General features: G+C 40.3%; 1 protein-coding gene across 3 annotated transcripts; it reads right to left on the bottom strand.

Annotated features, from left to right (window-relative positions):
• Window positions 1-16543: 16543 nt before the first annotated feature.
• Window positions 16544-69274, bottom strand: plekhm2 (pleckstrin homology domain containing, family M (with RUN domain) member 2). 3 transcript variants are annotated; one of them, XM_072245405.1, is made up of 20 exons: window positions 69089-69274; window positions 60064-60170; window positions 57852-57961; window positions 57425-57524; window positions 54402-54489; window positions 53007-53193; window positions 46848-46907; window positions 43357-43600; window positions 41383-42225; window positions 39016-39085; window positions 37851-37941; window positions 35877-35941; window positions 35153-35241; window positions 33741-33873; window positions 31686-31876; window positions 29122-29187; window positions 27361-27520; window positions 25330-25509; window positions 24262-24372; window positions 16544-22962 (listed from the first exon to the last, which is right to left on the bottom strand). In XM_072245405.1, the coding sequence occupies exons 1-20, from the start codon at window positions 69146-69148 to the stop codon at window positions 22825-22827; spliced, it is 3093 nt and encodes a 1030-aa protein (XP_072101506.1). In that variant the 5' UTR covers window positions 69149-69274; the 3' UTR covers window positions 16544-22824. The 3 variants fall into 3 exon arrangements, with proteins under 3 accessions (XP_072101506.1, XP_072101507.1, XP_072101508.1); XM_072245406.1 differs by lacking the exon at window positions 46848-46907; XM_072245407.1 differs by lacking the exons at window positions 54402-54489; window positions 57425-57524; window positions 57852-57961; window positions 60064-60170; window positions 69089-69274 and adding an exon at window positions 54099-54186.
• Between the last annotated feature and the right edge of the window lie 2815 nt (window positions 69275-72089).

Genomic DNA, 72089 nt, shown 5'->3' with positions numbered 1-72089 from the left:
GTTTCGAGATGGCACCGAGTGAGAAAATCTGAATCATCTGCTGATTGATCCTAGAGAAGTAACAAGTTCTATCTGTTCATTTGAGGTAAATAAAGCATTCCAAGTTAATAGGCTTTGACCATGGTTTTCTGAGGGATTGATGGACCTGTAGGTGCTGAAAGTGCACAATGCTGAAAACACGAGGGGCATCATTTTCACTATAAGCAGAAAGGGCAGAAGGAGGGGAAGAAATTGGTGACCTTTCTCTCTGTTCAAAGGATGACAAGATTCAGCCTAGAGCCATCATCGATCCTAGGCACTCAAGTCAAAGCTTTCCAGTCCGTGGATGACGTGACTGTGTCCTGTCTGCACCCACAGACTGATCAGCATTGATGATCAGGTTAGTCTGGCTTCAGAGGCAGAGTTTCCTCTGTCAGTTTGCCCTCAAACTTACTCTGCCCTGAAGAAAACACACCCAGCCTATCCAGCCACTCCTTAAAGTTGAAACATTCTATCCCAGACGACATCCTGTGACTTTGCACTTTTACAATTAAATCTCGATGTGGCAACCAAGCCTGCACCCAGCTGTGACCTAACTAACGATTTAGAGTTGTGCGAATAATCTCTCAGCTAATGAAGGCAAGTATTCTGAATACCTTCTTAACCACATTAGCTGTTGGTTTCAGGGATGCTTGACATGTACATTAAGGTCTCTCACTTCCACAGTACTTCTTGGGGTTGAAGTATTGATTGTGAATATCCCAGCCTTACTTATTCTTCCAAAACATGTCACCTTGTTTTTTGCCATTTCATTATCCTTTACCACATGATCAATGTGGTCTTGCAGCAACAACCCTGCCTGTCCTCATGTTATCTAAAAACTTATTGATTGTCCTTTCTATGTTCGCAATCAGATCATGAATACATATAACCAACGGCAAGGGTCTCTGTTGCACACTGTTGGGTTACAGGCCTCCAAATGCAAAAGCAACCATTGGCCATCACTCTCTTCCTCCTACCACCAAGGCAATTTGTTGCTTGCCCTGGATTGCACGGGTTCTTTTGGGCCTGACCCCATGCAGGACCTTGCTAAAGACATTACCAAAGTCCACGCAGACTACATCCTCTGTGTTACCCTCATTGGATTTTTGTTTTTGAGGAAATTGACTAACTATGTCAATCAAATGAATCTGACAGGACCTCCCCGATCAAAGCTATGCTGTTAATCCTTAATAAACCCCTTTCTCTTCAAAGTTAGATGAATCCAGTCTCTCAGAATTTTTTTCAGTAGGTTGTCTCTGCTGTTCTTCTCATGTATGGCTACCACGTCCACTCCCATAGCCCCAGCAACCTTCTTCCTTGCCTCCCATCGCAGACCAGAATTCAATGCATCACATACTGGGGATTTAGCTACATCAAGCCTATTGCAATATATAATCTCTCTCTATTTTCAATGGTAATTAAGCATAGAACACTACAACACAGTACAGACCTTTGGCCCATGATCAACACACACAAAGTGATGGAGGAACTCAGCAGGCCAGGCAGCATCTATGGAAAAAAGTACAGTCGACGTTTTGGGCTGAAACCCTTCAGCAGATCTTTTTTCCATAGATGCTGCCTGGCCTGCTGAGTTCCTCCAGCATTTTGTGTGTGTTGCTTTCGATTTCCAGCATCTGCAGATTTTCTTTTGTTTGCAATTTGGCCCATGATGCACCACAGGGCTACGTGCCTAACCCCTACTCTAATCGCTTTATAATTATAACTGTCAGGCTAAGTATAGCTCCATTGCCATAGTTAAGTTTGCTGACAGTATCAAAGGTGGTGACTAATAGGAATATAGGAGGGATATTAAAAATCTTCCAGTTGTACCACAACAACCTCTCAGTCGGTGTCAACAAAACCAAAGAGCTGATAATTGACTACAGGAGGTAGAAACTGCAGGTCAATGAGCCTCTCCTCATGAGGGGATTGGAGATGAAGAGGAGAGGGACAGTACCTTTAAGTTCCTTGCCATGATTTCAGAGGATCTGTTCTGGGACTGGCTCGTGAGTGTCATTACAAAGAAAGCATGGGAGTGCCTCTACTTTCTGAGAAGTCTGCGCAGATTCGGCATGTCACCTAAAACTCTGATGAGCTTCTATAGCTGCACAATGCAGAGCATCCCGATTGGTTGCATCATGGGCTGGAAATACCAAAGCCCAAGGGCGGAAAAGCCTACAAAAAGTAGTGGATGCAGCCCAGTCCATCACAGGGAAAGCCCTCCCCATAACTGAGCACATCTACAAGGCGCGATGCCACAAGAAAAGCAGCATCCATCGTCGATGACCCCCATCACCCAGGCCACGCTCTCTTCTCACTGCTGTCATCGGGAGTCTTAGGTCCCACACCACCAAGTTCAAGAACACTCCTTACCCTTCAACCATCAGCCTCCTGATCCAGCATGGTTAACTTCAGTCTCCTCAACACTGAACTGATTCCACAAACTATGGACTTACTTTCAATGACTCTACAACTCTGGTTCTCAGTGTGTATGTATGTAAGTACGTATTTATTTATGTATGTGTACAGTTGCTTTTGCACATTAGTTGTCGGTAAGAAGGTGGGCATTTGAACGCAGCGGTCTCTCGGGGAGCCAACCAAAGGTGTACTTTTCTGTTTAAGATATGTTCTTTTTATGATCGTAAGTCTATACTGGCCTCCAAGCACAACAGGTACAGCAGGTCTACTGCATCAGTGATTTGATCGTCGTTCAGAGCTGCCGGCTGGGTCAAAGGAGCAGGTGGACGAGAAGGAGAAGCCAGCGTTCGGCTGGGAGAAGGAGAAACCTGCGCTTGGCTGGGAGAAGATTCGGAGGAACTGACTTGGGTGCGGACCGTGCTGCTGCCTGCTACTCGAAGACGTCAGAGTCGGTGCGCGATAGCAATGTGACTGTGAGCGACTGACTTGGGACGTTTCTTTTGCGATCGCAAGACCCCGTTGGACATTGATAGTGTGAGATGCCGCAGGCCTGTTTGCCTTGTTTGCTGGTGAGACAGGCGGCGAGGCAGCAGCGTGGCCTCGGTTGTAGGGAGACAAGGCCTCAAGCAGGCTTGCCTGCTGCTGCAGTCCAGGTGAGAAGACGCTGGAGGCAGCGTAGCGTGGAGCCTGTGCTTGGCTGGGAGCTGGCCTTTCCCATCAGTGCTGCCCTCCAGTTTTCGACTGGCAGAAGGACAGGCTGGATTGCCAGGAGCCGTACCATCAATTTGCACGTCGCTCAGGGACTATACATTTGTTTTCTTGCATGTTTTCCCTCTCTTGCTATTTTAAATGTATGTTAAGCTCCTGGGCCCCAGAGGAACTCTGTCTCTTTTGACTGTATCCACGTTTAGTCTGAATGCTAATTAAACTTGATTTGATTTGGTTGTCTTTGTTTATGTCTGTTTTCATTGATCCTATTGTAGTTCTTTGCTCTACTGTGAATGTCTGCAAGAAAATTAATCTCAGATTAGCATATGGTGACATATATGTACTTTGATGATAAATTTAATTTTTAAAAAAATTAATAAATTTTTGAACTTTCACCTTACTCTAAGATCAATTTAACCCTTCCCTCCAACATAGCCCCTCCATTTTTCTATCATTCATGTGCCTAAAAAGAGTATCTTAAATGCCCTGAACGTAACTGCTTCTACCATCACCCCTAGCAGGGTGTTCCACAAATTCACCACCTTACTTCTGAGATCTCCCCTCTACACTTTCCCCTAATCACCTTAACCCTGCAGACAAAGGGAGGCTGCTGTTGTAGTGTGGCAGACTGACCTCTACCTTGTTGAGGCCAGATGGTAATTTTCAGATATCTTCTCTTTCTTCCCCCTTGAAAAGGATCCTGCTCTAGGACCATCAGGCGACAGTCTTCTCCATCATCACTAACCTCATCAGATATGGGTATCTCTCATCCACTGGGACCAAGCTCATAGTTCCCTTACTCTACACTGCTCATCCCTACCTCCTCCCCAAGATCCACAAGCCTGCCCATCTGAGTAGGTCCAATGTCTCTGGCTGCTCCCACTGAACCCGTGCCGCATACCTTAACTTCATTCTGTCCCCCTTGGTTCAGTCCCTTTCCACTAACATCTGTGATGCTGCCCATGCTCCTGATTTCCTCAACAACCTTCAAATCCCTGGTTCTGGCAGCCTCAATATCACCATGGATGTCCTGTCCCTATACGTTTCTACCCCTTCAAGAAGGCCTTAAAGCTCTCTGTTTCTTTTTGGACAAAAGACCCAACTAGTTCCCCACCACCACCATCCAACCATGAGGCTCCACATCCAACTCATCATTTTCCACAAATTCCGCCACCTACAACAGAATCCTGCCACCAAACACATCTTTATCTCCCATCTCCCCAACTCTCCACTTCCCACAGGGGTCGCTCCCTCGTGATTCCCTTGTCCATTCATCCTTCCCCACTAACCTTCCTCCTGACACATACACCTGCAAGGAAGAGAAATAAGACCATAAGATATAGGAGCAGATTTAGGCCATTTTCCCATTGAGTATGCTCCGCCGTTTCATCATGACTGATTCATTTTCCTTCTCTGCCCCAATCTCCTGCCTTCTCCCTGTATCCCTTCATGCCCTGACCAATCAAGAATCTATCAACCTCTGCCTTAAATGACTTGGCCTCAACAGGCATCTATGTCAATGAATTCCACAGATTCACCACTCTCTGGCTAAAGAAATTCCTCCTCATCTCCGTTCTGAAGGGACGTTCCTCTACTCTGAGGCTGTGTCCTCTGGTCTTAGACTCCTTCACTACAGGATACATCCTCTTCACATCCACTCTATTGATGCCTTTCAACAATCGATAGTTTTCAATGATATCAGCCCTCAATCTTCTGAATTCTAGTGAATAAAGGCCCAGAGCCATCAAATGCTCCTCAAATGACAAGCCTTTCAATCCCAGAATCATTTCTGTGAACCTCCTTTGATCCCTCTCCAATGTCAGTACTCCCTTTAAGGGGCCCAAATCTGCACTCAATACTCCATATGAGACCCTACCAGTGCTTTATAAAGCCTCAATATTACATCCTTGCTTTTATATTCTAGTCTTCTCAAAATGCTAATGTTGCTTTTTCCTTCCTCACCACTAACTCAACCTGCAAATTAACCTTTTGGGAAACTTGCATGAGGACTCCCAAGTCCCTTTGCACCCTAGATTTTTGAATGTTCTCTCCTTTTAAAAGATAGTCTACCCGTTTACTTCTATTAAAATGCATGACCGTACACTTCCGGACACTGTATTCCATGTGCCAGTTCTTTGCCCATCCTCCTAATCTGTATAAGTCCTATAGTCTCTCTACTTCCTCAAAACTTCCTGCCCCTCCACCTATCTCTGTATTGTCCACAAACTTTGCCACAATGCCATCAATTCCGTTATCCAAGTCATTGACATATAATGTAAAAAGAAGAGGTCCAAACATAGACCCTTGTGAAATACCACTAGTCACTGGCAGCCAACCAGTAAAGTCTTCCTTTATTCCCACTCTTTGCCTCCTGCCAATCAGCCACTGCTTTATCCATGCTAGAATCTTTCCAGATACCATGGGCTTTTAACTTGTTAAGCAGCCTTATGTATGGCACCTTGTCAAAGGCCTTTTTAAAGTCCAAGTACACAACATCCACCGACTGATTCTCCTTTGTCTATCCTGTTTGTTATTTCTTCAAAGAATTCCAAGAGATTTGTCAGGCACGATTTCCCCTTAAGAAAACCATGCTGACTGTGGCCTATTTTATCATGTGCCCCTAAGTACCCGAAACCATGCCCTTAAAAATCGACTCCAAATCTTCCCAACCACTTAGCTCAGACTAATTGCCCTATAACTTCATCTCTTCTGCCTCTCTCCCTTCTTGAAGAGTGGAGTGACATTTACAATTTTCCATTCCTCTGGAACCATGCCAGAATCAATTGATTCTTGAAAGATCATTACTAATGCCTCCACAAAATCTTCAGGTACCTCTTTCAGGACCCTGACATGGATACCAGGTGATTTATCGATACCTTTAGACCTTTCTGTTTCCCAAGAACCCTGGTAATGACAGCTTCACTCACTTCTGCCCCCAGACACACTTGAACTTCAGGCAAACTGCTAGTGTTTTTCACAGTGAAGATTGATGATAAATACTTATTCAGTTTGTCCCCCATTACTACCTCTCCAGCATCCTTTTCCAGCAGTCCATTATCAAGTCTCGCCTCTCTTTTTCACTTTAAGTGTTTGAGGAAACTTTTGGTATTCTTTTTATTCTCATTGGCTAGCTTACCTTTGTATTCTATCTTTTCCTTCATTATGACTTTGTTCGCTGCCTTCTGTTGACTTTTAGAAGCTTCCCAATCCTCCCACTTCCCAGAAATTTTTTCTCTATTATATGCCCTCCCTTTGGCTTTTATGTTGGCTTTGACTTCTCTTGTCAGACAGGGTTGTGTCTTCCTGCCCTTAGAATACCTCTCCCCCTTTGGGACGCACGGTACGTATCCTGCTACACCTGCCTATTCACCACCTCCCTCACCTCCATTCAGAGCTCCAACCAGACCTTCCAAGGGAGGCAATACTTCACCTGCAAATCCATTGGGATCATCTATTATATCTGGTGCTCCTAAAGCAGCCTCCTCTAAAGTTAGTGAGACCCGATGTAAATTCGGGGCTGCTTTGCTGAGCATCTACACTACATCTACCAAAGGTGGAATTTCCCAGTGGCCAACCATTTCAATTGCTATTCCCATTTCTGTTCTGACATGTTGATCCAAGGCCTCCTCTTCTGGCACGATGAGGCTACTCTCAGGGCGGAGGAACAGCACCTCATATTCCGTCCAGCTGACCTCCAACTTGATGGCATGAACATCAATTTCTCCTTCCAGTAATTTTTTTCTCTTTTTTTCTTTTTCCCTCTTCTATTCTCCACTCTGGCCTTTTATCTCTTCTCCTCACCTCCCCCCGTGGCCCCTCCTTCTTCCCTTTCTCCCATGGTCTTCTTTCCTCTCATGTCAGATTCCTTCTTCTCCAGCCCTTCACCTTTCCCACCCAGCCAGCTTCACCTGCCACCTTCCAGCTTGTTCTCCTTCCCCTCCTGTCACCGTTCCATTCTGGCACCTTCCCCCTCCCTTCCCAGTTCTAATGAAATGTCTCAGTTCGAAACGTCAACTGGGTATTCATTTCCATGCATGCTGCCTGACCTGCTGAGTTCCTTCAGCACTTTGTATGTGTTACTCTGCGGAATCTCTTGTGTTACCTTAAACTTATGCCCCCTTGTATTAGGAATTTCTGCCCTAGGAAAAAGCTTCTGGCTATCCACTCAATCTATGCCTCTTATCATCTTGTACACCTCCATCAACTCACCTCTCATTCTTCTTCGCTCCAAAGAATGCTCAACTTATCTTCATAAGTCATTCTCTAATCCAGGCAACATTCTGGTAAATCTCCTCTGCCCCTCTCAAGCATTTACATCCTTCCTACGGTGAGGTGACCAGACTGCAAGAGTGGTCCCACCAGGGTGTTATAGAGCTGCAACATTACCTCATGGCTCTTAAACTCAATCTCCCAACTACTGAAGGTCAGCACACTGTATGCCCTTTTAACCACCCTATCAACTTGCACAGCAACTTTGAGGGATCTATAGATATGAACCCAAGATCTCTCTGTTCCTCCACACTACTAAGAATCATGCCATTAACCGTATACTCTGCTTTCAAATCTGACTTTCCAAAATTAGTTCTAGATTTCCACTGCTCCCCTTCTTGAATTCTCCTACCACAATGTCCTTGTGGTTGTGAGGCAAAGCAAAAGTCATCGCCAACTGGGATGCATTGGTATTCTGCCCTGAACACGCGATAACGCAGGGACTCTTTGCTGCACAGGCTGTCTTGACTAACAAAGTAGCCATGGTCCATATGGAATTTGCCTGTCTTCTAGAAAAGGGAACTAAGCACCACTGGGGCTGATTAGTAGGGAACTTCGTTTACGTCTGCTTTTCACCTTACGTGCTTCCAGAACTGTTAGAACCCGCGATTTACAGTTTGCAGATCGATTGATCGAGCGCTCTGCTGTCTCCAAGAAGATTCTGGGAAGCAGGTGTGAGCTCGAACGCCCCCGAGGCAAAGAAACCTTGAGACAGGGTGTGAGCCAATGTTCAACCCCATTTCACCGATTAAAGCACTGGGGAAGTTTGAAACATCGAGGCGAACGTGAACGTTGAATGAGGGTTCAGTGCCGACTGCCTGCCTTTTGATTGCTGATGGGATCTCTCTGCTGCTGGAGTTGTCGTCTGTGCCAACCCATCACTGTGGCCGGAGGGTAGGATTCTGCATTTGAGTGGAGTCTCTCACGGTTTTTATAATATATTTTCGACAGTTCTTTCTCGTTGCTTTTTTTTTTGTGTGAGGGGAGGGCGTTTGGGGTTGAAGTCCTTGTTTAGTTTTGTTAGTTTTTTTTGTGCGTTGAGGTTGATGCTCTTGTTCCATTTTATTAGTTTTTTTGTGGGGGAAGGGCATTTGTGGGTCGTGTTCTTGTTGTGTTTTGTGCAGGGGAGGGGGTTTTGAGGGCTGATGATCATGTTGCCATTCTTTTTGGGGGGGGGGGTTGATGTTTCTCTTTGATTGACTTCCGTGGTTTTCTTCGTTTCGTGGCTATCTGGAGAGACGAATCTCAGAGTTATATACTGCATACATACTTTGATAATAAATGACCTTCTGAACTAGGTTCAGGAGTCAGTCTGCAATCTATGGATAAAACGTGTTGCAGCCCACTTCAACCAAATCTCTTGCACGTGTGGACATAGGCCATGCGTTTTCATGACACTAAATGTGTAGCGGGATGTATAAACCCTTACCTTTGTTTGTATGAACTTTGTACTAATATAGATTTGTGTTGAAGTACTTCCTTTGAAATAAAGCATTTTTGTTGAGTTAAGACACCAGGCCAAAGAAGATCTTAAGCTGGGTGACTTGCTTTCCTATACATGGAAGGTGCTATACAGGGGAGGAGAAGAATATATTTGAACATATTGTTTTGGGAGTTTGGAAGGCAGGTAGAATTGGAAATGTTAAACTCTAAGGAGGCTGGTTTACTGGGCCATTGATAGAGAGAGACACATGTTCAAATCCCACTATGGCAGCAACAGGAATTTAAGCTTATGTAATAAAGTAAGAGAATTAGAATTGGCAAGCGTAAAACTATTAACCGATGTAAGGTCCTTCAGCGAAGATGACCACTGTTTTTGCCCAGTCTGGTCTAGATGGGTCTCTAAACCAACCAGCATAGTCGACTCTGAAAATAATTCTGAAAACCATTGACCATCAGGGATAATTAGAGAAGGACAACAAATGTTGGTCTTATTAGAGACATTCACATCCAATGAGGAAGGGGAAGAACAATTTGCAATGGGCTGGATTACATTTACAGCTGTTCAGCATGGATATAATGACAGAGCAACCTCTCGAATATATCATAACAATTTTATCAGTGGTGAGTCTGTTGAAGAGGTTGAGGATGATGAAGGTTTTGATGTGAATGATAGAATTTCAATGGCACTGGACTAAATGGCAGAAAGAACATCTGTTGATGGTGCTACCAAGAGAATGAAGAAGCAAGGATGAGAGAATTTGCATAGATGGTTAAGGATAAAATGATGCTAAGCCATGAGGGAATGTAGTTAATAATAATTATTTATTTATAGAGCGCTATTCATGCAGACGATGTAGTTCAAAGTTCTTTACAATGGGATAAAGTGCAAGCATGAAAATAAAAAAAATGGTAATAAAAGACAAACATGTTTGTTAAAATCAAGGTTAACGCCCCATCTGTGAGGGGCAGAACAGGCCCATATCTAAAGCAGAGCATGACGCCATTAGCACCTTGCTTGAACTTAAGCATTGTGCTCCACTGGACTGCGCAGAGGCAGAAATACCATGGAGCTCACTGAAGAGCGAGTGTATTCTACAGCCAGAGGCTAAAGTTAATGGTTCATTTATCAGGAAATTCAGGAACCTCAGGTATAAAGGATGGTGATGGAACTGAGCAAAAGCACCTCTCATTTCTTCATGACTGTAACAGCTCCTCATTAAGGTCTCATCATGACATGGAACTTCCTCAAATGCATCACGTATCCTTGGCTGATTGTAAATACTCCACTCCCCCTCCTAAGTATGATGATCATACTTGGGCTTCCAGAGTAAACGGCGCATCCTCGGAGTCTGAGGTTAAAGTGTTTGACCCAGTGATGTCAAGAGACATTTTGCCAGTGGTGGCTCAAGAGACTGAAATTGGCAAGTGTGATTTCCTTGCCGAGTCCAGCCATTCTGAAAGGATCCAATCGAACTGGGAGGAAAGACAAGCCACGTGTTCTGAGCAACAGTCTATATGATGCCGAACCCGTTTGATATTATTTCCTTGTGGAAAACGCACAAGTTAATTCTGCCCTGTTAAACTGTTTCTCCGTGCTCCCACCATAATTGAAGAAATGGTACATTAAGTCATAACATGTAACAACATTCCAGGGGTTCACAACCTGGGGTCTACGGACCCTTTCCTTAATGGTATTGGCCCATAGCATAAAGGTTAGGTATTTCTGATTGATGTGATTGAAATGTGCGATCATTGCTTCTCTAAAGTTGGAAGCCAGTTAGTAATTCTACTGAAATTAATCTTTAGTACCCAAAAATTCAATATCCAGTTACAGTATTCTGGTAACTACTGGTGAATATACAGAAATAATCTTGACAATACTTAAAGATGTTAAGGGCCTTGTTTTGATGTTCTGAAGGGTTTAGTTAGTCTATTTTGTGATCAAAGGAGCAGAGTTTAATGAAAGAGTTAACTGAGAAATATTGTAGGGTCTCACGATGGCTGAAAAGAGTCTGCTTCGAAGGAGGAGTGTGCAAGACTGACGGACGGTGAAGTTGACACACAGCTAAGTGGCAAACTGGAGGTGATCGAACCAGAGAGTGAAAGAGGCAAATTGGAGCATGATCGAACAACGAGCAAGTTTCAGTCTCATTCATTCAGTTTTTCTTTATACAAGGTCTGAACATCTTCTGAGTGATGTCAAAAGTTTTTTTAAAAATTTATTCAATTTTCAAGATGCAGATTTTGCTGACAAGACAAGCCTAACTGGCATGAGAGTGGAGGTGAGCTGCCAACTCAAACCACTGCAGTCCTGAAGGTGATGCTTTTCAATTCTATTTGAAGGGAATTTCAGGATTTAGAAGCAGTGACAATTAAGGAACTGCAGTATTTTCCAAGTCAGGGTGTATGGGGGTGGGGAGGAGGTGGGAGAGCTCTCTGACACTGAATATTGGGAAATTTGGGCAAGGAGACCTGAGGTAACAGGTGCACATGCACAAACCCCATTTCCAGAAAAGTTGGGATATTTTCCAAAATGCAATAAAAACAAAAATCTGTGATATGTTAATTCATGTGAATCTTTATTTAACTGACAAAAGTACAAAGAAAAGATTTTCAATAGTTTTACTGACCAACTTAATTGTATTTTGTAAACATACACAAATTTAGAATTTGATGGCTGCAACACACTCAACAAAAGTTGGGACAGAGTTAAAATAAGATTGAAAAGTGCACAGAATATTTAAGTAACACCGGTTTGGAAGATTCCACATTAAGCAGGCTAATTGGTAGCAGGTGAGGGATCATGACTGGGTATAAAAGTAGTGTCCATCAAAGGCTCAGTCTTTGCAAGCAAGGATGGGTCATGGCTCACCCCTTTGTGCCAAAATACGTGAGGGAATTGTTAGTCAGTTCAGAAGGAACATTCCTCAATGCAAGATTGCAGAGAATTTAGGTCTTTCAACATCTACAGTACATAATATTGTGAAAAGATTCAGAGAATTCAGAGATATCTCAGTGCGTAAAGGGCAAGGTCGGAAACCACTGCTGAATGTGCGTGATCTTCGAGCCCTCAGGCGGCACTGCCTAAGAAACTGTCATGCTACTGTGACAACTATAGCCACCTGGGCTCGGGAGTACTTCGGAAAACCATTGTCACTCAACACAGTCCGTCGCTGCATCCAGAAATGCAACTTGAAACTGTATTACGCAAGGAGGAAGCTGTACATCAACTCTATGCAGAAACACCAGCGAGTTCTCTGGGCCCGAGCTCATCTCAGATGGACTGAAAGAATGTGGAACCGTGTGCTGTGGTCAGATGAGTCCACATTTCAGCTAATTTTCGGAAAAAACGGGCATTGGGTTCTCTGCGCCAAAGATGAAAATGGCCATCCAGATTGTTATCAGCAAAAGGTGCAAAAGCCAGCATCTGTGATGGTATGGGGGTGCATCAGTGCCCACGGCATGGGTGAGTTGCATGTATGTGAAGGTACCATCGACTCTGAGGCGTATATTAGGATTTTAGAGAGACATATGTTGCCATCAAGGCCACGTCTCTTCCCGGGACGTCCATGCTTATTTCAGCAGGACAATGCCAGACCACATTCTGCACGGGCTTCAACAGCGTGGCTTTGTAGACACAGAGTGCGTGTGCTTGACTGGCCTGCTGCCAGTCCAGATCTAGCTCCTATTGAAAATGTATGGCGCATCATGAAGAGGAGAATCAGACAATGGAGACCACGGACTGTTGAGCAGCTGAAGTCTTATATCAAGCAAGAATGAACAAAATTTCCAATTGCAAATCTACTACAATTAGTATCCTCAGTTCCAAAACGATTAAAAAGTGTTATTAAAAGGAAAAGTGATGTAACACAATGGTAAACATGCCTCCGTCCCAACTTTTGTTGAGTGTGTTGCAACCATCAAATTCTAAATTTGCGTATGTTTACAAAATACAATTAAGTTGGTCAGTAAAACTATTGAAAACCTTTTCTTTGTACTTTTGTCAGTTAAATAAAGGTTCACGTGAATTAACATATCACAGATTTTTGTTTTTATTGCATTTTGGAAAATATCCCAACTTCTCTGGAAATGGGGTTTATATTTTTAGTAGTGCCAGTAAGATTACCGACCAAGTCATTTAAAATATCATGCAAAATTGATTCCACTATTGTCAGTTCCTGGGGAAATAAATCTCATTTGATAAATGGTTTGTTTAGCCTCCACACACACAATAATTATTATTATTTACAAGTATCTAAGTTTATGCATCAACATATGTAGAAGTTTGCTTAGGTATAAAATTAGCTAATCCCAATCTGAGTTGTGCCCAAATGCTTTCTCCTCCCCCATACTTGCCATTATTTGTGAATATAAGAACATGTATTCGTGTCAGACTAGCACTAAAAATGCGTCAAAACATTCATCCATTCTGATCAGAGCCAAATAGGCAGATTCCTAACAGTAGCATCCCAGTTTGTATTTGCCAGTGCACCACACCTCTGAAGTGAACGCAGTGGAGGTTATTTTTGTGAACTGACTTTGAGTAGAGATCCAGATGCATCAAAGTTCTGTTTTATTTTATGCTGTTACTTTATTTACAAGGGATTTGCAAACCCTCTTTGTAGAATGAAGATGGCTGTATGCAGAGAAAATCGACTCTTTGAAATGGTGTCCAGATAACAGTGAAGTGAAACAGCAGAAATGCAGCCTACAGCAGCACACAAATGTCATTGACACTGCAATTTTTATTTTAGTCACATGAATGTACATAGTTTGTTCTTTAAGTTTTGGCTCATTAAGGGGTAGAAGAATGCTAAAAAAAACCAAGGTTAAATAAAAAGTGGTTTTGAGCTGGCATTTAAAAGTGTCAACTGAGTCTGCATCCCTTATAGTTATAGGCATTGAATTCCACAGTTCAGGAGCGTAGTTAAAAAACTGAACTGCCAATTATCTTTTGAAGGTGATTGCTAAAATTTAAGAAGCTGGCAGAAGACGACCTGAGAGCTGAAACAGGATTATAAGACAAATGTGATTCTGTGATGTACTTGGGTCCCAACTATAGAGAGCTTTAAAAATATGTAATGGAACTTCAAAATCAATTCCAAAAGATACAGGAAGCCAATGCAGTGTAGCTAGGAGGGGAGTGATATGCTCCCCTCAACCTAGTTTTGGTTAAAAGTCTCTCAGTGGTGAACTGAATGAGTTTGTCAATTCACTGCTTTGGATGGTCAGTTAAAAGTGCATTGCAGTAATCTGGTGTTTTCAATATAAAGGTGCAATTAGATTTTCAGCATCATTATGTGATAGAAACTGGTGTACATTTGCTATTTTCCTTGGGTAAAAATGCTGCTCTGGTCTCTTTCTTTATGTGGGATTTAAAATTCAAATCTTATTGAAGGATATTACTTCTGATTTTACAATGGGAGCCAAGTTCCCAAGTTTATCACTTTTGGCTTTAGGACCAAGCAAATGGGATGACATACATCACGACTCAGGAACCAGTCAAATTCCACTAATTGGGGGAGTGATGGTTAAACAGAATTTAGTGCAGGCTAGAATGGGCTAACATTGGTATAGGACAAGCAAGAGGGTGAAAGTGGGACTGCGGGTAGTGTGGCTGTGACACAGTTTCAACAACCCAGGTTCCATCCTGATATTGTGTGCTCTCTGTGTGGAGTTAGTTTGTTCTTCCTGTGGTTACATGGGCTTCTGCAGGTCTTCAAATATCCCAAAGACATGGGGGCCATGAGGTTAATTGGCTACTGTAAACTACAACTAGTGAGTTGGTAGTGGTGTGACCAAAGACATCTTCAAGAGTCAGTGCTTCAAAAAGGCAGCACACCTCATTAAAGATCCTTGGCATCCAGGACACACCCTCTTCTTATTACTATCATCATTGAGGAGGTATAAAAGCCTTAAGACCCTCACCAACACTTCAGGAACAGCTCTTTCCCCTCTGCCATCAGATTTCTGAACAGTCCACAAACCCATGCCTACTACCTTCTTGTTTCTCTTTTGCACTTTTTTTTTGGGTAACTTGCAGTATTATTTATGTCTTGCACTATACTGGTCACAAATACCCAATTTTACAATATACTGTATGTCAGTGGTAATAAACCTAATACAGATTCTGGTAATGGGAATTTGTGAATGAAAGATGCAGGGAGTGGGCTTGATCTGAAAACCAGCATAGACCTGATGGGACAAGTGTCTCTGCCTTACAGGAATGTGAGGCTCAGGGAATTGTATAAATTGAAGGTTATCAAGGAAGGATAGTCATGAAATTAAGATTGTAGACAGGACAGATTTAGGAAAATTGAATAAGGGCGGGACAGAATACCTTGGCAGAAGTGGGTGGACTTTGTAACAGAGCATATCAGATTGTAAAGTTAGTTTGGGCCATGTATGATATTTAGGTTGTAGTTTATTATGTCCATTCACTCTTCTGCAAATTTAGACCATTATGTCTGAAACTAGAACTGTTTATAATTAAGGAGTCATCCATTTTGTAGCAAGATGAAACGAAACTTATTCTCTCAGTGGATTGATTCTTGATGAGTGAAATGTTACTTGGGATAGGCAGGAGAATGGAGTTGAGGCTATAATCAAATCAGCCACGATTTTACTGAATGTCAGAGCAGTTGCAAGGAGCCTAGCAGCCTACTCAGTTCAGTTCCTCATTTGTGTGTTCATGCCTATAGCCTGTCAACTCCTATTATGAGACACTTGAGGGCAGTATGGAGTAACATGCCTGGTTATCTCAAAGGAGGGCATTAGAACTGGGTACTGCGGATACAAGATTTAATTAAATTAACCCTGTTCCACTGAGGATCCAACCATTCCTCTTCCTCCACTTCTTTGCCTGAATCTCAAATTCACTTTTGCTATTCTAGCAACTGTGCGAAAACATTTCTTCTAAAACCCGTTTTTGACCAAGCCAACTCTGAAAACAGAACTAGAAACAATTACACCATTTGTCGCCAGCACACCAGAATTTTTAGTGGCTTTTGTTTGATGTCCTGGACACACACTCTTTATAGCTCTTCTAATAACTCACCATTAATACCTTGTTTGCTATTATTCTAGTAAAATCCAGCTTTACATTGATCTCCTCTTCAATATTCAAAACTGGATGCAACCTACTGAATTTTCAGTCATCCCCTTTTTTCTGTGTACTGAATAAATTAATATTTTCCCAATCCATTCAAATCCCTCCAAAATCTTTTATAAACACCTGTTTTAAGGATTAGTTCTGGGGATAGGAATTTTGATGTTCTCTGTCAATACCAGCTGCTGTCCGAATAGACACAGACCAAGGTGCCAAGCATCAGCAATTCACTCAGCATTTCTGCCTGGAGAAGAATGGCCGTATGCAACCCATTTTCTTTCCTACTTCCCACATCAGACAGCCTTTGGGCTTCCAGGGACACAGTCAGATGGTGCCGATCTGTTCAGATTTGCACTCAAGAGATTCTTATGGCCAGAAAAGACTGGTACCCCTTATGAATTTAAAATGCCAGTCCTTTTAAGTAAAAGTTCAGTGCCTGCACCATAGTTACCAAAAGCCCTCGATAAAGCCCCAGCTATCCCAAGACAATTAAATTATCAGAGGGAAAAGTCAAATGCACCAATATAGTAAGAACTCTCATAAAGCAAAAACAGCATTTATGCAAATGAGGAAAAATTGAGACGAACACCATTTTATTAATTCCATTCTATTTACATCAAGTTATTATATACAATAAACACTGCATTTACATGGTTCAAACACCAAACATGCACCATTAAACATCATTATCGGGGTTTACAAAGGCTGCCAGGGAATTAAATTTACACCTAGGTTAGAGGACATTGTGCAAGAAGTGATCTCTCCGTAAAAACCTGTAGTTTACTTGGGCTTTAATTAAGCAGCAAGAGCTGTAACATTCAAAATTAGAGAATCTTTTTAATGTCATTATGCATCAATATTAAAATATCTGCAAAGGCAGGAATACTGAATCAAGCCAGCTTCATTTGCCTAATACTGGAAACTGGCTGGGCCTCCTTGACAACAGATACAGTATTTATAGTGCTTACATAATTTGTGTAATTTTGATATCCATTTTCAGTTGTCCCACAGATGAGCAGAAATAGTTCCAAAAAAATTAAATGAGAAATTACCAAATTCATCATTAATAGGACGACTTCATGATTATTGCTTTCAACTTTGAGATTTAGATCCATTATGTGTTTTATGTATTAAATAGCAAAACATACTTTACAAAACTTACATAATTTTCTATACAAAGGCAAATTAACAGTCTTGATTGTGATTTTAACTAACTTTTCCTGACTTTTCTCAGACCATCAGTTTCCATAATGCAAATGTTTAACACTTCACCGTAACTATATTGAGACTGAGGGTACGGAACCTGAGGAAGCAATAGCTATACATTTTCACACCCTATAGTTAAATCAGGAAAAAAAAACCTCTCGATATTGAAAGTTACAGCAAATGCATACTCTTCTGTCCTCTCGTTTCAAATGTAAATAATAGACTATACCCAAGTTATATAGCTTGTCTGACTAAATATGAAGTAACTATTCTATGAAGTAACAAGTGCTTTATTTTGCTGTAAACAGACTGTACTGCACTCAGTAGAAGGCATTTCACTTGTACAGAATGCAGTGAAGAACCTATCATACAGGTGATGTGAAGATTTTAACTTCAGTACACCTCAAGTCTCACAGCAGGACAATTTGTTAGCTATGCAGCAACAAGAAGCCAGGCTGAGATCAACTCAGATTCTGAACAGCTCCTTACCCTAACTTTAGCTTTAAATTATCCACTATCAACTACTTAGCTGTGCACTCAGTTAAGAGTGAGGGCCACCAAGAATATTAGTAAATATCCCACCACTGGACCACCAATTAGCAATCCAGTGGCACCAAAAAACAACCATATAGAACCATGGCAACGCTGTCACTTTGTACAAGAAATTAACAACTCCCTTTTTTAAAAGCACTTGTTGTTGTTCCCACGGTCTAATGCACTGATAATGAATTTAGCAGAATCATTAGTCCACAATGGACCACAAATCATGCTGTTATTAGTACTTTTAAAATCTGTTATTTATATCCAAGTCAAGAATATCTAAAAATGTATGTAAAGTGTCATTGAGATGACTGGATTACACATTTTACTCAAAGGAAGATGAACAGAACAGAGAATGGGCTAAGCTCAAACCAAAATGATTAAGAGGCTGTACGAGGATATCCCAATGCTGCAGTGAGAGACTTCATGGTATAAACCTCAGCTAATGCTACAAATTCTTACATGAAGAACCCAGTAAAGGAGGGGGCAAATTCTCAGATATCACATTGAACATGCGACTGTATGAGTATGTATGGAGTACAAAACTGCTCTCTTCATGACGTGTGATGTACATTATAGAACTCAGCTTTGTTCATTGGATCAACTGTACCACCATGGGGAACACAACTTACTGCAGATGAACAACCAACCTAACTGGGTGAGCTTAACATGTACCAGACCTAAAGTACTTCAGCAGTCTTTTTCAATACTTTTTAATCTTACATGATAACTGTAGACCAAGTTCATTTGTGCAGTGGAATACTACCTTCCTGCCCTATTACACAAGTAACTTTTCAGATTGTAATTGCACTTTAACGACGTTATCCATTTTTGTCCAGTAAATTTTCCCTTTTCCTCTCCTCAAAGAGAGGAGAAATAAATTGCATTTATCCCCCATAGCCTCAGGGTGTCCCAAAAAAAAAAGTCCTGGAAAATTCAGGACCTTGGAAGTCTAGCCAAATAGAGGAACACATTTTTAAGACACTGAAGTATCACAAAATGCAATGAGATTAATGACCAGTAAAGCTTTCTTTTGCTGGTGTTGATTAAGAGTTACTGTTTAGTTCACAAACTCCCTTCCCTTTGAAAAGTGTCATGCACCTGAGAAGGTGTGAGGGGTCAGGGTTCCACATCTCAATCAAAAGGCAATATAATACTTAATCACTGTGCTGACATCCGGCTCTCAGCAAAACATCTTACAGCTGAGTAAAGCCACAAGTAAAATTTACACATCTGCCAATTTACATCCAACTGAACAATGTTACTTACGGTCAATAAAATTCCTGAGAGATTCTGGGTTTTGCCAAAACTTTAGTAAACCATGTATCTGAAAAATCACCCAAATTACTTCAGGAACGTGCAACAAAAGCTTATATCCTGCTTTGATACAGCATTCCATTTCAGATAACTAACTTTCCTTGCTTTGACAAGTATAAAATGAAGCGTTAAAGTTGGACAGATGAAAGTAAGCTCTGGCAATCTACTCAAGCTCTCATTGTTTGTAAAAAGCACTAATAACAAGAATTTTGTAGAATCAGCATTTAACTATTCTGCTGACAGAAAATACTTGTGGAAGACATCACTTACTGGCGTGGGTCACAGTTTTAGTCTGAACCCATCATTTTAGTTTCTGCAATGCAACACCAGGGTTACAGGGAAATGGTGCAATCCACCGAGCAGGGTTTAAGTTATAATTTTTTTTTAATATGTCACATACTTAGATTGAAAATGCAGAAGTGTGCCAGAATATTTCTGTTCTTACAACCTTTGAGACTTGCAGTGTTAATATACAGCTAAAGAGTCTGGAGTCCTTCCATACTTCCAATGTTGGTGCATTCAAAAAGATATTAACTACCTGATTTCTGAGGAATTTATCAACTTGTCTTTCTTGCCTTTATTTTTAGTGGTTTGTTTTATTTTGTACATATTTGTTTATCTCTGTTACATTTAGTAATTAGCTGACGTGTACTTTGTTACTACTTTACCTTTTAAACTTGGCATACAAGTAAAAACTATCTACACATGCAAAAGCAAGTTCAAAAAAACCTGCTCTGATGGGACAGGGTTTTGCTCATCACGTCTGAAGGTTGATGAATCTACGTAATTTGATCCAGTTTAGTGATGAGGAAGATGTATATTTTTGCACTGTGATTAGTAAACATCAACCAACAACACACTTCTATATTCTGCCCGAACCAAAGAACTAAATGCAAACATCTTGATCTGTATAACATAGTATTGATGGCTGTTAGTGGAAATAACTTGTACTTTCAATTTAGGTTGACATGCGAGTACAGATATGAAAAACATCATTCAACCCATTCTATAGACCTAGTCAAAGAAACTTGATTTCTCCAGTACACAATAATTTCCTCTATTATTCTACTTCGACAATCATTCCACATGTTCATATACAAAGGCTGAAATGCTCATTTTTATTTTAAAGTGCTTGCAATCATTAGGATTTGTTATTGTAGCAGCCTATTTCATATGTAAACCCATCCCACTGTTCCTGCCTCACCACAACTTTGCACTTTTACATGTGGGTCAGCCTTTGCTTTTGACATTGGCTGATCAGATGACCTTTCCATTATCAGGTTTCAGTGGTTTGGTTACAAGCATTGAGTTAAGATTTCTCTCAAATACTGCCAGATGTCACTAATCCTATTTACATATTTGGAAGGGGGCAGTGGGTAAAGAGACATGGGAGATTAGCAAAATTAAGACACAAATCAAATATTTTACATATTTTTTGGGTCAAAGGTGCAAGAGTTGTAATAGAGTACAGCTTCCCTTTAGACACTAACTCTGGGTCCAGATTCCACGGGCACAGGCTTTTAATAAAGCGACATTTCAAGAAATTCAGATTCCTGACAAGGAGTGGGTTTCATAGGCATCCGGTCTTGCTGGGATACTGATTTACTTAAAGCCTAACTTGGAGTGGATTCTGTTTAGAATCAGCAACTCTCCAACAGTTGACTAACTGGTTAACCTCACACTGTATTCGTAAGGGAACTGGAATGCAGTCTTGAACTACGGAGCAGGTGTACACCTCTGTCAGGCTGCACAATTATTATACTTGTACATAGAGATGGACGCTCACTACACTCTAAAAAATTCTCATTTACAACCACCTAACCTTACAGACTGAAAATTATCTCTCTAGAATAACAGAAATTTAAAAAAAAACAAAGATTTAGAGGCTGTAACTTCAGGTGACATGAGGAGGAAGCTGATCTACAAAAAATTAATGCAATATTGACCTACTGCCACCAAGTGGGGACATGCAATATATATTATAATGCATTTGCAGCATATCCTGGAGACAGTCAGTCATAAAATGAGAATTCTGTATGGTTATATTACACAGGTAATTACTGACTGAGAGTTAGTTTTAAGGGTGAATATGGATCCTGTGATTTGTATAGCTTAATGCAGCCCCACTTGTCACCTCCATCCAAGAAACCATTGATCTGCCTTTCAGACATGCTGCTCCAAACATTAACTCACCCAGAAGAGTGGTTCTTAAACAGAGTAGTGTCGGCAGTTACATAATTGAACATTATTACACTATCAACAGCATAGCCACTTCCAGATTGGCAATGCAACTTTTGTTGACTAAACCATTTTGGAAAAACTGGAGGAAACTCTGGATTCATATGTAGGTGATAAATTACAACACCTACCTCAAGTTACAAATTATCAACAGTTAATAAATAGGAAAGACTGGAAATACTCAGTAAATCATGCAGCACCCAGATAGAGAAACAGCATTAACATTTCATTTTGATGAATAGTTACTATCAAAATATTAAGTTTGCTTCTCTCTCCACAGATGTTGTTTTACCTGCTGAGTATTCCCTGCATTTTGTTTTTATTATTTCAGATTTCCAGCATCTATAGGCATTTTTGTTTTCATTCACCCTTAGCCTGCTTACAATTTCTTACACACAGCTCTTTTCAAATGACTGAGCAGTAAAAGGGCTTTCAGTCTAAGGCTGATGTTACCCAGTAACAAATCTGTTCATGTCTACCCAACATCTCATTGAAGATTTGCGTTCAAACTGTATCATTCGATATAACACCCCGCAGTTTGAAGGGAAGGGTGCATTGTGGTTACATGATCAGGCATGAAGACATGATTTATAGTCCACAGGATTCCTGTTAATCGTAAAATCTCTTGTGCAAGATTCTCCAGCTTAGTAGGAAGGAAGTCACAAAGGAGCCACTATAGACACTGACTTTAGGGCTTTGCACAACCCAAAATTATTTAGAAGTTAAACATCAGCCATAGAAAAGTGGTTGATGTGCAGTCAATCTAAATAATATACCAAAATGAGTAAGTCTCTCTATAAAATTTTTTGAAAGTCCTCCATGCAGTTACGCGTGCATCAGATGATGATACCCAAATCTTTTTGGTCAGTTCTTCAGGATCACAATTGCTTCTGAAGAAACTAAAACCTGCAGACAAGACTTTTCACAACTAGAGGTCAAAACTGGTGCAGAGAGCCTCATACACAAGGATACTAACCAAGTCACATTGCACCATTTTAGAAAAACAGATGTTTCCTTCAAAGAAGCAGCACATTTTTTTCCTGTGCTCCCTCAATCTTGGCCCATTCATGTTCCCCCAGCAGGAAAGATCTGCTTTGTTTTGAAGAAATATCTGTTTTGTTCCGAAGTCTCTCCAAAAAAATTCTTTCAAAAGCAGACACTCATGCTGCAAGAATACAACTTCTAAGAGATAGGATATTCATCAGGTGGAGGAGCAAAAATAATCAATATGTACGTTTCCAAATCTGGACTGAGTGTCACGTCTGTTACCCACCTCAGTGGGCAGGTTTCCATCCCCTCAATCTCTTCCAATTATTTATAACGTTGAAGCATTCTGAAAAATTCATGGGTGGCTTCAGAGACTGTTTTTCCTTGTATATTTGTATCACTTCCTCTACAATGGGTGGGTTTTCTTCAGAGAATTTTTCCTTGTATATTTGTATTATTTCCTTTACATTCTCTTGCACTATCTTCAAATCCATTAACATTGTGCAAAGTGCTGCATGCAACATCCAGAGGCAGCAAGCATTTTCATACCGTGCTTCAGGAGTCAGTTTTCAACACCATGGATCACGCTCACTGCGTCCTCTAGATAAACTGTCGCTTCGCTGCCAGGTGGTACGAATAAGCGCGACAGCATCATCGCATTTGTTACAAATGGAAGGGTCCTGAAGTGACTTTTGAGGCAGATCAACCTAAATTTAAAAAAAAAGTCTGCATGAAACACAGGGGAACTATCAACAAATATCAAGTGCTCATTTTCCAAATTTACTAGGGCTTTAGGAATGAGTCCCAACAGACAGTTTCAGACTTTATTCTCACTTGAAAGTAGTGCCTTGTACTACAATACATATCATGGTCGTGAGCTTTCCCCACAGTATCCCAGCCAAGTATTCATTACTCAGGCTTGAGCCTTAATACTTTAGTTCAAGTTAGTTCCTGGGTGTAAATATTGATAGGATGTCTTGGTCCAATGCTATACACACCAGCCCCTGATTTCCTCAGAAGGCTAAGGAAATTCAACAAGTCCCAGTTAACCCTTAAATTTTATCCAGAAGCATCACAGCTTGGCACAGCAACTTCTCTTCCTAAGAACACAAGGCATTTCAGAGAATTGTAGAGACAACTCAGTGCATCATGAAAACTAGCCTCCCTTCCATGGACTGATTATGTTGGCTTCTTTCCTGGGCAGCAGGAAGTGTAGACAAAGACCCCTCCCACCCCAAACATTCTCCTTTCTCCCCTTTCCATGAGGCAGAAAATACAAAAGTTTGAAAAAACACACCACCAGAATCAAGGTCAACTTCTATGCAGCTCACTATTATAAAACTCTTAGAGACCTCTTGTATGATAATGATGAACTCTTGACCTCTCAATCTACCTCATCAGGGCATTTGCAGCTTATTGTCTACTGGCACTGCACTTCTCTGTAAATACTGCATTCTTTTCTTGCTTTTCTCTTTCTACTACCTCCAAAGTCTTAAGTTTTAAAATGATCTGCATGAATGGCTTGCAATAGGAAGGTTTTCCACTATGTCAGTGTATATTAGTTTCACCAATAAGCTACAGTAATGACAGTGGATGTGACAGGATATTTAGAGAGGGCAGCATATTAACTCCACTCCTATCCTCATATAAGTACATTCTATATTTACTGAAAAGCAATCTTGACTGTCTATATCACTATTATGCAAAAAGTTAGCTAATTGAAGTCCCAGTCATCTTAGCAGAGATCAGCTGATAATTTATTACAAAACTGAATTGGTATTAATAGCTCAGCACCATCCCTCATGATGCATTCATCTGCTCACATCGAGGCATTGAGGCATTAAGCAGCACAGAAACAGGCCCCTTGGCCCAATTCATCCATGCCAATCCAGGCAGAAAATTTAAAGTTCATAACACAAAAACAGAACCAAGACTTTGTGAGAAAGGGCGTTGGCATTTATACTGACATAAGGTACAGTTCGGTATCACGCACAGTTCTAGCTCACCTTGAAGATCTTCCTCCAAGCACCCTTCAATGCAGCTAGAAAACGCTGCAGCTCCTCAGTACAACTAAAGTACAGGAACCAAGGAAGAGTTTTCTGACCTTCAGATAGTTCCTACAACACAGCACAATGCAATAAATGGGATTGAAATATCAGAAGATGCTGTGCAAAATCAACAATTAAATTACCTCTTCAAATGCAAGTGATATTGGACTGGTAACAGAACAAATGCAGGAAACAAAATTTTACACCTGGTATATTTTAAACCTTTTAACATACATTCCTATTAATCAGTTAATGGAAGTTAGAATACAGATCTGGAAGGGCCGTATCAAGCAGCTGATTTCTCTACACCATTCCCGATATTCCACAACAAAGTCCTATTATCTTTGTTGGTGCGATTGCCCATCTAGTCTACTTCATCACATCTATATTAGCAATTAGCCCATTTCTCACTTCTACAGGCAAAAAACTAAAATATTCTTGGCTGTTATTTTTTTTAGTGTCATTACTAGTAAGGCAGCATATTCAGATCTGAGTCTCTCAGCTGACTGAATTGCTATAGTTGGCATTCATCAAATCAAGGAGTTACTATATATTAATAAATACTGATACCATAGTGACATAATGCCTTCAAGCCTCAATACATGTCTACCTGCAATTTCTTTTACAGCAAGCTGCGATAAAAACTGATTTGAAACAAAGGATTGATATTTGAGAATGGGCCTGGAATTCTGGACTGCCCTCCAGTTGCCACCAAGAGCCAAACACAGTTCACAGAGCAAATTCATGTTAGCCTCCACAGCTGATGCAGACCATAAAAGAGGTTGAAATCAGAGAGGGTGACAACCTCAAAACCTCTGGAATTTTGAAACAACGTCCACCCCCCCACAGGTGTAAAAAAGGCCCCAAGGATCATTGGAAACCCATCACCCCAGCCACAAACAGTTCCAGCTGCTAACTTCCTCAACGGTACCAAAAACATTTACCAATTTCAGCAACACTGAAAAATAATCTGCCAAGGGAAATGTTCAAAAAAGATTAGCCAAAGAGCAGTAGAGCCTTACTTACCATCAGACAATACTCCCTGCTCGGGGCAGTGGATACACTACTGACACTCATTAGCTCAGCGCTGCCCAACAACCGGAAGAAGTTGGTCTGAGCATCTTCATGACATGTAAGGACCATTCTATCTGTCACAACAAGGCAGCATGGGATGCATGGAGAGGGTACAACACCCTGGGGTACAATCTGACAACAAAACAATTAATGCGTTAGAACAGACAGAATACCAACAGGAAAATTCTAAAGACTTATGTTTCTATTTTTAGCCCAACAGCAAACAATCATCAATGTAGGATACAATGGTTGATCCCTGTATGGCAGAGGATTGATTACTCAGTCCTCTCTGATACACGAGGGTGAAGTTTGTCATGAATTCTGTGCATCAACATATTATGGTGTTGGTGACCCCACAACTGCTTGTTGGACACACAGACCCATTTTCACTACAGCATGTGCAGTCAGCTTCCTATACACTGGTGGGGTTGCAGATACTTAAAACAGTAAAAGACTAATTAATTCTGCTGTGCATATAAGACAATCTCAAATTAAAAGTCAAGATTACGTCTACAATTTCACAGGTGGTGAATGCTTCAAGAACTCAATGTCAATAGTGTGGAAGTGATATCTTAAAAGTTATTCGATATGACTGTGGCTGACCAGAAACAGGCTTTAATGCCTATTCCTCACCACCTTTACAATGGAATGAACAAAATAAATACAGCTGGAGATGCTTTTGGAAGATGGAAAGAGCTTAAACAGTGCTCCAAGAAATGTTGGCTAAGATGAGTGGCATAGAGCAACAAGCCATTCTGTAACATCATACCACACGATGAAAGGACGGTCTCTAAACAGAGCTCAAGGTGGATCATTCATTTGGCACCTCTACCAGCTGCGTACCCTTTACATTCTTGAGCTGGGCTCCGTCATTTTTGAAATGGGAGCATTCGACACTTGCTTCTGTTAGCTGATCAACTGTCGAAACCATTCACGTGAGAGCTAAACAGTTTTCATCTAATATATACATCAAAGTTGCTGGTGAACGCAGCAGGCCAGGCAGCATCTCTAGGAAGAGGTACAGTCAACGTTTCAGGCCGAGACCCTTCGTCAGGACGAAGGGTCTCGGGCTGAGACGTCGACTGTACCTCTTCCTAGAGATGCTGCCTGGCCTGCTGCATTCACCAGCAACTTTGATGTGTGTTGCTTGAATTTCCAGCATCTGCACAATTCCTGTTGTTTTCATCTAATATACTTAGTTTGGTCTATAATCAATCGGGGACATAGGTTGAAGAGACAATTTTATGGTTGTTACATGACTAGTCTTTGAGTAGTCCTAGTAGCAATTCAAACATGGAGAACATGGGCTGCTGAGGGATTTTATTCTAATTATTTGCTTGCAACTCCTGACTAGGGATCAAGCTAATTTTTGATATTAATTATAACCTACCTTGCTACATGCTTTATTTCCATTGAGCCACATCTGCAATTCTTGATGCTAACCAATATAAGAAAGTCACAACAAAATATCTGAAACTTACCTGCATAAGTCCCAAGGTAACTGGACAAATTATCTGCAGACTTCACCCCACCACACCAAACTCAGTGTTTATTAACCCTATCTCAGCCAACACAAATGCCAAGGTTTAAGGTTCTGTCCCGAATTATTATCCAGCAATTCCACCGCGATAGGAGCATGAACATTGTGGAATGATGACCCAGTATCTAAATACCAACAATCATCATCAGGGATCAAAAATAAATAGGAATATGGGTAAGAAATAGGAGAATGCCTAGTTGCAATGGAATGTACCCCAGCCTTCAGTATAAAATCAGGGAGAAATATAAAGTGAATCTAGTTAGTAGGGGGCATGGCCATTTACAGGTAAAATATGTAACCCTATCACTTAGAAAGGCATCAAACTGCTACAAGATTAAGCTAAGCAATACGAAAAGTGAAGAATGGAACTTCTTATTCAACTCAATTGTAAGCACGCATGCATCTTGTAGCTGTAATTGCACTGCAGCTCCATGTTCACATACCCCTTTGGACACTGCCTGGCAAAGGTGCTGCATCCAGTCGGCCATGTCCTCCTCGTTCTCAGCACTGAGTTCCAAAGCAAGCCGTTCTGTCAGAATCACTTGGAATGTGTGGGGGCGTTCTGTAGTGCTCGACCTTCGGCACCCTCCGCACTGCTCTCCACTACAGCATAAACAATGAAATAGGTGCACATAAGCCTTTTGACATTGTACAATCAGCTTCAGCATTCCACTTGACCATGCTCGTGTGCACCTTGGCTCCACAACCTCAATAAAATCCAGCAATTTCAGTACTGAAGTATTCAAATTGATCAAGCCTCAGCTCTTCACATTTTTGTTTGTGTGTAGAATCTTCCACTGTCCTTTAGGTGATCAAGTGCTTTCTGAATCTCAATTTAGCTCAGCTTTAATTACAAATTATACATTCTTGTTCTGGATTCTAACTGGAGGTGATCATTTCTCCCTATCTACTCTAACATACTCTATAATGATTTTAAACACATTAATGAACTCTTCTGTATTCAACGGTAAGCAAGTTTAGTTCTAACAAGAAATTGCTTTAAGTTCAGGGAATTTGGACTACATTGCCAAGTGTGCATCTATTTGAAACGCACTACTCAAAACGAACACAGCTCGCCAGCTGGTTGATACTGCCCCATTGTTTCTTTGATTCCATTTCAAAATAAAAGTCTTCTTCATATTTTTCTACTTGTTAAATATACTTCGCTAGTTTTATTTACAGTCATCTTTTTCTATTTCATCATCTCCTGCCATAAGATCTAATTTACTGCTAGCCAGAAAATATTATTCTATTTTCAGCCTCTAAATTGGTGACTTTATATCTTTCTACACTGCAGTCCATCAGCTAGTTCTTCATATGATACATAACACATATGTAACTTTTTGCTCCCAGCTACATCACTTGTGGTACTACTCAGTGTTATTAACAAACTTGGATATACCCACGCTTTCAATCAAGTTAACATAAAGATAGTAAAAATATTGTAACCATAATATGGATACCCTAAGGATCACCACTAGGGCAGTCAACTGCTGAAGAAATTTACATTCCTACTCTACCGCCTACCTTATACTCAATTCATTATTCACTGATTTTATTTCATTTCATGCTTTTGTTAGCAACCAACCGAGTGGGAATCTTGACAATAGCTTCTGCAAGTCTGTATAAATTACATCTATCAAGCATTCAAAACCAAATGTTAACTTTTCTTCAACTAGGCTTGTTGATGAAACAGAAAGTTCCTGGGCTTAAAGATGCCCTTGAGAGGATTTTATGAAGCCCAGGGTTTCAAATTCTTGTTCATCCTTTACCTTCTAACCTGAAGCCAATGGGTTCCACCCCAGTGAAAACAGCTAAGCACAACTGAGAGAGATATTGCAATAATATACAAAAACACATTAGCACGGTAATTCAGACATCAAATGCACCGTCCCAGTGGAACTCTGCAAATCTAGGCTTGAAATATGATACACAAAAATGTTAATAATGGTGCTTTGGAGCTGAGAAATCAGTTGTTGCTAAAGTATACAAATGCAGGATAGCAAGGACAGGATTAGTCTGATCGTTAACATCATGAAATAACATGTTAATAATCAGACTAGGTTCATTTGTGTTGATTAGAAATGTGGGCAAAGGCAGCCTGTGGCACTGGGTCTCTCAGATGCATTAATAGACAAGTTAAGAGAGGGAGAAAGGAAAGAGCAGGCAAATGGAAACAACTATGTTTCCACAGATGTACTTACGCCAAGTTTACTGACAAGAGTGGCATTACATCTATCTTGTCTGGATACTGATAGAGGATGCCATTGCTGCAGATAAAAAGAAAGCCTTAATAAATGTAACAGCACAGACTGCAAACTACTTCATTCAAATACTGGCTGGGGTTGGGCCACTTATAACATCTCTCCCAAGCCAATCTCTTCACACAAAATATTTCAACTGACATCCAATTAAAAGACAAATATTTACTTCCACGGTAAGAGTCTGAATTAGTATCAACACCATTTTGTGTCACAGTATCTATAATTTCCCCGTAAGTTAGTGAAATTATAAAGCAATGGTTTAGGTGGAGGTTTGGAACAGCTTACCTCAGCTGAACACTGCCAACATAATATGAAAATGAGGATGAAATCAACTGAGGTGCAGCTTTGGTAAAGAGCAACAGCAGGACAGAATAACAATGTACAGCACATTCGCTGACTCAAGAACAACAATGGCTATTGATTTAAAATGGTCTCTACCTTCAGTGGCTCATTTGAGGAAAATACTGATAAGAACAACAATATGTTGGAATCCCATTGACTAGCAACTCACACTTCATAAGGGACACAGAAGAGAAAAAAAAATCAGACATTTGGTCAAAAATTTGAAATTCTCTACTTGACCCTATTGTGGGAGCATTACAATAGACAATAGGTGCAGGAGCAGGCCATTCAGCCCTTTGGGCCAGCACCACCATTCACTGTGATCATGGCTGATCATCCACAATCAGCACCCCGTCCCTGCCTTCTCCCCACGGCCCTTGACTCCGCTATCTTTAAGAGCTCTATCTAACTCTTTCTTGAAAGCATCCAGAGAATTGGCTTCCACTGCCCTCTAAGGCAGAGCACTCCACAGATCCACAACTCTGGGTGAAAAAGTTTTTCCTCAATTCTGTTCTAAATGGCCTACCCCTTATTCTTAAATTGTGGCCTCTGGTTCTGGACTCCCCCCAACATCCGGAACATGTTTCCTGCCTCTAGCGTGTCCAATCCCTTAATAATCTTATCTGTCTTACACTACAAGGACTACAGGAATTAAGAACATAGTAACACTACAGGCCCTACACTGTCGTGATGACCTTACAGTCCACTCTAGGATCAACCGAGCCCTTCCCTCTTACATAGCCCTCCATTTTTCTATCATCCATGTGCCTTTCTAAGAGTTCCTTAAATGTCCCTAACATACACGTCGACCTCTACCACTGCCCCTGGCAGTTTTACATGCACCCACCACACTGGGTGTGAAGAAATGACCTCTGCCAACAACCCTCCCAATATTTTTCTCCAATCACCTTAAAATTATGTCCCCTTGAATTCAAAGTCTACAACAATTTCTATTTCAGATGCCTTGCCAATATCACCCATAGCCACAATAACAAATTATAAAATAAAAGTTAATTCTGATTTATACTAGATTAGCTTAGAGTACTCAGTGCTTCATTGTGTGGAGAGAATAATTCACAGCTAATGGTAAATATACACTTAAATATTTGCACTGCTTGCCTTGGCTTTTGCAGTAAGTACAGTTATTTGGAAGGGTACTGGTCAAATTGGGTGGAGATATGTCTCTACCAGAGGTGTAATGTACTCCTTCCCTCTGTGAGCCTGCAGGTCACCCTTGGGCAAGGTGTAGCACCTGCTTAGCCCCCTGATCATGCAAAGCCATGGGAGCAGGAGGTGGATGGTCGTATGAGCAGCCGGTGCATCTTGGTGATGCGACCACTGACGCCAGGCAGACAGTCTTTGAAGAGTATTGATAATGGCTGTTTTAGCCGTCTGGTCAAGGCACTGCCCAGAAGGTGGCAATGGTAAACCACTTCCGTAGAAAAACTTACCAAGAACAATCGTGGTCAAGACTTGCCAAGCACATAATGATGGCGATGATCGGTCAAATATTCACACCTAACAACACTGCTTTCAGAAACAGAGGAGAGAAAAAATAGCAAAACACAAAATGCTGGAGGATCTCAGCAGGCCAGGCAGCATCTCTGGAAAAGAGTACAGTCGATATTTTGGGCCGAGACTCTTAACCTGGGCATATTTTAAATAGAAACTCGCCAATAGGAGCAGGAACAGGGAGTTCAGTTAAAATCTGTTCCATTCTTCTGAATGATCATACAGATCCTCATTCTTAGTACTACATTCCTACTGACTCCCCCACCAATTGATGCTTTGTGACTAGAAATCAATCTCCTCCTCAAATATATTCAGCTAGCTTGGCCTCCACCACTTCTGTTCACCATTGACTCAGAAAATTTATTTTCTTCTTTGCCCCACCGTCTATCCAGAGTCTGTGACCCCTGTTCTGGAATCACCCCCAATCGGGGAAGACATCCTTGCTACAGCCAGCCTATCAACCACTGTCAGCATTTTGCATGTTTCATTGAGAACCAGTTTCAGTGAGAATCATTCAAATTCAATGGTTTTTTATACAGCAGTGTAAATATTTATCACTGAAAACATTAAAAAAAACTTGTTTCATATGTAAGTGTACAGACACCACCCCCTTCCCCCCCCAGCTATAAGAAAAATTGACAATGCCACACCTGAGTACTACATAAGAGGGCTTCCAGATAGGAGCGCCCAGGTAGCTGGTACCAGCCTTGTAATATAGAATTCCTTCTTTTGTAACTGCATTTGCAACAGTCATGTAGAGGTTTTTCTGAGGCCCTGCTGTTACATCCATGGGATCCTCCCAGTGAATCAAACTGTAGAGGTGGATGGTGACGTCAGATACCTGCAAACACATTAACCAGAATCAGGTATAGCAGCAGCTGAAACATTGTTGGAACACAGGTTATGATGATGAATGTAATTTTCATTTAACTTTTTGAAAATTATACTGCTGAGTAATCCTTTTCCTCAACTCCAGTTGCCCCACTTCATCTATCATCTTCTGTTCCCCCCCCAACTAGTAAATACATACTCCGTCCTCTTCACCCCCACCCCATTGTCCCATGGACTTGTCAAAATCAAGATATCAAGATCAAGTACAGAAAATAGTCACACTGCAGATCAGGCAGCATCTGTGGAAAAAGAAGCAAACATTTCACGTGGAAGAGCCTGCGTCAGAACTGGGAAAGAGAGAAAATAAATAAGTTATAACTTGCAAAGAGGATAGAGAGAGATGGATAGGATGAAGAGAATACCTCCGATAGGGTGAGGTCAGGGCTGCACGGGGATAAGATTTGATGAAAGAAATCTGCTTAATGGGTTAATAAGGAAAACTACAGAGAACTATCATGAACAGAAACGGAGAGATGAAGGCAGCTAAATAACTGTAATGGATGGGAAATGCAGAACTGGAGGGATCACTGAGCAGAACTTACTTTCTTTCTTGGTAACAGAATTAGCTGAAAAGCTGTTGAACCCAGAAGACTGCAGTGCATCCAGATGTAAGTTTTATTCACTAAGCTTCTATTGGACCTTGTTACGATAGTACAGGAGGCTAATAACAGACTTCTCAGAGGTGAGAGTGGAAAAGATAATTAAAATGGAAGGTGCCAGGGATATCAGGGCAGTCCCTGCAGACTAAATGCAGGTGTTCCACAAATTACGTGACTAATCTGCATCTGATTTCCCCAATGTAGAAGAGATATTTTGAGCACCAAACACAGCACATTAGATTGGAAATGCAATTGAACCATTGCTTCCGCTGAAAGAATTGTTCCAGCCCCTAGATGCTGGGAAGAGGTACTGACTAGGCAAGCGTTGAATTGCCCGAGGTTGTATATGAAAATGTGACGAGAAGTGTTTGGTGGAAACAGAAGACCAAACTGGGAGTTGAAATGTCCTTCTGGAATGTGGAGAGAAAGAAATGTGTGATGGAATCCTGACGAAGATGGCAGAACTACTCAATTCTTCTTCAACCATGAGCGAAACCTGGTCTGCTTAGGCAGTACCTACAGTTGCATTTTGCAGAATTTGTGTTGTTTTGTATTTTGCCTTAACATTTCACAACTTTTGTTTATACTTCTCTGAAATTATCCTTATTAACACATTCAACCATGTTATTCCGTCAATAGCTTATCCCCTCAGAAACCCGACTTCGCCCTATCTGAGATATTAACCTTATCCCAGTATCTTCCTCACTCCATGAGCAACTTAAAACTAACCTGTTTTACTCTTTCCTTGTTTTGAAGAGTCTTTGAACAGAAACATTAGTTCTGTTTCTCTTTCCATAGATGACAGATAATCAGTATTTTCTGGTTTTATTTCAGACTCAGTATCTTAAAATTTTCATTAAAACATTGCTGTCATTTCTTCTTAAAAAAAAGGGCAGGACATTGAATACAATGTTTTAATACCAAACGAATACTTTACTGACACATCCCATCCTTCTTGACTATCTCGTTTCCTCAACAGTGTTCCTCATTTCTCTTACCTCGCCTCCTCTCATGTTGCTTGTTGGTCAAGTGATTAGTGTTTCATCCTTGACTAAACAGAATGACGCCTGTGGACTGCTCCACCCTCACCTCTTTGAAACGCAGTGCAGCTCATGTGCCCAGCCGTGCTCATCAATGTACCACGTGGTTTAACAGAGGACATGCATTTCCAACTTAACAATCACATAGAAAAACCTAGCACTATCACCATATTACCTCACATCTTGATTCTTGGGCCAAAAATTTGGTCAGTGCCAGTTTCTGCATGGTGGCATCCATAAGGATACTGGGATATGGAGGCTCCCTGCAGCCTTTAATCATAGCAGATCGCAAAGCAGTGAGGAAAAATCTATAGATAAGAAACAAATTACTGGATAACTAGTGACAAAATAAACTTTTGACTTGAAAAGTCCAAGTTCTAGATACATACCGTACCTTTAATACGACAAGTACATTTTAGTCACTCCACTGATATGCTTCTTTAATTAATTCTTTTATCCTCAGATTCCTTCTCCCATCTTGAAGATTTGGCCTATTAATGTAAAGTATTACTGCAGCTGTACTAATTACTAGTACAACTACCTTCTGATTCCCATCAAGTGGACTGTACAAGCCTAGACTTGAGTAGATCTATTATTTATGGTTATGGACAACAACACAACTGAGTCTGATTCCCAACCTTTTCTCCCTCCCCACCCACACAGACAAAAGTTTAGCATTGATTTCAGTAGATTGTGTAAGGTGTTAGAACTGGCTCAAGAGGCAGAAACACACCTATTGTGGTTCTCGTTAAGATCAGCTAACATTAGAAACTAACACTGCAGTGGAGAAAAATGAGTAGGTAGAAAGTATTTATTTTTTTACAAACACAATTTCAACTTAAGTATTATTTAAAAATCTGGTTACATGACCACCTTATCCAGATACATTAAATATTTTGTTTGAACCTATAAATCAACAGACTCTGCAGAGGAGAGAAACATACAACGTAAAAAGAATGAGTACTTGTGAAATTAGCTGTTACTCCTTTCTTGCTGCTGCCATCAGGAAGGTGGTACAGGAGCCTCAGGACTCACACCACCAGGTTCAAGAACAGTTACTACCCCTCAACCATCAGGCTCTTGAACAAAAGGGAATAACTACACTCACTCTACATCTGGTGCTCCCACAACCGATGGTCTCACTTAAAGGACTCTCTGTTATTTCATGCTCATAATTTATTGCTATTTATCTGTACCTGCATTTGCAGTTTGTTGTCCATTGATCCTGTTTAGTTACCGTTCTATAGATTTGGTAAATATGCCCACAGAAAAAGCTGCTCTGGGTGTATGTGGTGACAAGTATGTATTCTGATAATGAATTTTACTTTGAACTGAGATCTGAATGAGACCTGAGGGGCAATGTACTTAAAGCCAATGAACATGACTGAATACAGCTGCACCTTCAAAATTTCATTAAAACTCAAAAAAAGAGAGCCAGTGCAGGAGTCAAAAGGTTCAACATCTGGAGTAACTTTCCATGCAAATGTGGACAACTGTTAAAAGGTCTCCAAGATGGGCATGGGTTGAAGGAGGAACATCCAGGCAACGACCGACTACTCGTCCAATATCGGCGCAATCTGAACTTACTCAGTCAGAGATTCATCTGCTGTGTCTAGCAGGAACTGCCTCCGTCGATTAGTGCAAACAAGCTGAATAGTCTGTTGACCAAGCCCCACCTTTGACAAAGAACATATGAATGAAAGACTGCAAATTATGACCAACGTCAGAGCAAGTATTGTAAATTATCCTACCAAGTGAGAGAATTTTATACTGCAAATAAGATGATGCTATGTTACACTATAACACCCCACAAGTGGCATTTTTGGTTTTAAAATTTTACAATGTCTCCACTTCTTAGTTTGTCCTTTTCACTTAAGTCTATTTAGTTTAATTTCACAGGTGGCAGTAGCCATCCAGTACTACATACCGCACATTACCAATACTCAGGCAACAGGGGTGAATTAGATTGAGGAGGATGGTATACAATCACGGGATGATATCGGTTCAGTTTACTTTTGGTTATCAGACATTAAATAAATATCATGCTTAAAGCTGTTCTCTCATTTCCCAAGAGCTAATGAATCTTAATGTTACAAACCTAACAATGTCATTTTAAAATTACCTATTACTGGCAATGCTATTACCAATATTTTATTTATTTTGCAAAGGGAGAGGCAGTGAAAATACTTGTTATCCTATTTTACAGAAATAGAACTAATAAGAGATGGTACAACATCCCGGTAAAAAGCTAGTCCAACCAGATTTATCGGTTCCAGATGAAGAAAATCACATTTCAAAAATCACAGCTCACCGAAATATAGTCAAGTTCATTGTAGGATACTGCTTCCTCCACTGCATAGGGCTTGTCTGCAGCTCCTACACAAAGTAAAAGACTGAGTCAGACACTGGCACTACATTCCAACCTATGCTTTGGCTTGCATTGTAAAACTTGTCTATTACACATCTACTGTATGTATAATATTAAACTTCATCTGAACCAGAATCTGAATAGTGTGGAACATTCAGCTCCCATTTCCTTTTTTTTTCATTTTATTTTTATTTGGATAAGGAATTCACAAATATCATGTATTTTTTTCACACATATAACCTTTTCCATTTTTTTATATGTATAAAACTACAATTATTTATACATTCTTAAGTACACATTGAGATGATATAAAAGGAAAATAAACATTTAAATAGATAATTATGTACTGTGGTAAATCTAACCTATTAGGCTAAGTAATGGAATTAGTTGTTAAGAAAAATGGTAATAATAGTTTCCATATAACCCTTCTGGACCATTTCCACTGGTCCAAAATGTTGTATATAAGCCTATGTATCAACCATTGTAGGTGTTTATATCCTAATTTGTTCATGCTTGCTCCTGCCCGCAGACATAATTATCCAATCCCTATGTACCTATTTACTTAATTTTTTTCATTTTTTTTATCCCTTTCCCAAATCTTTCCCTTTACTTGTGTTAATTCTCTATTTTCCAAAAGAAAACAAAAAAAAAACAAACATTTAGACTAGGGGTGCTTACGTTAGCAATATTACTGTGTTGATGAGAAGAGCAGTATAAATCATTAGGAGAGTCATCTAAAGTCTGCTCGCATTGGGGTTATATATTCAATCCATTTATTCCAGATTTGATAAAATTTTTCTTTTTGAGTTCTCAGGGAGTAAGTCAACTTTTCCATTTTAAATATTTCCAAGATAATTTCGTACCAATCTTCTAATGTAGGTTGTAGCTCCCATTTCCATGACATTGAGGAAAACACTCATTTTATTTGTTCCACTCTCCTTTCCTGAACTGAAAGCTGTGAATTTTGCTTTGTATATATTAATTACATCAGTTCCTATCAGCATACTGCTTAGTAAGTGGTCTTCTGTCAGAACCTTCAGCCTTGAGTTGCGTACTCAGAGCTGCATTTTCTCAACTTTATGTCAGTTCATATCTTTTCTTCTTCTGGTCTTATTAAAATATTAAAATTCTGGACTGAGAAAATAGTTACAATTTATGCAGAAAATTAAACCAACTATACATTCCAGTTGCGCAATTGTGAAAAATACTGGAAGTGGAACTGTGACCAAATCTATTAGTTGCATAATTAAGATAACGTGATTATGACCAAACCCCCTAACATTTGGCTTTAAGATGGAAAAGTAATGGAACATGTACACAATGTACTCTGGAAAATACTGGTTACGAACCAACTATAAACCAGAAGCCCAGAATCAGAATTATTTTCACTGACAGACTGCATGTTGTGAGCAGTACAGCAAAAGACAAAAATGACCATAAATTACAGTAAAAATGAACAAATAGTGCAAGAGGAATAGTGCAGTAGCGTTCATGGACTATTCAGGAATCTGATGGCAGAGGGGAAGAAACTTTCTAAAATGTTAAGTATGGATTTTCAAGTTCCTTTAACTTCTAACTAGTGATAACAATGAGAAAAGGGCATGTTCTGGGTGGTGGGGCATCTTGATGGATGCCACCTACTGGAGATACCACCTTTTCAAGATGTTCTCAATGGTGGGAAGGATTGTGCCCACCTCTGCAGCCTCTTTCAATCCTGCACATCAGATCATCCATACCAGGCAGTGATGCAACCAGTCAGAATGCTCTACTGTACATCAGTATAAATTTGCTAGAGATTTGGTGACACATCAAATCTCCTCAAGCTATGTAACCTGGTCCCTGCAACAATTTAAATGTGTGATGTGGCCTTTAAGAATATTAATTCACTCGATGCACCAGTCCAAATTAGATATTTACCTTTTCTCAGCAGGTAGATATAACAATCTGTCAACAGAATATACAGCAACTGTAGGTTCCCCTCCATATGACCTGTCCACATCTGCATCATCTAAGAGGAGAAATTGGTAGAGACAAGAACAGAGGGGAATGTAAGAGTTCCTAATAAATGCATCTGTTTTCTATTGTAAGCTATATCATAATCACTCTACGTATACTTGCTATAATTCAGTCAATTTAATTGAATAATCACCTTAATGCTACCCATAATTAAACTGATGGAAAATGAATCCATCCACTCATTAATGATTTGAAGCATTTTATTATTATTATTAGTGAAAGATACTTTAAAAGCGAATGGGAGAATTTGTATAGACAGATTGTCAGGTCATTTGTAACCAGGACCACCTGCAATGGGAGTAGCATTGCATAGTTCATCCAAAAACAAAAAGCAGTACTATAAAAACAACATTTTAATTAACTGCCTGCATCCTTAGCTCTGGATTAGTGGAGTTCCAAAACTGCAGAACTCTTCACAGAAGACCATTTACTTGTCCCATTATGCCAATGATAAGGTCTTGAACAAGATTTCCTTCTACCTCCCTCTTTAGTTTGGAGAATTGGTTATGGTCCGGCTATTTAGATTTGCTTTCATATTTCACCATTCCCCATTCTCAAGTTTTGTTGGTGCCAATTTCTTGGTTCAGTTTTAATAGTTGTTCATGTTGTTATACCCAGCTTTCTCCACATATGACCCAGTGACTAATCATTTCCACATTGTGATAGGCTAATCTAGGAAAATAAGGCATGCTAAAAGGGGGTGCATAGCCTTTTTACATGCTAACCAGATGATTCAGTTTCCCTTTCATATCTGCCATAAGAAACTATCTTATCTAAGAGTGGATGGCAAGGACCCACAAAACAGAGCAAGAGCCTAAATCCACACACATTTTGCTATATACCCAGTTTCTCGTAGGAGATAACAAAACTATCAGGTATTGTAACCCTTCTAACTCAGTATATGTGCAGAGATCATTGAAATTATTCTAGTTATTGCAGCACAAACTGTACTGAAGAATGTCCTTCCCTCATCTTTATTGCAGAAAATTTTACCAGAGCAATGTGCTCCAAATCTTTTTGAAATACTTGAAGCATATATTTTATAGACCAGTCACAACCCCATTACCTTATAGAGCTGCTCTTCATTCTCCCTGAAAACATGAATCATCAGCAGAAGCAGCAGATTATTGTCCACCCTGAAGAAAAATGGGAAAAACATGGATTATCTGACCGCTGCCACCAGTTCTGACAAAATCTCAAAAGCTTTAAGTCATATCAAGTTGATCAAGAACATTCAGGAAAATTTCACTGAAGAGTTATGAGGATTACAGATATAGAGTCAAATAATTTGCATTTGTGAATATAATGAAATAGCAGAAAAAGCTGAATGAACAAACTGTACAAGATAGAAAAGTTAAAACAAAACTGTAGAGCATGTCTGAGCTGCTATTTTGCAGGCAGTTTCACACTTACTGAAATGAAAACTACTCAGATCCATTTATAGAGTGATTAAAAACTGGGAGACAAAATCCTTCTAAGTCAATGAATGTTGCAGAATTTCAGGGAAAACTTAACGTCAAGCTAGTCTAGAAACAAGCAAGAAAGGCACATTTACTGAGTAGATAATAATACTTGAATAAAAATTCAAATATAAATGCAATCCTAGTGGCAAACACTGAATTATCAGGAATTAGTCTTGTGAAGCTCCTGTTTGAGGTATATGATATGCACTTGTTCAGGAAAAAAAAACAAACACAAGCTTGAATGTTTGTTCTGGTCCATTCCAAATCTATACATCAGAATTAGGTTTAATATCAGAGGCACGTTATGAAATTTGTTGTCTTTGCGACAGCAGTACAATACAACACTAATAATAGAGGAAAAGAACGAGTTACACTATGTATATATATATAAAATAGTATTATAAAATACATGTGGGCACGTGGCCAAGTGGTTAAGGCATTTGACTAGTGACCTGAATGTCGTGAGTTCGAGCCCTAGCCGAGGCCACGTGTTGTGTCCTTGAGCAAGGCACTTAACCACACATTGCTCTGCGACGACACCGGTGCCAAGCTGTATCAGCCCTCGCCCTTCCCTTGGACAATATCGGTGTCATGGAGAGGGGAGACTTGCAGCATGGGCAACTGCCGTCTTCCATACAACCTTGCCCAGGCCTGCGCCCTGGAGAGTGAAGACTTTCCAGGCGCAGATCCATGGTCTCGCAAGACTAATGGATGCCTAAAAAAAAATTATCAAATAAGTAGTGCAAAGTAAAAAAAGTCATGAGGTAGTGTTCATGGGTTCAATGCCCATTTAGGAATCGATGGCAGAGGGGAAGCAGCTGTTCCTGAACCGTTGAGTGTGCGCCTTCAGGCTCCTGTACCTCTTTCCTGATGGTAATAATGAGAACAGAGCATGTCCTGGGGGTTCTAAATGATGGATGCCACCTTTTTGAGGCATTGCTCCTTGAAGAGCAGTTACAACTCTCTGCAGCTTATTTCGATCCTGTGCAGTAGTCCCCCACCCACCTCCCATACCAGAAAGAGATGCAGTCAGTTAGAATGCTCTCCATCTATAGAAATTAATAAGCTGATCTTAATGGGGAAAAAAAGTGATGTCATCATGGGCTGATGACATTTGTTGCCTGGTAAGAAAGGGCATGATGTAGCTATGAGTGGTCCGAACAGTGATATCTGTGTTAGAGAAAGCTAGTTCAGAAGAATATTTTTAGAAATCTTTAAATTTAAAGGGTTAGGATAGGAAGAAAAAGCAAATGGGCAAAAATACTGTTGAGAATGGTTGCAATCCATTGAGGAAGAGAAAGTTTGTGCTTTCAGGTGAGATGGGAAGGCAATTGGAAGGGGAAAAAAAAGCTTGTCTATTTATTATTGAAGTTGTGTTAAGAAATTCTGACCAGCTGGAGTCCAGTCATAGGAAAAGACACAAGATTCACCCATGGAACATGCTTGAGTACAAGGACAGCACACTACTTAAACATCTCAACTCTATGATAATTTGATTCACTCCCTCAACCAGAGATGAACAAAAGGTTACTCTATACACGCAAACAATACGTATAGTACAAATAATATACACACCTGATTAATATAAGGGACAGACTGGCAGGAATCAATTCATGAGGTGACAATAACTAATTATTAATGGATGTCAGGACTTTGACATTTTGTGACTGATCAGGACTACATTCTGAACATTCAGTACACTAACTTTTAAATGTGTTCACTATTTTAATATTCACAATCTAAACCAAGATCCTGATGAAGATCAAAATCAAGGGCAACACAGTTTCTCATAACCTCCATGTTTGAATTTTGAAGCACAAATTCAGGGAATGTGCAACTATTCCAGAGTTACAGAAGTTAATTAATACTGTCTGATTCCATTAATACATTTAATATTTTTTCACACTTTCATGAAGCAGTTGCATTTACAATTAACCACAGAAGCATTTAAAGAATCCACTGCACTTTACCTGAAGTCAGCTGGATGGGTTAGTTCTGAGGGACTATTTTGAGCTGCCTCATTCTCCACTTCACTTTCAGAAGCCAAGGTCTGAATTTCCAACTGTTCTAGATCAGTCTCACCCACCTTGGCATTTATATTATCGGACTGGTTATTGGGTACCGAAACAGTCTCAGTACTTTCTGCCTCTTGACTCACTGGGGCATCAGCTTCCTCTGTGATCCCTTGTGTCGCTACTGTGCCAGGGATGACTTCTTTGCACGTTTCTGTGCTAGCAGCTTCATGGCTACTAAAAACATTCTCTTGTTGGCCATCCCCTGCAAGGTCATCGTTGCAGCTACCTGTTGCACTAACGCCTGGACTCTCGAGGGTAAACCTGTAGAACTCCATGGCAGGTGGCATCCGCTCACTATACTCGCTATGTGGAGACTCATCCGGGGCGTTCCCCGGGGCACAAGTCCGAAAGGGCTGCTCAGGGTGACCATCATCTGGCATCCAAGCACTGGCACCAGTTGTTTCATTAAGCTGCTCCATTACTTTGCTCAGAGGATGCCCGACGCTGCTCATGGACGTGTCCTTCATCTGCGGTATCTGTAAACCTGGCTGGGTAGCGTCGGCATCAGACTCCCGTTGAGTCACTCGGAGCACCATATCCTCAGTGTTGGTCTCCTCAGTTCCAGGAATTACAGTTGATTTCTGCAATTCTGATTTTGTGCTTTGTTCATCTTGTGCTTTCAAATCAGAGTCTTCCTCAGTCTTGGCATCTTCTTCCTTTGACTGCAGTATTTCTTCATGCATTTGCTCCTCAGATTTCGCTCTCTTCTTTTTCGGTGTTCTCTTCTTCTTTGCCAATCTGTGAAGTTGAAATTACAAACAATTAATATCAGTTTCTCACCTCATTTGGGCAGGTGCTAATTACTAACCCACGTGGGAAACTTTCCAATTGCACCTTTAGTCAGTCAGACTGGCTGCAACCAACTAGGACACTAGTTAATGCTTTGGCCCCAAAGGAAGAACAAAAAGCAGTCAGCATCATCTTTTGTATTCCTACCAAGAGGAAAATATGTGCTTAGATACAATGATCACACTAAATTGTGACATCGTGCAGTTAAATGTTTTGGCAAAACTTTCCATTTATGTGCAGAAATTGGAACAAAAAGAGCCACATAGGAAGAATATCCAAGGGTAGACAGCTGTCATGGTAATATAGTATATGCTCCCACAGCTCAATTTGAAATTCTATCTACAAAGTATAGTCCCATAATTTAAGGGGTTGAGAGTATAAATTTGAAACTAAAGACCTCAAAGACCAAACTTAATCTTATTCTGAAGACACACTGTTGCAGGAACCCCAGAAAGCAATACGACAAAAGGTACTGCCCAATCAAGATTATTAGCATGTCCTGAATTTTGAGTTCTATACTGTGTGATTTTGCAACGGTTCCATACAAACTGGTCCAAGCAGTCTACAGAAACTCATAAGGTTACCACTTCCAGATGTAGTGTAGGAATCACAGAAATAAATTATATGGCATCACGGATGTTTCATAATCAACAAAATAATGTGTGTCAAGAATTTGAGTGGATGTTATATGAGAAGAGTGCCACCCAGTTGTACACAAATAGCACTGAGATTCTCTGGATGTTTATTTTCAAATAAACTGTAACACTGATTAATTAATAAAGCAATTTTAGTTATTTTGAAATGATACCCCAGAACACAACATCCACTGGAGAACGGCTGAGGCGCTTATTTTAAAATTTGGAATTGGGATGTCTGCATAGATTATAAACTCAAGAAACAAATCCAGAAGCTTTTCACTCAAACGAGGAAAAACTAATAACAAAGAGGCAAACTAAACAAAGTGATGGGGAAGTAAGTTGCCATCTCTATTGGGAATTTGAATCAAACTGAAAGTTAGTATTTTGTGGAATACCCATCCTCTGTAACCTCATTTTATGGTCCTGAACATTAATGACTGACCTGATTACTTCAAGTTCTGTGGTATTCTTGGTGACATCCTGTATATCTGATGTGTTCTCTTCTCCCTTGGATTCAGTGTCTCGCACCACATTACCTTCTGGTGCATGTGGAGACTCTGTTTTCTCACCATTAAAAGGGTTGTAGCGGAGGGTTGGGCTCTTTGTGTTTGGTTTGTTGTTTAATGGCAAACTCTCTGAGGTTCCAGATCGAGGGCAGCTGCTGACTGTGTCTGTCAATTCACCCTCTACAGAGAAAACAAAAATGAAAATACAGAGGTCAGCGTTTGTTTCTCAGATGATTTTTACTTGACAAAAATATTTTTTCTTTAATAGCAATGAAAATTGGTTATTTGAAGCAGGATTAAAAATAAATTGACAAATTAGCATACAGAATCAAAAGCTCAAATTCAGGAACCTCCTAGCACAGGTTAGAACTGTACCCATAATCCTACACCTAACAATCACCAGAACACTTATTTAACAGCAGCATTTATTGCATATGATTACAACAGCTACTTGCATTTGTAGAAAATTCATTATAAATACTCTATTTTAATGATTTTGTTCCGAGAAAGAACATCCCTATTTAAACGTGATACCTTGTTGACAGCTTAGTTGCACTGCAGATGGGTAACAGTATATAATGTCATTATCCATCTTTGATCGCAATTAAAATGTTTTGCAGTTAGGTAAGGATGAAAAACCAAAGGCATAACCATTTAAAGCTCAAGAGCCTCTGCTTACCTACTCAGACTGTAAGACACAGGTGCAGAAGCTATTCAGCCCATGAGTATGTTCCACCATACAATCGTGGCCGATTTATTTTCCCTCTCAACCCCAATCTCCTGCCTTCTCTCTGTAACCCTTGATGCCCTTACTAACCAAGAACTAATCAACCTTCGCTTTAAATATACCCAATGACTTGGGTTCCACAGCCATCTGTGTCAATTAATTCCACTGATTCACCAAAAAAATCCTCTGCAACTCTGCTCTAAATGATCTTTTTAACTAGTCTGGTTCGAACCCTTATAACCCTTATTTTACTTCAAGTAAAAGGTTACAGAGTATCCTGACCAAGTATTTTCAGTTTTACACCCAAAGCTCTTGTGGTTTAGTGATTCAGTTGGCAGAGCTGATGCCTCGCAGACCCTGTGACCTAGGCTTCACCAGCATTGCTTGGGTAGAAAGTGAAATATTCACATGGTCCTTGAAATTCCATATATTTCTTCTAGGTGTTCCAGTTTCCTCCCACATCTCAAAGATCTGTACGCTGGAAGGCTAATCAACCACTGTAAATTACCTCTGGTATTTAATAAGTGACGTAATCCTAGTTTTGTCAGGGGTTGGAGGAAACAAAGGTGAATAGTACTAATGGTGCTTTGTGGTTGCCAAATGGTATGGGATTTTTTTAAGCTTGTTGCAGCAGTAGAAACAGAGCCATATGTTTCCACTGCTGTAACAAGCTACTCAAAAAAAAAATCCCACGCCATTTATGACTGCATGATCTGAAAGTAAGGAGAACCAACAAGTTCATGACTACTGAACTTTCTTGAGTTATAATGATACTAAGAAAAACTAACAAAACCCACAGGATAGGAAGAGCACAGAAATGTGCATCATCGAGGAAACTAACTCATTAAAAATTAAATCTGATGCAATCTTTGAACCTATTGTCTCAAGTTGGGAGCTCCACTCAGTAAATTTATTGTTTACAGGTGGTGGAAGCACAAGGTCACTAAAATATATTCTAATAACCTTGGTGTGAGCTTCAATTAACATCTTTGAGGTTTTAGTGGAACATCCCTTTCTTGGCGCCAAAGACAAACTATTTATTTTCCACATCTGGAACTGGTCACGCATGTCCCATGAATGAAGTAGAACAAGAAGGAACAATGATGGCAATTTAGCAGTTAGAAATGGTACAATAGGACAGTAATGCTTGGGGTGACAGAAACCCAGATTATGCAGATAGCTATATACACCTTTTCCAGGTAGCTCATTCTGGGAAGGAGTCATCAACCAATGTATTGCCATAAATCATGGGTTGACAGTGGTCACCGAGGGTATTGAGAAGATGCAGGAAAGCCTCAATGTTTTTGAACATTATAGCATGAGAGATAAACTGGTGAACTTTCCATCACCTAACCCCACCCTAGCAAAAATAAATATTGAATGATTGTAAGCGTAATGCCAGCATTTGGAAGGGAAATGTTTGGCCTGGATGAAATTATTTATGGGATATGGGCATTCAACAAGGACACCTTTAATTGCCTATTCCTAAAAACTAGAGGTGGTGGCAAGTTTCCTTCTAGAACTACTTCAATCCTCTTACTTTCACAGGTGATGGGAGAAGATACAAGACCTGGAAGAGGCTCTACAGACGGGTAGGAAGTTATCCCCACGTGTTTGCTGCTCTTGCTCATCCTGATGGTTTAAGAGGTGCTGTTTAAATAGTCTAAAGTGAATAACTGCAAAGAATTCAGCCAGGCTACTACTGGTGTACTGATGAACTCAGACGTTGCAGAGGGGAGTAAACATTTAGAGTGATGGACGGCATGTGAATCAAGCTGACTGCTTTGTTCTGGATGATGCCGAGCTCATGTCACTGGAATTGTACTCGAGGAAAATCTCATCCCATTTATGACAGTTTTTATCTGACGGGTGATGGGGATCAAGTGACTCTAGGCAAATCAACCCTCTCAGAGTGGCTTTGATAAGCTCAAAAGTACTAAACTTAATAGACAGTATTCCATCATTCTTCTGACCTTGACTTGCAGATCGCTTTGAGTTGTCATGAACTACTTGCGACAGTTGCTGTTCATCTAATGCATGGTTGGATTTCTAAAGTTTTAGATCTATAGCAGGTACAAAATCAAGTCCTGGGTCAATCTAATTTAAAAATAATATCCCTAAACATTGTCCTAAGCTATTCAAAGGTTAAGTCATTATCAGTGGCAACCAAATCACACTTCTCAATATGCAAATATTACTTATTTCTTGGGTATCATTAATTTACAAATGAGACAGATAGGAGTGATACATTTCCATAAGCAAGCCCGCACCAATGCACGTGGTGAAACTATTTAAGTGAACTTTTCCCCAGTGAGAACCAGATTCTGGTCACTCCGGACAGTTCTCTTATGCTATGACATGGAATTTAAAATTAAAAGAAAAACATTCTAAAACTTGAGAATTACATTAATCGCCTCCTCAAAAAATGAAACTGCAAGAAGATTTCTGCAAGCCAACCAATTATACCAAGTTTGATTATTGTATGAAACCCACCACCATATTATGCAGCATTCACATTATGGCTTTCAGTTCACAATATTCAAATGCAATCTGATTTTCTCTGTCTGACACTCCCAATTGCAAACATACACAATCACTGGAAGCAGCCCTGGCAGGCATGCAGTGAGTCAGACAGACAGGGTTAGGGACAGAGCATGCAGCAGCCAGCAGAATGTGAACACAAATCTGATAAAGTCCCACCTTCCCAGTCAGTGCTGGGTATGGACTGTGCTGCAGAAAATACATCTCCAAAATCATAATCTATAGTTGTAGGAAGAGAAAGAAAACAAAACAAAAATTGGTAACGGTATAAATCATTGTCAAATAGTACACAAAATACCCAGTTTATATAGGTAGTGAAAGCATTCATGGCAATTTCACAATACCTATAAAGTGCTAGAGCGTTCCTTAACATCCTTCCTGGAATGATCTTTCTTTTGCTTCCAAGAACTTTGTGTTTGAAACCGGACCAGTTGGTTGAACATTCTCTTAGCTGATCCCAACTCAATCCTTATATAAAGCCATTCTTAACCGGCAATGACACTTAGAACAGAAATTGAAAATAAAAAAGCTATTTTCTTTTGGACGGCAGGATTTTTCACTGTGTCTAACCTGATGATCGAGAACTGAAGTTAGCAAAAGCACCATTTCAGTCAGTGTGGAGCATTAGAGTCAGAAGATATTGTAACCCTTGATCAACACACACAAAATACCGGAAGAACTCAGCAAGCTAAGCAGCATTCACGGAGGGAAATGAACAGTCAATGTTTTGGGCCGAGACACTGACTGTTTAAAGATGTTGCCTGACCTGCTGAGCATCTCCAACATTTTGTGTGAGTTAATTTTGATCACTATCTTATCTTGATTAGAACAGTGTCATTTGGAAGAAAACAAACAAACGAATAAGTAAAATGCTGCTGTTTACTTGGAGGTCTAAATGCCTAAAAATATGCTGCTAAATACGATTTTCCTTGTATACATATTGGTGTGGACAAGTTGGCTGAAATGCCATTCAGCATAACAATGTTGATTGTTACCCTGTTAAAAATCTATTTCAAGAGCAAAGAGAATCTGTTTAAAGCAAGGTTGGAGACATCAGGTGCACGTCAACTCTGGCAGAGTTTGTGAGACATTACTTCCTACAAAGCAAAACCTGAAAGCATAAATGGCAGTGATGCTTCACGACCAGATGAGCTCAACGCCTTCCATGCCCACTTTGAAAGGGAGAATAAAACTACACCAGGTGACCCTGTGACTTCTGTCTCAGAGGCCAATGTTAGGCTGCTTCTAAGAAGGGTGAACCCTCGCAAGGCAGCAGCTCTGATAGAGTACCTGGTAAGGCTCTGAAAACTTGTGCCAACCAGCTGGCAGGAGTATTCAAGGACATTTTCAACCTCTCATTGCTACAGTTGGAAGTTCCCATCCATTTCAAAAAGACAACAATTACACCAGTGCCCAAGAAGAGCAGTGTGAGCTGCCTTAATGACTATCGTCCAGTAGCACTCACATCTATGGTGATGAAATGCTTTGAGTGGTTGGTTATGGCCAGAATCAACTCCTGCCTCAGCAAGGACCTAGACCCACTGCAATTTGCCTATCACCACAATAGGTCCATGACAGACACAATCTCAATGGCTCATCACAAAGCCTTAGATCACCTGGACAATAAAAGCACCTACGTCAGGATGTTTAATACCATCATTCCCACAGGCCTGATCGATAAGCTATAGAACACGTGCCTCTGTACTTCTCTGTAATTAGATCCTCGACTTCCGAACTGGAAGATCACTATCTATGCAGATTGGTGATAATATCTCCTCCTCACTGACGATCAACACTGGCACACCTCAGAGGTTCGTACTTAGCCCACTGCTCTACTCCCTTTATACCCATGACTGTGTGGCTAGGTATAGCTCAAATACCATCTATAAATTTGATGACACAATCATTGTTGGTAGAATCTCCGATAGTGACAAGATGGCGCACAGGAGTGAGATACAATAGCTAGTTGAGTGATGTCGCAGCAACAACCTTGCACTCAATGTCAGCAAGACCAACAGCTGACTGTGGACTTCAAAAATATGAGGGAACATGAACCAATCCTCAGAGGAATTAGAAGTGGAGAAAGTGAGCAATTTCAAGTTCCTGGGTGTCAAAATCTCTAAGGATCTAACCTGGTCCCAACAAATTGATGCAGCTATAAAGAAGGGAAGACAGCAGCTCTATTTCATTACGGTTAGGAGAGATTTGGTTTATCAACTAAAACACTCAAACATCTATAGATGTACCGTGGAGAGCATTCTGATAGGTTGCATCACTATCTGGTATGCAGGAGGGGGCGACTGCACAGGACCAAAAGAAGCTACAGAAAGTTGTAAAATTAGTCAGCTCCATCTTGGGTACTAGCCTCCGTAGTATTCAAGACATCTTCAAAGAGCCGTAACTCAGAAAGGCGATGTCCATTATTAAGGACTCCCATCTCCCAGGGCATGCCCTCTTCTCATTGTTACTGTCAGGAAGGAGGTACAGAAGCCTGAAGGCACACACTCAGTGATTCAGGAACAGCTGCTTCTGCTCTGTCATACGATTCCTAAATGGACATTGAACCCATGAACACTACCTCACTTTTTAAAAAATATATATTATTTCTGTTTTTGCACTTTTAAAATCTATTCAATATACATATATATAATTACTGTAATTTATTTTCTTTCTATATTATCACGTACTGCATTGTACTGTTCCTAAGTTACCAAATTTCACGACACGTGCCAGTGATAATAAACCTCATCTGAAATCACATCCTTGTCTACTGACAGCAAACAATTTTCTAGCCCATCAGTACCGACAATGATAAACCAGATTAGAGCAATGTTTAAACACACCATACACAGCTATGGACTGACATCTCAAATCTTTTGTACCACTCTTTCTCCTTCCTCATTTCCTTGAAGAGTTGACAATTTGCAAATGTTTAATTGTTGAAAGAACAAAAAAATAAGTTCTCTGGTATTTGTCATCAACTGATTGATTTGGTATATTGACTGTTCTGTTATTGATTATGAACAGTCATTCCTCTCACTTTTACGAGATAGGAAACAACAGGGATCAAATACAACAAAAAAAAGCCACCTTCTAACTAAAGCAACATTAATAACATGGCGTTATCTGAGAGCAGTGAAATCAGCTGCAACACCTGGCAAGTGAGATGGTGACTACTCAGAATTCAGCATTGGTTTCGATGTTCCCTTCACACTTTTGCAGAAGTGTTTCAGTTGCTGTTGCTGCCAGAAGACTGCGTAGGTTGTTACAACAATTGCAGACAGACAGCCAGAAGATGGCTCAACACCACACTTTTGTTGGTGTGTAGTGCCTAATGTTAACCTTCCTTAGATCGGCAATAATTCTCACTGCAAGTTGACTACAATCACAGCTTTCTTAATATTCACATGTAGAATGGACATACAGATAAGGCCAGCATTTAATTCCTTTCTCTGAAGCTACTGAGAAGATGTTGGTTAATTGTACCAGTGCTTATGGAGGTACACCTGCAGTGGTTACTAATTTTTTTAAACCAGCAACAGTAAATTCCCAAGCCAAGATGACGACCTATTCCTCACTGAAAACTTTTGTTTCAGGTGGAATTACAGGACAAATCAAAAGACAAGGTATACACAGTTAACTGCTGAAAGCATCAGAAACATCAAGGGAATGGTCTGCTATCAAAATACTTTTCACTATCCCAACACTTGGCCTTCCTCAAATAATGGTAGGGTTTTATAATTCTGCATTGCCCGTTAAAGTTCTATGCAATGAAATTTCTATAGGTTGCAGTGATGTGCCAAAGTATGCCACGCATGTACGTTTTGGGTTGAGGTAGCTACCTGATTGAAGCTTCGTTGTCATGGCAGTGCTGCACTTACTTTATAGAGGAAAATTTCTTGACACAATGTGATGAATGAATCTTGACTTGAAAAGGTTTTCAAGTTTCAGTGATTTTCGTGGCTTGGATTGTACAGAATCCACAAAAGAAAAAGACTTTGCTGCAGCTTAACAGATAGTTATATTCAATCACTGCCAATAACGAATAATGGCAAATGGGCAATCTGACACTCCACCTTTTACACTATTGACTTGGACAACACAGCCCATGTAGACAACACCTGTATGGTATGCCTGGTTACCATGCACAGCCAGTGCTTAGTTAACTATTCTGTAGAGCGCATAGCAATCACATTAAGCAATTCCTAAGACGTACTTGCAAAATTCAGTAACAAAACTCCATCTACCATCAACTCATACGCAAAACAATCATTTTTATTTCAAGCAAACAAACCATAATTCTACCCGTGTTTTCCAAGTGTTTTGAATACGTCATGAAAAACTCATGAAAGTTATCAGAACGTGGAGCCAAGTTAATGTTGTAAGCAACTATAACATAATAAACATGTCTGTGGTGAATTCCTTCCATTTGTATAGGACCTCCCTGGATTACTAAAGGGTTCTGGTTCTGGGGATTGTTTATAACCTTAAAGGTTAGCAATTCAAAAATGCAGCAGCCTGAGAAGATTTAAGTAAAAACGTAGGCCAACCAATGGCAAAGTATAGTTAAACTAGGGCTTTTAACTCAACCAATCTGATATTGCTGCAGACCAAGTTCCCACATTGCAGAAGTTCCAGCAGTCACACAGCTAGCATATCTAGCTCACCAATCTCCCAAACACTCATATGTACAGACTGCACACGAGTTGGTGTTTGTACCTTGGGGAGGATTAATATAAAATATTTCAATTGAAAAACAACTCTTATGAAAGTGGCACATGTGTAACCACACAGGTCCCACAGGAAATGCACAAGCTGCTATGTGCTGTTTTTCGAATTTATAAAATATCATATATCTGAGAGACTCACATTACTGTACTCACAATATATGAAGAATGCTGAATGTTGAAAGCTTTCATTAAAGTATTGTATATATATATTTTGAATAACTCAGTAATTAGTTTAGCTACTTGTTCAGTTATTTTTGTTGTATGTGTGTTTCTCCTTGATCAAGTTGAAAATTAAACCGATGACAGTTTCTTTGAAGGTTTTTCTAAGTAACAGGTGGAAAAATACTTCACTTTTTTAATGAAAATGCTCATATGGAAAAGGATTAGAATCAATAATCTTTCACTTATCTTCACTTCTGAAGCTACTGACTGTCAATGTACTTGCCAGTTTGTTCCACTCAGATGCCTAGACTGCAAGAATCAATCGACTTCTGTCTCAAAAGGCATGACTATTCTCATCATGCATAACATTAATTTTGAAGTACAGGTCAAGTACTTGATGAGTTTGAGTACAGAGAGGAAATTAAGAACCTGGTGGCATGGTGCGAAGACAATAACCTATCCCTCAACATCAGCAAGACGAAGGAATTGGTTGTTGACTTCAGAAGGAGTAGCGGACCGCATGACCCCATTCACATCGGTGGTGTGCAAGTGGAACAGGTCAAAAGCTTTAAGTTCCTCAGGGTCAATATCACAAATGACCTGACTTGGTCCAAACACGCAGAGTCCACTGCCAAGAAGGCCCACCAGCGCCTTTACTTCCTGAGAAAGCTGAAGAAATTTGGCCCATCCCCTAAAAGCCTCACTAATTTTTATAGATGCACTGTAGAAAGCATTCTTCTAGGGTGCATCACAACCTGGTATGGAAGTTGTCCTGTCCAAGACCAGAAGAAGCTGAGGAAGATCGTGAACACAGCCCAGCACATCACACAAACCAATCTTCCGTCCTTGGACTCGCTTTACACCGCACGCTGTCGGAGCAATGCTGCCAGGATAATCAAGGACATGACCCACCCAGCCAACACACTCTTCGTCCCTCTTCCCTCCGGGAGAAGGCTCAAGAGCCTGAAGACTCGTACGGCCAGATTTGGGAACAGCTTCTTTCCAACTGTGACTGCTGATCGGATCCTCACCCTGATCTGGGCCGTACCCTCCAAATATCTGGACCTGCCTCTCAGTTTTTTTGCACTACCTTACTTTCCCTTTTCTATTTATGATTTATAATTTAAATTTTTAATATTTACTATCGATTTGTACTCCAGGGAGCACGAAGCGCAGAATCAAATATCGCTGTGATGATTGTACGCTCTAGTATCAATTGTTGGCGACAATAAAGTATGAAGTATTCCCATTCACTACTCCAGAAGAGAAGCTGGACCTTAGTAGAAATTTACAGTGTATCATCTGTTCAATTTAAAGCCACTTCAAGATTATTGCGATGCTCAAGCATCTAAATGCATACAAGGACAAGGTTTCTGAAATTAGATTTAAACGCTCTATTTGATTATAGCAAAACCCCAATACTTACCCTCACTGGAAGGTGCAATGGCACTATCATCCCATTCTAGATTAGTTGAGGTGACAGAGTTGTACGAATTGAGTGAGAGGCTGTCAGAACCATGCACAGAATTGGGCAAACGCTCCTCAAAGTCTAGCAAGTGATGTGGCTTGTAATACTCAGGCATATATGGTGCCAAGTCAAGGTAGGGAACATCCTAGAATCAGAACAAAAGGAAATCGCATTATGTGTGGACAGTGGCAGTAGGCTAAAAGAAAAACCTTTTGTAAAGATCAAATTCATATACAAACACTATTTTCTTTTTAACAAAACCTACTTTTCAATCCATTGTTTCTCCAGAATAAGTAACACAAGGTACTTAACTATATTTGCTAATGCTTCACATTTAAAAATGAGCAGCAATATAGACATTCAGAATACAATGACATGAAATGGAAGGCATTTCAGTTCATTATATCTGGGCTTTCCACATACTCTTCTAAGAGGACCACAACCATGTCATGGTTTGGAGGCTTGTGTGCCTCAATGATCTGGAGAGCTATGATAGTTGGAGTCTGGGCTTTATGCTTTGGCTCTAGGTAGGGCCACCCATGCCAAACAGGTCAAAGAGTAGAGACCACACTAAGAATGGTCCACTGGTCCTCCAGGTTCAGGGGCTAGCAACCATGAATGGTCAAAAAATTGTTATAGAAACAGTAATGAAGAGTCCTTCTACATTTGAGTGCAAGTGTTTCTGAGTCTCCACCCAGGAATTGCATGACTGGCAGTAGTGAAAACTGAGAGGAAGCTACTGACATGATGAAGGAAGCCCTGAACATTTCCAGAAATGGAGGACCTTCACTGCTGCTCTGAATGTCAGCGGCATAATGGGCAGGTGGGCAATAAGCTCCCACATACTGCGCATAACCACTGACATCATGTGAAACAATGAACCCAATTTTTTTTTTACTCTGAACAAATGTCATAATTTCTGTTGGTTATTAATTCCTGCTTCCTAGGCAGCTAAAGTAAAGTGACACTTGTAATAAATAACTAAATGTAAAAAGTGAAGCTCAAGCCATATTCAGCTTCTAGGTTGAAAACAGCTCTGTAAAAATCTACCTCAGGAGCCACCTGGAGCAAAGAAGGTCTTAGTGCAACCAATAACTAGCAGATCTTTTACAAGTGCATGGATCTGTCATATATTTCCAGTCATGACACAGGAGGCCATTCAGCCCAATGTGCTCTGCGCTGGCTTCTTACAATTATCCTCAACTCTCCTGCTGCTTCCTCAGAGTCTAGAAAAATTAAACCAGGAAAAACATGTCCTTAAGAGTCATGATTTAATCTACTTGTTCTCAGCATAAACATCTAAGTTAATAATTTATATCATTCTTTTCAGTGCTTTAAATACATTTTTCTTACCAACTCCAACTCAAATCGGATGAATTCCAGACCAGAAACAAGTGTGAGGAAGAGGGTCAGGTGATCATGACTACAGACCAGGGCATTCCTTAGGATTTGGAAGGAATAAAACAAAGATATCAGATCAACACCATCATTAACCTTGACATACGAAGATTATATACATATTCTTTCAAGTAGAGTGGAGTTTATAAGCAGATTGAAAAAGCTACATTTTGGTCAGTACTCATAATGCTTGATTTGCAAAAAAATAGTTGGGGAGGCATGTAGTAATGGCATAGTTTTATGATTGGCACTGGATATTTACAGACTTACTTCAAATTCTAATTATGGATTAAGTGTTTGGTAAAGTGAGGAATTGCTAAGATGCTTTATTTTACATAAAGTTAACTATGGAGAGCAACCACCATAACTAGGATCACTCAATCAGTATAATTTTGTATTACTATTCAAATTAAAATGCTACAAATCTTACATCAATGGAATATTTGTGATTTTAAGATTATTATTTCTAACAATCCTGTTATTTGTAACTTCATAATCTGAATAAAAGAGCGTTTTAACTTGATCTTCAAAAGTCTGCCTGACTTTGTAGTCTTCACAGGACCTAACAATCGAAACAGGGTGCCTATCAAATGCTCGAGACTCTGCACTGGGGAACATGCTTGTAAAATCTTCATATTTGGATTTGCAGGCCAATAGTTTTGAACAGTGATCTTACGGAAGGAAGGAAGAAAGGTATGTACATAAAGGATATGCAGTGGATTTTGATTAATTGAGCCATCTGTTAATCAGGGCAGCCGCTTATTTGGGACAACTCTTGAAGAACAAAAACCAAATGAGAACATATCCAAGATTCCCTTTGCTTATTTGGGACACTATGCCGCTTAACTGTGACAGGAGATCGCTGTTGAACAGTTTCTAACAAGTGTCAGTCGCATGCACATCATGTGGCCATTAGACAGTACAACGAGCTTAGACTGAACAGTATTTAAATAGTGTCATATGCACGTGCTTGTGTTCAAAAAGCAGTGATTTTTGTCATTGATATTTGGTGATTAATGAGCAGTCAGACAATTCAGAACTGGTTTGTTCATGCAACACACATCAAAGTTGCTGGTGAACGCAGCAGGCCAGGCAGCATCTCTAGGAAGAGGTACAGTCGACGGTTCAGGCCGAGACCATTTGTCAGGATTAACTGAAGGAAGAGCTAGTAAGAGATTTGAAAGTGGGAGGGGGAGGGGGAGATCCAAAATGATAGGAGAAGACAGGAGGGGGAGGGATGGAGCCAAGAGCTGGACAGGTGATTGGCAAATATTGGCAAAAGGGATATGAGAGGATCATGGGACAGGAGGCCCAGGGAGAAACAAAGGGGGAGGGGGGAACCCAGAGGATGGGCAAGGGGTATAGTCAGAGGGACAGAGGGAGAGAAAGGAGAGTGAGAGAAAGAATGCGTGTATATAAATAAATAACGGATGGGGTACGAGGGGGAGGTGGAGCATTAGCGGAAGTTAGAGAGCTCAATGTTCATGCCATCAGGTTGGAGGCTACCCAGACCATTTCAAGCATTCAGGCTTAATAACTGAAAATGAAAATAAAATGATTTCGCTAATTTAACAAGTTAGAAACTACAAAGAATTTGAAGAAATCAACAGTCATCTTGAATGTTACAATGAAAATTTCGAGAATGCAATTGTCAAAATCATTCTTTGAAAGGAGACCATTAGCTGCACTAGGTGTCTGCACAATCAAAAGGAACACAGCAATGTACACTAGATTAATTCCTCCATCAATAACGGCAAGAAACTGATATAGTTTTATAGTACTGTAGTAGTTTTGGCAGTGTTCTAATTTGTTATATATTTAAGTTAAATATACAATTTTTTCCTAGTTAAATGATGTTGTATTTTTATACCATTTTAACTATCTCCATAAAATTTCAGCCAATTATGCCAGCTGCTTAGTTGGGCCAAAATGTACTGGTTCCAATGTGTCCCAGTTAACCACTGCATTATGTTTTAAATCCTATGTATTTGTTTTCATGTTTATAATTAATTAAAATTCAATTGATTTATTTTCAATAATTAATTCCATGGTTTAACGTTTCATATTTTAAAGATTCTTCTGAACACCTGGGTAATTCAGAAACTTCCAATAAAACTTGACTGCTGTTACGATTGGTAAAGTTGGGGCTATAGCTTTGCCATCTTTTGTAGCTTTTCTTACACTTCTGGAGTGCAATGTATTCTGTTTTGCTGAGGTGACAGGATAGTGATATGCCCGATCTTGCCACCACTGAGGCCCTTGCCAAATATGCCTTGGAAGCTTTTATTTCAGTCTGAGGTTTGAAAATATGGTAAGTGCTGATTACAGCTCTGAGCACAATGAGTTTTCTGCATGTTTTTGATCTTAATATTCCACAAGGTAAAAATCACAGAAACAAAATATATGCAGTTAACAGGGCAACTCTAATTTCAAATCTTTGATATCACTGCCCAGGCAACTAACCTACAGTAGAACAATGTGCACCATCACACATTCTCATCAGAATAGTCCTGGTCCCGCTCTACGAAAGCTGTCAAACTGTATGTACTTAAGAGTTCTTATCTAACCAAATCTTCCAAACACTAAGGCATAAGAGACAATACTGATGAGCACACCTTCACACATACTTATCTCCAACCTTGTGGCATAATTTGATGGGTCCCAATGATGTATAAATTTCGGACAAGTAACAATAGTTTGACTTTCCCCTCTTGCAGTGATGCTGTCCTTCTGTTAATTCCCTAAGCACCATGTCCCTGTAATTCTGGACTCTCCTCAATGAGGAGAGATTTTCATTACTTTTCACAGCAAGCCTGATATGCAAAGTGGCCTACCCTTCCTCTGAATTGTTATCTTGCATTCTCTACTGAGCTTTTAGATCTGTACATTTATAATCTGATGGACCGGCAATAATCCATTCCAGAGTCACTTGCTATAGGTTTTAAAAATTACAATTGTTCATACTGAGATGGACTTACTTGAAGTAATACTTATGAAGCAGGGTCTGATTTTCCCAGAATAACCTTAAGTAGCTCTCTAATGAATTCTCATTTAGTGCGAGATACAGCCAGGCCCGACCTGAGGGGGAAAAAATAAGGATGTGAAAAATACCAAAATGGACTAGCTGGGTCTGCATAGGATTACTGCACTGAGGGGTGTTTAAAACAAAAAAAGGGACAGTTTCACTTTCTAATCTGCTATAAAGATGCACATCTTTAAACACGGTATTTTTTTAACAACAGCACCATACACGACTGTGATAGCTCCATAATAGTCACAGATGAGACAGAAAGAGGATGAAAAATGTCTGGAAAAACTATAATCAAGGAAAATGTTTAATTTTAAAATTAATGCTATTAACTCAAATTTATTATGTATGTTCTATAGTTGGAGCATAATACTCACTACGACCAAGATTTGTGGCAACGTGTTGCAACACCTCAATCTGCTTCACTGCTTCGCTGCGTGTAAAGTGCACAACCAATACCCAATATCCAGAGGAAATATCCTGCAAACTGAATGGGATAAAATAAGGTAATAAACAGTATCATCACACAACATCCTAAAGTGTTTTCATCTATTTGGAATGCCTGAATAACTATATCACCACATGGAATGAAAGCAGACTGCTGCTGAATAAATTGTGCATTGTTCAAATCGTAAAGGTTTATATAAAATGTACACTGAGAGCAGACTGGATTTGCACATTTAGGCATTGTTTAAATTGTAGAGGTTATCAGCTGGAATATTCAACTGTTAGAGCTCAGCCCCAAGTGCAAACAATAGGCAGTACTGGCTGGAAATAATCGATCTTTCATTATTGATCGGTGAATTAATGTATCAACAATAACTTAAGGGAAATTTAGCTGAAAGCAGGAATTGTCATTGGGGAAAACAATGAACCCAATTGAAAAGCGCACTAGATACGCAGGTCTCGTTTTCTCTCATTGTGTGCGTTGAGTATTTTGGAGTTAGGTTACAGAAAACAGACATAGAAAACCTACAGCACAATACAAGCCTTTCAGCCCACAATGCTGTGCCAAACATGTACTTACTTTAGAAATTACCTAGGGTTACCCATAGCCCTCTATTTTCTAATATATAGGAAAATATTAACTGACCTGAACATGGACTGTAGATTAGGTTCCTGGAGCTGAGCTGTGAACTATAGTTAATTGAAAAATCAGATAATGTTGATTAACACTTATCTTGGGTGTCTGGAGTGTAGGTGCGAAGGAGGTGGAGTGAAAGTTGTATGTAATTCAAAGGGAGCATTGTAAATATAGAACTGTCTTTTGATCTTTAGCATATAAAATGTCATGTAATATTGGGTCGAACAGGCCCCTTCCACTGAAACAGTCTCAACACAATGCCTGCAGTGTCTTTGTTGGATTAAAAACTATTTCATATCTACCAGCAGCATCCCTCTGATGACTTTGTCCAAACAGTGTGTTGACATATACCTGGCAATTATTTTTCATGTAGTTATACAATAAATCAGGAACACTAACCTATAAGAACATTCATTGCCAATATGCTTTAATCAGGTATATTGCTAGTGAAAATTTAGTTTGCAGTTATGGCAGTGCAGAATTATGCATTCCTGCAAAATTGTGTTATTTAGTGCAAAGTTTTTCTGAAGATTACAAGTCATTCCATTTTGATGTCCACTAAATAATAATCAAAGGTCAACTGGGGTTAGACTTTTATAGGATACCCACTAGTATTTTAGGGCAAGCTTCACTCTAGCAAATATCCACTGGAAAATTGAATGAAAATTTGTCCTATTAGAGGAGGAAATAATGTGACTCGTTCAGGGATTCAATATGTGTGGGACAGGGAGAGTCCACATATCAATATTAAATTTTCTTTGGCCCAATGAGAAATAAAAGTTGAAGGTTGCAACTTCCACTGAAAGATGGTAAAATTTCAAATGAAGAATGAGGAGAGGGAGAGGCAAAACTCAGTGGCAGAAATAACAAAGGCATAGCTTTGATAGATGTTTAAACGACATTGCAACATTTATGGGAATGATTTTTTTTAAAGATAATGCACAGTTGGAGCCAAGGTGCAAGGGAAATAAGAGTAAGCCAATGATTTCAGCTATATTTACCTCCTTGTTTTATTCTGTAAAGCTATTTATAGATAAAAACCTAATCTGCTTAAATGATCAATTTCTGACCGAATTTCAAATGGAAAAGGAACTAAATCTTACTGTAGTTCAATTCTTTTAGTGGCATTATTTTGAAGCTTATATGAAAACAATATTGAAACTTCATTCAAAACTTCACACATTTTATATTATGGTTATGAATACTGGCTCCAGATTTTAAAAAAAACATGTCCATGACACTAAATATGTTAGCATGACAGCAGATATCACACATATAGATGGAATATATTACAACTGGAATATGAAGGCATATTCCAGTTTCTAGAAAGCAGGAACCTGCTCATATATGAACGGTCTTAGATAGTGCAGAAGAAATATCAGAATAAAGCTAAACTCAAATGTAACCTTTTCCAATGATTACACACAAAAAAAATGATCAACTATTTTGGTATCTACTAAGCACCATATTAAAATCCTTCTCAGCTTTACTAAGTTCTCCCTTACCCATAGAGTAGGGCATGGTCCAGGTGTTCACACAACCTTTGTAGAACCTTGTCATGGTTCCTAATTGCTGGAGTTTCATCTTCACAGGCAGCAAAGTAACCCTGGAGCTGGAAATGGAGTTAAGAACAATGAGGAAACAAAATTATTCCACATCACTATAAACACTGAGAACTTTTATAAATTTAAAACTGACTGGTAATGGGAACATTTGGAAAAAATGTTAAATTTGAAGCCTCTGTAATTTAGTTTATTTTAATTATTTCTATTCCAAAAGGACTCAATAAATGTACAACAGGCAACTGTTTCACTTCATTCAAAGCACCAGAACAACGAGAATACAACCTCTGAAAATACAGACTAATCTTTGAAAACATTATTACAGAGAGTGAGTGGTGTGAAGATGCAACTCCAAGTTCAAGTTTATTGTCATTTCAATTGTATATACATTTACTGCCAAACGAAACAATGTTCCTCTGGACCAAGACGCACACAGTTTGTGTAACCCACAACTTGCACAACACAGTTTGTGTAACCCACAGATAAATTAACAAATAATGTGAATTTACATCACCAGTTTAAAAAGTAACAGCACAACACTACCGGTGTTTCATCCATGGTGAGATGTGGGTGGCAGCAGGGAGTTCAGCAGTCTTACAGCCTGGGGTAAGAAGTCATTTCCCATCCTAACAGTCCTTGTCCTAATGCTACATTACCCCCTACCTGATGGTGGTGGGGGATGGAAATCAAAAAGACTGTTGGATAGATGGGAAGTACCAATGACAACATTAAGGACTCTGCGTACGCAGCACTCCTGGTAAGTATCTCAGATGAGTGAAGGAGAGACCCCGATGATGCTCAGCAGTCCTCACAGTTCTTTGAAGGGTCTTGGAGTCAGATGCCTTGCAATTCCCATACCAGATGATATTACAGGTTTATAATGATGATAGAAGCAGAATATAAAGCATGCAAATGATTCAATTTAGAAAATTTTAAAATATGTTATACATAAATAATTTGAATAGGACATGTGGTAAATGTGGATAAGCATGCCATTCTTGGAGGGAGAAGTGGTACATTTCACCACCAAGTTTTCTTTCATGTCTCATTCTACTGTAGATAAATAGAAATTAAAAGTAATGAGTATTTCACAAGTCTGTCTTCATTTAGCTACAAATCAGACATACATTGATTTCTTTAATCTAGAAGCTTCTGTCGAACTCAGAAGAACACCTTTAGATTCAGATTTATTACCAAGTAAACTAGTTAAGCATATATAATACTATATTCCCATGCTGCAGTAGTGAATAGTGCAAAATTCTGCAAAAATTTAGACAACTAGTAGTGACTCACTGTCTTGTCCAAAATGATGACAATCATGTGACATCTACAATAATGAGAAATCCCCAATCAATAATTCAATGGCACCCCTCCTGATCAACACACGGGTCTTCCCATCAATTTTATAACACAGGTAAATCAAAAATTAATAAAGTAGAACTTTGCATTGTTCACTTTTCTACAAATCCCCATTTGAAACTGCAATGAATTAGGAAGTATCAAAGGCTGGAACAGTGACGATCAGAATGCATGACTCAGCCAAGGAATTGCAGATACCTCTTTCAGAGAATTCCAGACGAAGACTGAATGTCATGTGCACTGTTTCACTGACTAAGCATCATGCAGCGACAAGCTTGACTTACCACATATTTAATTGCAAAATTGAGTTTAATTTATTAGAGCAATTGTTCGAAGGGGCAGTTTTACCCTTTGAGTAGATACTAAGGTTTTAAATATTATTGGATGTTTCAAGCCTATAGAGGTTATATCAGAGCTGAAGATAATTACTAACCAGTGAGGACGATTTCACAGAAGAGTTCTCAGCACAATACCGCGAGAGTCCTCCATGTTTTCAAGGAGCAAAACAATGCAGTAAGTCAACATGGCATGTTCAGACAGTTGAGACTTGCCCAAGAACCCTCAATGGTGAAAGTGCAGTTTCAATGAGAGGTGGAATCGGATTTTGGTTGTCAACTCTATATAGAGCTTACACTGCAACTCTGAGCCTGGTGCTTTTGGTACATTTGTAAGTTTTAACCTTACATCCAACAAACCAATTAGTCAGGTTGTTGAAGTCCTAAATGAATAAGAATCATCCTAAAAACTTTTACAATGCTTCATGGTTTAGGGTATAATAATTGCATCAATAGAGGCCATGCAATACTGCTCTTAGATATAAATTAGCTCTATGGAAATACAGCATGTTACAATATCAAGAACAATCAATTACAATTACGTGCAAACATCAATGACAAAGTGATAACAGAATGGGAGCTCTGGGACTCAGTGATCATGCATATCTGCCCAAAGGGCTTGGGAAGGGGCAATTCTTTAATAATTGCAATGTACAGTATATTCAGATGTTACTCTCACACTCTGGTCAGGTAGGAAGTTCCAGGGTTTTGATCCAGCAACAGAATCAAAATCAGGTTTTTCATCACCACTGTATGTTGTTATGTGGAAGCAATACAAGACATAAAAACAACATCAACTTACAATAAAAATAAATAACAGTGCAACAGAGGAAGAGCACAGTGGTGCTCACAGACTGTTCAGAAATCTGATGGCATTGGGGAAGAAGCTGTCCCCAAAATGTTGTGTGTGGGACATCCTCTCTGATGGTAGTAATGAGCAAAGGGCATGTCCTGGGTGGTGAGGATCCTTAATGAAGGATGCTGCTTTTGAGGCACTGCCTTTTGAAGTTGTTCTTGATGGTGGGGAGGATTTTTGACTATAATGGAACTGGTCACATCTACAATCTCTGCAGACTCTTTTAATCTTGTACACTGGAGCCTCTCATACCAGGTGCCGATGAGACTAGTCAGAATGCTCTCCGTTATACATAGGTGGAAATTTGCTAGCATGGTGACAAACAAAACCTCCTCAAACTCCAAATGAAGTACAGCTAATGCCGTGCCTTCTTCATGAATACATCAATGTGTTGGGCAGAATAGAGCCTCTATGATGTTGATAACCAGGAATTTAAAATTGCTCACTTTTTCCACTGCTGACCCCTCCTGTATGTTCTCCCTACTTCCCCTTCCTGAAGTAGAGGAATCCAAGTCAAGATTGTGTGCGCCATTGGAGACAGTGGTTTTCTGCATGCATCTGCTGTCCAGGTCCTTGTAGGAACCAGAACCATTGACTCTTCCAGGTGCTGCAGCAGCTTTGGTAGGTACTTTACAGATGGAATGCATCACAACCATGGGGCATGTCTGTGGTAGAAGAAAGGAAATTCTCAGGTAAGGAGGGGTAAGGAAGAAAGGCATGTCAGGGTGTTCAGTGCACCAATCATGACAGCCATTCTGTCCTGGGTCATGTCAAGCTTCTAGAATGTTATTTTAGAAGATCAAATGGTCAGTATTCAAACACAGTCCTGACCTGTGCCTTATTGAAATCACGTGGTGAATTACTTGTGGCAAAATATCTAGTCTCTAACACGTTCACATAGACACAGCAATTAGATTGCACAATCATACAATTTCTGGCCAACAGTAATTCCTGAGATGCTAATCATGGGAGAATTCAACAATGGCATCACCAAAAGGGTGCTCCTGCAAGGTATTCATGTAGAACAAGCATTACCCATGTCTAAATGTTTATCAGATTCCGGTATTTCGTAAACACTTAACACAGTCTTCTCATTTGCTGGCAGCACAAAACAACAGGTCTCTCATGAATTCCAAGGCCAGAAATATCTGTCATTTGCAGATTGCACAGGGTAAAGCAAACCACCAAGAATTAGGGGCTAATGCCTGGAGTGCAGTTCCAAAGCAGTTCAGCAGTTGAAATTATATTAATTAAAAACATCTCCAACTCAAACAGTCACTAAATTTGCAGGTAATTGAAGCTTTAAATAATAGGGTGTGAGAGTACTTTCTGCTGTTAATTGCCAAATTTTCAGTGATTCATTCTACATGAATAATTATCGCAGGAAAGCAGCATCCATCATAAGGGACCCATCCCACCCAGGTCATGCTCTCTTCTCACTGCTGCCATTGGGAAAAAGGTACAGGAGCCTCAGGGCTTGCACTACCAGGTTCAGGAACAGTTACCACCCCTCAACCATCAGAGTCTTGAACTAAAGGGGATAACTTCACTCACATCATTGAAATGTTCTCACCATCTATGGACTCACTTTCAAGGACTCTTCATCTCACGTTCTCGATACTTATTGCTTATTTATTGCTATTATTTCTTTCTTTGTGTATTTGCAGAGTTTGTTGTCTTTAGTTGAACGGCCAAGTTGGTGAAGTCTTTCTGATTCTATTATGGTTATTATAATATTGTGGATTTATTGATTTGCTCACAAGAAAATGAATCTCAGGTGCTGCAGGAGCTTTGGTATGTACTTTATGGATGAAATATATTTCAACCATAGTGCATGTCTGTGGTAGAAGGAAGAAAATGCTCAGCTAAGGAGGGGTAGGAAGAAAGGCATGTCAGGGTGTCAAGATAAATACATTGTGGCATGTATATACTTCGGTAATAAATTTACTTTAAACTGCCAGTCAGATTAGCACCATGTGAAGTTCCATGGGATCAACTGTCTACACTGCATACTTTAAACATGCACTAATTTGCCACGATGCCGGAATGCATTAAAATGGCGTACTAGCAATACGCAAGTTGAATTGAAAGCAAAACCACAACCTTAATCAAAAAAAATCCCAATGTTTTGCATGCCTGATACCTTCCTTATCCTACACAAAGCAGATGAGAATGTAGATTTAGAGCAACTAGTTATAAAAACATAACTTCTTGTGTGAAATAAGACAAGAGATTCTGCAGATGCTGGAAATCCATAGCAACACATAATATGCTGGAGGAACTCAGAAGGTCAGGCAGCATCTATGGAAATGAATAAACAGTTGATGCTTTGGGTCGAGATACTTCTTCAGGACTGAGAAGAAAGGGAAAGGTGCCAGAATAAAAAAGGTGGGGGAGGGGAAGGAGGAATTGCTAGAAGATGATAGGTGAGTGGGAAAGGTAGAGGGCTGGAGAAGTACATTAAAAGTACATAATTAATGACTCCACATTACCAAGAATGGAATTCCTCCATGCAGAAAAGATACCACTTGTTAAATTGAGGTTAAGAAAAAAATTACTGCATTGTTTGTCTATCAAGATAGTGTGGAATAAGCCCTGTGAGTTGTGCTGCCCAGCAACCCCTTGATTTATTCCGAGCCTAATCACAGGACAATTTACAGAGACTAATTAGTCTACTAAGACAGACTGTGATCCAGATTCTCTGCTCCATCTGCATTTGACACAGCAGGGTCTGAACAGTCCAACAACTTGTCCAGTTGAGGTACTAGCTGATTGCGCATTTGCTCTGTTCTCCATTGTTATTATTGGAAATAAAAGTCAACTGAGCATCAAAACGTGGACCATGCTAAGTACCAACAAGCTTACTTTGTACTTTGTAGACTGGATTGTGAGTAAAGTTTCATTTGCATTCTCTTACTAAATAACAAACCTAGAATCCTATTAGCTTTGGAAGATCAGAACTCAAATGATAAGTACCCCTTGGTAAAGGCTGCAGCCTGCACAACAATGTTGTTTTGATTTAGATTACAGATCAAATATAAAATCACTGGAAATAAAGTACAAATGGGTGTTGTGGACCTTAAGAGCATCTTTCATTTTTAGACAAGATCCAGGGTCATTCTTTGCGACAGCTGATACTTTTACAGTTTTCCATTCTGATATTTTACAGTTTTCCATTCTGAATGGCAGTCTTGGATATCAATTGCATTCAAATGATAACCAATAATATTTTCTCTCAAAAAAGTTAAATGCAAGCATCTTAATTAGAAAAGTGGTCAGACATCACAGTAATACAAAGTTCACTGCATGTAAACTAAGAATTTTTGACATCAGTGGTCATTAATCTCCGGGACTCAGTCAAATCCAAATGTGCAATACTTATCTAGAGAGCTTGGCATGACAAAGTCCAGGTCTTTTACCTTGCATTTAACCTTGCAATAACCCATTTGGGAGTATTGTAGGTGACAATGTAAATAGAGCTTTAATTTCGATATAGACTTTGGATTCCAGCGAACAATGCACAGGATCTTTACTTTCCATCAAACCTGTAACGTCCTTAACTGTGCTTGAAACTCTAATAATATTTCCTAAATAGAAAGTTTTCATTCTCCAGTATTAATATTCACAAACCATTACACAAAAATGTACCTTAAGATAACTGTGATTGAAAAGCACTCCTTGTTCTCGCGCTCTTAGCTTTCATTTCAAAGATGATAAAGAGCTCCACAAGCAGTTCAGAATGGTTTAAAAATAATCTTTACAGCCTTTTAACACAATATGGCCACAATAAAGTAGAATTATAAAGCAGCACCAATGAGTGGTACTCTAGCAGTTTGTGCTAATTCATGCTAAAACATTTTGAAGGCTGCATAATAGTGAAACAATATTGTTAAAGTTGTTCATATTTAAACAGTATTGTTTGAAGTCTACATGTCTGTATAAGTGAATAGTATTGTTCAATTTCTAAACAAGATGAAACTCATGCTACAGGTAATTTCTGACCATAGAAGCTAATAGCGTAACACTGACAGACCACATTAAATATACTGACTAAACAGACAAGCAGTGCCAACAACAGGAATTCTGCAGATGCTGGAAATTCAAGCAACACACATAAAAGTTGCTGGTGAACGCAGCAGGCCAGGCAGCATCTCTAGGAAGAGGTGCAGTCGACGTTTCAGGCCGAGACCCTTCGTCAGGATACGTCCTGACGAAGGGTCTCGGCCTGAAACGTCGACTGCACCTCTTCCTAGAGACAAGCAGTGCCTTTCTATTTGAAATAACATATAATCATATAGGCTAGTACAAAATATCTTTATGTATTGTGACATGAAAATTCCAGTGGCAATGCCATCCATCACCAGGCCATCTTTTCTTTCCCTCTCCTTTCAGCATACCAGAGGGACCGCTCTCTCATCAACACCGATTTACTCTTCCATCTCCACCAACAGCTACTCCCCGTATGGCATCTTCCCCAGCAATCATACAAGGTGCTACACCAGCTACAAGGTCCAATAATCCAAACACACCTTTCAAGCAGAACTGCAATCTATTTGTACCTCATTCAGCATCTGATTTATGATAATGGTCTGCTCTACCTACACTGGGAAATCCAGTGTAGAACAGATGAACATTTTCATGTCATCTCCGCTCATTTTGCAAGCGTGACTCTGTACTGACAGTTGTCTATTCTCTATCCTACTCCAACTCGCCTTTGATTTACTACGTTGATCTGACAACTTGAGGAATCTTCCAAAACTCAGCCCTAAGTATCAGCCATTTGAGTCTTGCGATCACATTTCCACCAGTTTTTGTCTGCACTCGTTTCCAGTTGAATTTATATCCTCTTCCTGCATCTCCTCCATTCATCAGCCTCTTTTGGCCAGACCCACAATCACTCATGTTCTTCAATCACGCCCCTCCTTCCCTAGGAGTTTGCGGAGATTGGGTATGACGTCTAAAACTCTGACAAACTTCTACAGATGTGTAGTTGAAAGCATATTGACCAGTTGCATCACAGCCTGGTATGGAATCATCGATGTCCTCAAACAGAAAATCCTACAAAAATTGAGCAACCATTGAGCACGTCTATATAAAAAGCTGCCATAGGAAAGGAGCATCCATCATTAGGGACCCCCCCCCCCCCCCACCACCCAGGACATGCTCCTTTCTCGCTGCTGCCATCAGGTAGAAGGTGCAAGTGCTTCAGGACTTGCACCACCAAGTTCAAGAACAGTTGTTACCCCTCAACCATCAGGCTCTTGAACGGGGGGAGGGATAACTTCACTTACCCCATCTTTGAAATGCTCCCACACCCAATGGACTCACTTTTAAGGGTACTTCATCTCATGATCTCAATATTATTACTATTTCTCCTTTTTGTATTTGCACTGTTGTCTTCTGCCCTCTGGTTGAACACCGTAGTAGGGTAGACTTTCATTGATTCTGTTATAGTTATTATTCCATAGATTTGTTAAATATGCCCACAAGAAAACGAATCTCAGGGTTGTATATGGTGACGTACATTTACTCTGGTAATAAATTTACTTTGAACTTTCATTCAATTCTTCCTAATCTACACTGAAGTCACTCACTCCACCACTCCTTCATCCCTGAGTTTTCTCTTTAAGTTGTTTAATTTGCAATGCAAGTAAGCCTCAGAAAACCTGTTCACCAGTTAACAATATCTGGCCGTCCTAGTCTTGGTCTTGCTGCCCTTTCCCACTTTCATCCCATTCCCCTCGACTCTCTTAATTTCTGCTTTCAATATCTCTGGGGCAGAGAATGGCAAAGTTCATGGGGCTCTGAGAGAAGGAATTCCTCCAAATGAAATTAGTTACCCATTATTGTGAAACTATGGGCTCAAGATTTAGGGAACTATCCTCTCCACACCCATGTCACTTACTGAAAATAAGAATTGTTTCTCTCGCCTCAGATGCCGACTGTCTTGCTGAATATATCCAGTATGTCATTTTTTTTTTTTAAATTTTGGAGCTATCTAACTTCTTGTCTAATTTAGGAGGACTATCTACTTTAAAAATTTTCCGGCGTTTAAGGGAGAAAATTCTAACAATTGCTGAACATTTCCCAGTCAGAAAAGATAGCATTTTAAAATGAACAGCTGGTGTAATTCAACTGTTTAAAAACAAAGGAAGACCATTCAGTCCATCACCACCAATGACAGATTTTTCCCAGTTATTATTCTATGGGGAAATGACTAAGACCTTGGAACCTGATGGAAAAACAAAGGACCCCTCCCTAGTGAAGATTAATGTCGACTCCTACCGGGCCCTGAACTTTGCACAACTCCCTGCCAGGCAGTGGGAGCTCGGCCTTGCTAACGGACTGGGCACCGCCGCACTCTCTGCGGGCTAGCTCACCCGGCTTGACTGCCAAAGATTCCGCCCTGGCCCCTTACCTGCTTCACCGACAGCGAAATGTTCTCCAGGATCCGGTCCTTCACTTTCAAGGTCTCCATCCTCGAGGCCGACGCATCCTCGCCGTCGCGGACGAGGTGCAAGCGCTCCCGTCGCCCCGCCGTCTCCCACCTTCGCTATCACCGGCGCCTCACACTCTCCCGCAGGCCAACACCGCCCACCCACAGGAAGTGACGCCCCCAATGACCGACCGAAAACACTGACAGTCACCCCCTACAAGGATCACATGGGCGGGGAAGACTTGTTTCGTCATCTCCGTGCGACTGCCAACGACCTCACCGGGCGGGGCGTATTCTGCCATTCATTGATTTCATTCCCCGTTGTTCTGCATTAGCGGGAATTGTGGTGCATTCAAACCGGTGACAGTGATCCATTGACGAGCGCCTCGTTTAGTTTTAGGAACACCAGATGGTGCAATTGAGCTGTCCAAAAATTCACATTAAAGTAACGAAATTCACCGAATCAACAATTGCTGGTTTTACGGAGATAGAACAGGCTGGAGAAAAGCATTCACACCCTTATGAATGGGCCGAATGGCTTGTGCACTGCGTGAGGCTCCTGGTTACTAGGCCTGCGGCTCCTCGGTGCACTTGCAAATCTCAGTAGGATATTGATTGACCCATGACAAATACTCCAGACAAGATCAATTTTAAATGCCAATCAAACAGGATTCCTGCAGAATTCGGGTATTTCAGCTTACTAGCAGAGAGCTGTGTTAATGTTGAACTCCCATACCTAACTCTGTGGCCAAATGTGTCAGGTAGCAAAACGGACCCTCAAATATCAACGCAATGAGAACACAAAATTACAGAAACACATACAATACCAAGTCGAAGTTAATATTTTAGGAAGAAGGACCATTTGTCAGAACTGGAAAAGAATAAAAGTTTGTTCTTAGTTGCTTTTCTGCAAAACCACTGAAAGGGTTTCAATGCGAAACATTGTACATTTTCTCTTTCCATGGATGCAGCCTGACTTGTTGAGCATTTTCTTTTTATTTTAGATTTTCGGCATCTGCAGTTAAAAAAAAGTATTGCCAGTGCAAACCGAGGATCAAGTACTTGCTTGGATTGAATAGGTCAGCAACTTACTGGGTGGTGGGGTGGAGCTACAAGCCTATCAAAGGAGGTGTAAGGTGCTCCTTCCCTCTGCTAGCTGCAGGTCACCTTTGGGCAAGGTGTAGCATCTGCTTAGTCCCCCCAACCCCAGATCAGGGTCTCTTGAAGCCATGGGAGCAGGGGGTGGATGGTCGTACGAGCAGCCGGTGCACATCACAAGTCCTGGTGATGTGACCACTGACGCCAGGCAGACAACCTCTGAAGAGTATTGATAATGGCTGGGGTTACCCGTCTGGTAAAGACATGGCCCAGGAGAAGGCAATGGCAAAACCACTTCTGTAGAAAAATTTGCCAAGAATAATCACGGGCATGGAAAGACCACAAGTGCCCACGTCATACGACATGGCAGATAACCGACAAATTGATTGATCAGCTACGTAGATCCACCGGGAGAATGCCAAAACTTTAACTAATTCATCAGCCTCACTATGGGTTCTCGCCTCCACCAAAGGGCAAGTGAATTCTTAAAAGAGGAAGAATGCAAGAGTATGAGTCAGAGAAGCTGGCCATTTGGCCCCTTTGCACAGATGAGCTTTTCCCTCCAATCGCATTGTCCTGTATAATCCCCATGTGTCCAGGTCTCTGTTTCGAATGCAATCCTCTGCGTGAAGGAAAAAAAATCCTCTCAGCTCTAATTGTCCTGCTCCTGATTATGAGACTGTGATTCTTGAACATAAAGTGGTACAGCACAGAACAAGCCACTCGGCCCATCTGAGTGTGTGCTCGCCCAGATGCCAAATTCCGCTAGTCTCATCTGTCTGTTCCTGCATGTTCCTGTTCCTATCTAAACACCTCATAGACGTTACTATCATATTCACCTCCACTACTTCACCTGGAAGGGTTAGGGTTAGGGTTCCCTTCTCACCTCTCTCTCTCACCTGAAAGCTACTGAATGTCCTCTAGCACTTGCTCTAACTGGCTGTAGCACTAAGTCTCATATCATGAACACTCAAGCTCAATCATGCTCAGAGTGTCCCTTACCAATAAGATAATTTTGATTGCAAGGTTGAAGTTGGTTTATTAAATAGGACCTGGTGAGAGCATACCTGAAGAATTGCGTTTATTTTTAAATATTTTTGAGATACAGCACAAAATAGGCCCTTTGAGGCACGCTGCCTAACAATCCCCCAATTTAAACCTAGCCTAATCATGGGACAAGTTCCAATGACCAATTAACCCACCAAACGGCACGTCTTTGGACTGTGGGAGGAAACCGGAGCACCCGGAGGAAACCCACGCTGTCATGGGGAGAACGTACAAACTCCGTACAGGCCGCAGTGGGAATTGAACCCGGGTCACTGGTATTGTAAAGTATTGTGCTAACCACTACGCTACCGTGCTGCCTTACGGTGTTTAATTATCAAGGGCCTACACAAACATCTGTAGTGCAGTCCAGGTCAACGGGTGGGAAACAGACAGCTTCCCCATCAAGTCTGGAGTCAGGCAGGGCTGTCCCCTCTCCCCTGTCTTGTTCGTGTGCTGCATTGAGCCCTTTGCCGAAGCCATCAGGAGGGATGAGGGCATAAGAGGGGTGACGCTGCCAGGCAGTGGAGGGACCCAAGTGAAAACCTCCCTGTACATGGACGACGTCACCGTCTTCTGCTCTGATCCGACGTCGGTTCGCAGACTTGTTGGCATCTGCGAACAGTTCGAGCTGGCATCGGGGCCAGGGTCAACCGCACGAAGAGCGAAGCCATGCTCTTCGGCAACTGGCCCGACCGATCCAGCGTCCCCTTCACCATCAGGTCTGACCACGTGAAGGTGTTGGGGATCTGGGTCGGAGGGGCCGAGGCGTGCAACAAGAACTGGCAGGAGCGGACTGCCAAGGTGAAACAGAAACTGGGACTGTGGGGAGGGCGCTCCC

Source organism: Mobula birostris, chromosome 27 (assembly GCF_030028105.1).
Source record: "Mobula birostris isolate sMobBir1 chromosome 27, sMobBir1.hap1, whole genome shotgun sequence".
Classification (NCBI taxonomy): Eukaryota; Metazoa; Chordata; class Chondrichthyes; order Myliobatiformes; family Myliobatidae; genus Mobula; species Mobula birostris.
The sequence above is the reverse complement of the archived record's forward strand: the minus strand, read 5'-3'. Positions and strand labels throughout refer to the sequence as shown.

Coding starts and splice junctions, on each gene's coding strand:
- plekhm2 (XM_072245405.1), bottom strand. CDS start 69,148: ATGGAGACCTTGAAAGTGAAGGACCGGATCCTGGAGAACATTTCGCTG. Junction 60,171..69,088: donor TTTCGCTGTCGGTGAAGCAG/GTAAGGGGCCAG, acceptor CTCCATTTCCAG/CTCCAGGGTTACTTTGCTGC. Junction 43,601..46,847: donor ACCCAGCACTGACTGGGAAG/GTGGGACTTTAT, acceptor TTTTCTCTGTAG/AGGGTGAATTGACAGACACA.